This window comes from Trachypithecus francoisi, unplaced genomic scaffold (assembly GCF_009764315.1).
Source record: "Trachypithecus francoisi isolate TF-2019V2 unplaced genomic scaffold, Tfra_2.0 Contig01676, whole genome shotgun sequence".
Taxonomy (NCBI): domain Eukaryota; kingdom Metazoa; phylum Chordata; class Mammalia; order Primates; family Cercopithecidae; genus Trachypithecus; species Trachypithecus francoisi.
Window position 1 is genome coordinate 247,038 of NW_022681448.1, and position 72,089 is coordinate 319,126.

The 72,089-nt window shown below is 39.3% G+C and overlaps 2 long non-coding RNA genes across 2 annotated transcripts in view; both read right to left on the reverse strand.

Annotated features, from left to right (window-relative positions):
- Positions 1-9,070: 9,070 nt before the first annotated feature.
- On the reverse strand, positions 9,071-28,971 carry LOC117074942. Its single transcript, XR_004433785.1, has 3 exons — positions 28,961-28,971; positions 20,828-20,835; positions 9,071-9,228 (listed from the first exon to the last, which is right to left on the reverse strand). It is a non-coding gene; the product is annotated as an uncharacterized LOC117074942 (long non-coding RNA).
- Positions 28,972-71,967: 42,996 nt separating this feature from the next.
- The window catches only part of LOC117074956, a 65,525-nt gene continuing 65,403 nt past the window's right edge, over positions 71,968-72,089 (reverse strand). The window contains exon 2 of the long non-coding RNA XR_004433792.1: positions 71,968-72,089. This exon is cut by the window's right edge and continues 1,845 nt beyond it. This is a non-coding gene — a long non-coding RNA (uncharacterized LOC117074956).

Consider the following 72,089-nt stretch of genomic DNA (forward strand, 5'->3'; position numbering starts at 1 on the left):
TGTGTCTATTGCAATCAATTTGTTTTTAATATCAGCCCCAGAAAACTTTAGATCTGTTTTCTGTCTATATAAATCTGCCTTTCCTAATCTTTCTTATGACTATTACCATATATAATTTGCTTTTTTTTCTGGTTTCTTTCCCTTAGTACAATATTTTGGGTAATAATCTGTATTGTTTTATATATGAATAGTTTATTTCTTTTTATTTCCAAGTAGTTTTCCATTATACAGAAATATCTGTATGTTTCCATGAACAAATTGATGGACATCTGAATTGTTATTGGTCTTCGACTTTTATAAAGAACGTTAGTATAAACTTTTGCTTACGTGTCATTGAGTAGACATATGTTTCCATTTCTCTTGGGTACACCCTTGACATGAAATTCCTAAATCATATGGTAAATAATGTTTAACTGTCAAAGTTTTTCCCAAAATTATAATATTATTATACTTTCCCTTCAGCAATATTATAGGAGGGCACCAGTTCCTCCACATCATTGTCAACATTTGTTGCTGTCAGATTTTTAAATTGTAGATATGATGGTGGGTATGTAATGATATAGAATTTTGGTTTTCATTAATGTTTAATGATGTTGAACATATTTTCATATTTTCTTATCTATTCAAACATAATTATATTAGCTTTTTTTTTGTAAAATGTCCAGCTATTTTTTAATTTATTTGTCTTCTGGATACTGAGTTGCAGGAGCTTTTTTTGTATGTCTGTATAACAAGTCTTTTATGAGATAATTTTTGCAACCATTTTCCTGCAAGCCTCTTCAATTTTCATTTTCTGAATCATGTCTTTTGGAGAAAAAAAGGTTTTAAATATTCAGAAGTCTAATTTATTATTTTTAATTGGCTATGCCTTTAGTGTCTTATGTGAAAAAGTATTTTCCTAACCTAAGGTTACAAATACTTTTCCAATGTTTAATTTTCAAAGTTTTATAGCTTTAGCACTTAAATATACAATAATGATACCTTTTAATAAGTTTTTTGTTATGGTTTGAAGGGTGTAAGTTCATATTTCTACATACAGATATCCATTTTTTTCAGCAGCATTTGTTGAAACTAGCATGTTTTCTTCATTAAACTAGTCTTGACGCCTTTTAGCAGCCTATTGACCACAAAATTAAGAGTTTATTTCTGGACTCCCTAAATTGTTCCATGATATAAATGTGTAAATATTCACAACTAATGCTACAATGTTTCATTACTGTAGCAATATAGTACCTTTAGGAATCAGGTAGTATAAGTCACTCAACTTTATTCATTTTCAAAAATATTTTGACTCTTCTAGGTTTTCTGCATTTATATATAAATTTTACAATCAACTTGTGAATTTTTACAAAATTTATTGAGATTTTGTGTTGAATCTATGTATCAATTTAAGGAGAAGACTTATCTAAGTAATATCATGTCTTTTAATACATGAACTTGCTACATCTCTCCACTTACATATTTTTTCTTTAATTTCTTTTAGTAATATTTTTAGACTTTTAATGTAAAGCTTTTATACTACTTAAATTAAAATGTATTTATAAGTATTAAAGCTATTGTAAATGGAATTGTATCATTACCATTTTCTGACTCTTTGAATGTTAACATATAGAAATAGCATAGATGTTGTGTCTTGCAAACTTGCTAACTTATTTACTAGCTGTAGTAGTTTTTCTGCAGAATCCTCAGGGTTTTCTGTGCACAAAATCATGTAATCTGCAAGCAATGACAGTTGAACTTCTTCCTTTCAAATCTGTACTCTTAGGCATTTAGTCTTTGAGCATTAAATGTGATGTTAGCTGTAGTTTTTTCATTGATGCACTTAGCTAGTTTAAGGATGTTACCTCTGTTCCAAGTTTGTTAGGGATTGTTATCATAAATGTTTAATTTCTTCAGTTTTTTAATGTGTCCATTGAGATAATCATGTTTTTTTTTTTTTTTTTTTTTGCCTTTTATTCTACTATCATGGTGCACTAAATTGATTTTCAGATGTTAAACCAACCTTAGCTTCTAGGGATTACTATCATTTAGTCATAACCTATCATCTTGTTTTAGGTATTGACAGGCACTTTTTTTTTTTTTTGTGGTGGAATCTCACTCTGTTGCCCAGGCTGGAGTACAGTGGCACGATTTTGGCTCACTGCAAGCTCCGCCTCCTGGGTTCAAGCCATTCAGCCTCCCAAGTAGCTGGGACTACAGGCACCTGCCACCATGCTGGGTAACTTTTTGTATTTTTAGCAGAGGCAGGGTTTCACTGTGTTAGTCAGGATGGTCTCAGTCTCCTGACCTCTTGATCCACCCACCTCGGCCTCCCAAAGTGCTGGGATTACAGGCATTGATAGGCATTTTATTAAAAGTTTGTTAAGGATTTTGCAATTAGTTAATGAGGAATATAGAACTGTTATTTTCTTTTCCTATGATGTCTTTGATGTGTTTTTGTTTCAGTATTATACTTGTTTTGTCAGGGTTATAGGGTATAGTTGTTTTATCGGGGTTCAATGTTAAGTTTAAAAAGTTTTTTCCTCCTCTACTGTCTGAAAGAATTTATGTAGTTCTTTATAAATGTGAGAGCACACAACTGAAGCCTCTGAGGACTGGGCTTGTCTTTGGGGGAAGATTTTAATTATTAATTTAGTTTATTTACTGAATACAGATTTACTGAGACTTTCCATTGCTTCTTGAATTATTATAGGTAACTTACGTCTTCGTATACATTTTTTCCAATGTTGTCTAATTTATTGGCATAAGTCATTCACAGTGTTTCTTTATAATCATTTTCATTCCTGTAAAGTTGTTACAGATGTACCCCCTTCTATTTCTGATTTTGGTAATATATGTTTATTCACTTTTTTTGGTAAGTCTATATAAAGCTGTATTTTTTTTGAATTTTTTAAAGGATTAACTATGATTTTATTGTTTTTCTCCATTATTTTTCCTTCTCTATTTTAATTATTTCATTTCTGATGATTTCCTTCTTGCTATTTACTATGCATATAAGTTGCTCTTCTACTGTTGAAGTTATAGCTTAGATAATTAATATTAAATCTTTCTTTTTTCTAAGTGTTTAATGCTCTAAATTTTCTTTTGAACACTTCTCTAAAAGCCATTCATAAATTTTGATATGCTGTTTTCATTTTTACAAAATTCAAAATATTTTCTTATTTACCTTGTAAATTCTTCTAATTAGTTTTTTAGAGGCATATTGGTTAGTTTGCAAATATTTGGGGAGTCTCAAATTTAATTCAGTTGTTTTATTCAGAGAACATACTTTTGGCATGATTTTAATGTATTTTACCTTATTAAAATTTGTCATGGAGTTTAGCATATGCTGTACCCAAGAGAATGTTCCAGTTGTACTTGAAAAGTATGTGTATTCTGCTATTACTTAGTGGAGCATTCTATAAGTGACAATAAGATCGAGGTAACTGAAAGTGTTCAAGTCTTCTATACCCTTAATTTGTTCTGCCTAATTCTCCTGTCAACTATGAGAAAGCTGGATTCATATCTCCATATTGAAGGTTGAGTTGTCAATTTATCTTTTAATTCTAAAAATTTCTACTTCATGTAATTTGAGGCTCTGTTGTTAAGTGCCTATGCATAGGTACTTGTTATTAGATTACTGATATATTAACTCTTTCATCATTGTGAATGTCTCTCTTTTTCTCTACTAACACTGAAGTTGGCCCAATTTTAAACTTGCATCTTTTCTCAGAAAACTGACCATCAGACCTCCCAGATGATTTCAGGGAGGTAAGGATTTCCAGATCACTGCACCTGGACAATAAGAAGAATCATTGCCTGTTGATCAATTCCTTTCTCTCCCCTCCCTAATTCTGTCTTTCCGCACGTGGTTACAGTGCTATGCTGGATCACTGCTGACTGTTGATCAACTCTTCTTCCTTGTCCCTCCTGTTTTCCTTCTTAGATATATAAAAACCTAACTTTGGTCAGAGAAGGAAGGCGGATTTGAGGTTTTGCTCCCTTCTCTCTGGCTGACATCACCCATAAAATAGTAAAGCCTTCTTCCCTGGCAACACTTGCCATCTCAGTGATTGGCTTTCTGTGCCGCAAGCAACGGGACCTGGACCAAACCTCTGGTAACACTTCTCCTATTAAAGTCTATTTTGTCTGATAATAATATAGCTGGTCCAGCTCCCATATAGTTATGGTCAGCCTGTTATAACTTTCCATCCTTTTACATTCAAAGTTCTGTTACTTTGAACCTAAAGTTTTCTCTTATTGAAAGCATATAATTAAACCTTGATTTATCATCAAGTCTGACACTGTCTCTTAAAATACATACATATTATGTAAGATTATATATGTATACGCAGTCCAGCCCTTGTGGACACTAGGCCTGCTATAAAAATGTACCTTAGACTGGGTAATTTACAAAAACTAGAAATTTACTGCTAACAGTTCCAAAATCTGAAAATTTCAAGATCAAGGTGAAGGTGCAAGCAAATTCAGTGTCTGGTGTGGGCTCACCCCCTGCATCAAGAGGGCACCTTTTTAGCTATGTCCTCACATGACAGAAGGGTGAAAGTGTCTCACTCAGCCTCTTCTATAAGGACATTGATTCCACTTGCAATGTTGAAGATCTCTTGACTCAATCATTTCTCAAAGGCTTCACTTCTTAATACTATCACATTGTGTGCTAGGTCATAACATATTAATTTGGAAGAGACATCAACATTCAGACCACAGAAATACAGTTTTTGATATTTAGCAAGAAGTGATATAGAATGAACTATACATATATAACATGTACAACTTGATAAGTTTGACACACACACACGAAACTTTGAATTCACCATCACAATCAAGTTAACAAATACAATCCCCACAACATTCCTTATGGCTACTCTATAATCTCTATTTCCTCCCCCTCCCACAACCACGTCCCTGGGCAACTACTAATCTGTAGTTTACTATGCATTGCTTTCTAGACTTTTATAAAAACAGAGTCATACAAAATATCTTCTTTTCAGTGTATTTTCTGAAGATAACTTTTGAGACTCATATCGTTGTGTGCACAAATAGTTCATTCCTTTTTGTTTGGCTAAGTAATACTCAATTGTACTTTCATAGCAGAGTTTATATACCTGTTGATGGGTATGAGGTTTGTTTTAAAATTTTAGCTATTACAAATAAAGCTGCTTGAATGCTCATGTCTTTGCTATTGTGAATAGGGCTGCAATGAACATACACATGTATGCGTCTTTGTGACAGAACTTTGGGTATATACCCGGTAATAGGATTGCTGGGTGAAATGATCATTCTTTTTTTAGGTGTCTGAGACATTGCCACACTGTTTTCCACAATGGTTGAACTAATTTGCACTCCCACCAACAGTGTATAAGCATTCCTTTTTCTCCTGCAAAAAAAATATAAAAATTGTCTGGGCATGGTGGTACATGCCTGTAGTCACACCTATTTGGGAGGTTGGGGTGGGAGGATAGCTTGAGCCTGGGAGGCAGAGGTCTCAATGAGCCAAGATGGAGCCACTGCACTCCAGCCTGGGCAATAAAATGAGACCCTGTGTTAAAAATGAAAAATGAAAAATAAACCACAACCTGGCCAGCGTTTCTTAGTTTTTGACTTTTTAATAATAGCTATTCTGACTGGTGTGAGATGTTGTCTCATTGTGGTTTTGATTTGCATTTCCCTAATTATCAGTGATGTTGAGCTTTTTTTCATATGCTTGTTGACCACGTGTGTGTCTTTTGAAAAGTGTCTGTTCATGTCCTTTGCCCGCTTTTTAATGTGGTTGGTTGTTTTTTCTTATAGATTTGTTGAAGTTCTTTATAGATGCTGGATATAAGCCCTTCTCAGATGCGTAGTTTGCAAAAAGTCTTTCCTGTTCAATAGGATGTCCGTTTACCCTGTTAATTTTGCTGTTCCGAAGCTCTTTAGTTTAATTACATCCCATTTGTCAATTTTTGCTTTTGTTGCCATTGTTGTTGGCATCTTTGCAATGAAATATTCACGAATGCCTATTCCCTGAATGGTATTACCTAGGTTGTCTTCCAGGGTTTTCATAGTTTTGGGTTTTACCATTAAGTCTTTAATCCATTTTGAGTTAATTTTTGCATATGACGTAGGGAAAGGGTCAAGTTTCAGTTTCACACATATGGCTAGCCAGTTATTCCAGCACCATTTATAAACAGGGAATCCTTTCCCTGTTGCTTGTTTTTGTCAGGTTTGTCAAAGACCAGAAGGTTATAGGTGTGTGGTCTTATTTCTGATTTCTCGATTCTGTTCCACTGGTCTATGTGGCTGTTCTTGTATCAGTACTATGCTGTCTTGGTTACTGTAACCCTGTTGTATAGTTCAAAGTTGGCTAGCATGATTCCTCCAGCTTTTTTTTTTTTCCTTAAGATTGCCTTGGCTATTCAGGCTCCTTTTTGGTTCCACATGAATTTTTAAATACTTTTCTCTACTTATGTGAAGAATGTGAATGATAGTTTAATGGGAATACTATTGAATCTATAAATTGCTTTAGGCAGTATGACCATTTTAACAAAATTTATTCTTTCTATCCTTGAGCATGGAATGCTTTTCCATTTGTTTGTGTCATCCTTGATTTGTTTGAGCAGTGGATTGTAGTTCTCCTTGTAGAGATATTTCACTTCCCGTGTCAGCCTTATTCCTAGGTATTTTATTCCTTTTGTCGAAATTGTAAATGGGAGTTTGTTTGTGATTTGGCTTTCAGTTTGCCTGTTGTTGGTGTACAGGAATGCTATTGATTTTTGCACATTTATTTTGTATGCTGATACTTTGATGAAATTGCTTATTAGCTTAAGAAGATTTGGGGCTGAGAGTACGGGGTTTTTTAGATATAAAATCACGTCATCTGCAAACAGGGATAGTTTGACTTCCTCTCTTCCTATTTGAATGCGTTTGATTTATTTATCTTGCTTGATTCACATGAGCAGAAGTTCCAATACTACGTTAAATGGGAGTGGTGAGAGAGGACATCCTCATCTTGTGCTGGTTTTCAAGGGGAATGCTTCCAGCTTTTGCCCATTCAGTATGTTGTTGGCTGTGGGTTTGTCAAAGATGACTCTTATTATTTTAAGGTATGTTCCTTCAATAACTAGTTTATCGAGAGTTTTTAACATGAAGGGATGTTGAATTTTATCAAAAGCCTTTTCTGCATCTACTGAGATAATCATGTGGTTTTTGTATTTAGTTCCATTTATCTGATGAATCACATTTGTTGGTTTGTGTACGTTGAACCAAACTTGCATCCTGGGGATGAAACTGACTTCATCTTGATGTTAAGCTTCTTTACGTGCTGCTGGATTCTGTTTGCCAGTATTTTGTTGAGGATTTTTGCATCAATGATCATCATGGATATTGGCCTGAAGTTTTCTTTTTTGTTGTATCTCTGCCAGTTTTTGGTATCAGGATGATGCTGGCCTTGCAGACTGAGTTAGCAAGGAGTCTCTCCTTTTCCATGTTTTAGAATAGTTTCAGTAGGAATGGTACCAGCTCTTCTTTGTACATCCGGTAGAATTCAGCTGTGAATTCATCTATGGACCTGGAGTTTTCTCTATGGAAAAGTTTTTAAGTGAAGTTCAACTCTTTTACACACACACACACCTCCCCCCCTCCCCACAGTTGACTTCATTAAGTTACTTTAAGGGTGAAAGACTTGATGCTTTCTACCCAAAATCAGGAACAAATAAGGATTCCTGTTCTTACCACATTTATTAATAGTTGGAGAGGAAGCTCTGAACAGGACAACTAGGCAAGAAATATTTTTTTAAAAGGCATTCAAATTGTAAAGAAAGAAGTAAAATAAATTATCACGATTTGTCTATATCATGATGATGTATATAGAAAATCAAAAGGAATCCACCAAAAGTTTACTGATACTAATAAACAATTTCACCAAAGTTGCAGGATACAACACGAATATATAAATATCAATTGTAGTTCTATACTCCAGTAATGAACAATTCAAAAATGAAATTAAGAATACAGTTATATTGATAATAGCATTAAAAAGAATAAAATACTTAGGGAAAATTTAACAGAATTACTACAAAATTTTCACACTGAAAGCTACAAAATATTCTTGAAAGAACTTAAAGAAAACCTAAATAAATGAAAATACATGTCACGGTCATTAATCAGAAGACTTAATATTGTTAAGATGGTAATACTCCTGTATTAGTCTGTTCTCACATTCCTATAATGTGAGAACATTACCTGAGACTTGGTAATTTATAAAAAAATAAGACATTTAATTTGCTCACAGTTCTGTGGGCTATACAGGAAGCATGGCTGGGGAGTCTTCAAGAAACTTATAATCAAGTGAGAAGGCAAAGGGGAAGCTGGCACATCCTACATGGCTGGATCAGGAGGAAGAGAGAGTGAGCGGGGGTTACTACACAGTTTTAAACAACCAGATCTTGTGAGAACTCTATCTTTAGACAGCACTAGGGGGACAGTACTAAACCATTAGAAACCATCCCCATGATCCAATCAACTCCCACCAGACCCCACCTCAAAGACTTGGGATCACAGTTCAACATGAGATTTGAGTGGAGACACAGAGCCAAACCATATTATTATTCCACCCCTGACCCTTCCCAAATCTCACATCCTTCTCACATTTAAAAACACAATCATGCCTTCTCAGCAGTTCTCCAAGTCTTAACTCATCTGCATTAACTCAAAAGTCCAAGTCCAAAATCTCATCTGAGACAAGGCAAGTCCCTTTCACCTATGAGCCTGTAAAATCAGAAGGAAGTCAGTTACTTCCAACATACAATGGGGGTACAAGAATTGAGTAAATGCTCCAGTTCCAAAAGAAAAAAAAAATGCCCAAAACAAAGGGGCTACAGGCACCATGCACGTCCAAAACCCAGCAGGGCAGTCAATAAATCTTAAAGCTCTAAAATAATTTCCTTTGATTCCATGTCTTATATCAAGGCCACACTGATGCAAGGGGTGGGATCCCAAGTCTTTGGGCAGCTCTGTTTTCACAGACTGGCGTTGAGTGTCTATGGCTTTTCCAGACACGCAGTGCAAGCTATTTGTGGATCTACCATTCTGGGGTCTGGAGGACTGTGACCGTCTTCTCACAACTTCACTAGGCAGTGATCCAGTGAGGACTCCATGTGGGGGCTCCAACCATATATTTCCCCTCTACACTGTCCTACTAGAGGTTCTCCATGAGGGCTCTGCCCCTGCAGCAGACTTCTGCCTGAATGTCTAGGCATTTACACACATCTTTGGAATCTAGGCGGGGGCTCCCAAACCTCAACTCTTGCTCTCTGTGTACCTGCAAGCTTAACACTAGGTGGAGGCGGCCAAGGCTCCCATCCTCTGGAGCAGTGACCTGAGACATACCTGAGGACCGTTTAGCAATGGATTCAGTTGGAGTGACTAGAACACATGGTGCCATGTCCCAAGGATGCACAGAGCAGTTGGGCTCTGGGCCTGGCACACAAATCGACTCGTCCATTCTAGGCCCACAGGCCTGTGATGGGAGGGGCTGCTCTGAAGGTCTCTCAAACATCTTGGAAGCATTTTCCCATTGTCTTGGCTGTTAACATCTGGCTCCTCTTTAGTTATGCAAAATTTCTGCAGCTGGCTTGAATTTCTCCAGAGAAAATTAGTTTTTTTTTTTCTTCCACATGGCCAGGCTACAAATTTTCCAAACTTTTATGTTCTGATTCTCTTTTAAATATAAGTTTCAGTTTCAGGTCATTTCTTTAGTTATGCAAATGAATGTAGGCTTTTAGAAGCAGCCAGGCCACCTCTTGACTGCTTTGCTGCTTAGAAATTTCTTCGGCCAGATACCTTAAATCCTTCTCTCAAGTTCAAAGTTCCTCAGATCTCTACAGCAGGGGCAGAATGCCTCCAGTCTCTTTGCTAAGCCATAGTAAGAGTGGCCTTTAGTCCAGTTCCCAATAAATTCTTCATCTCCATCTGAGACCTCATCAGCCTGAACTTCACTGTCCATATCACTACCATGATTTTGGTCAAAACCATTCAACAAGTCTCTAGGGAGTTCTAAACTTTCCCTCATCTTCCTGTCTTCTTCTAGAATCCTCCCTCCTATTCCTGTCTTCTTCTGAACCCCCCAAACTGTTCCAACCTCTTCCCGTTACCCAGTTCCAAAGTCACTTTCACATTTTCAGGTATCTTTATAGCAATGCCCCACTCCTGGTACCAAATTTCCATATTAGTCCATTCTTACATTGCTATTAATAACTACCTGAGACTGGGTAATTTATAAAGAAAAGAAGTTTAATTGGCTCACAGTTCCACAGGCCACACAGGAAGCATGGCTAGCGAGGCCTCAGAAAATTTACAATCATGACAGAAGCCTAAGAGGAAGCCAGTACATCCTACATGCCCAGAGCAGGAGAAAGAGTGTGGTGGGTGGTTGTGAGAGGTGCTCTATACTTTTAAACAAGTAGATATCATGAGAAGTCTGTCATGAGAGAGCACTAGGGGGATAACGCTAAACCATTAGAAACCACCCCCATGATCCAATCACCTCCCACCAGGCCCCACCACCAACACCTGGGATGACAATTGAACATGAGGTTTGGGTGGGGTCACAGAGTCAGAACTCCCTAAATTGATCTTCAGATTCAATGCATTCCCTATCAAAATCTCTCTGGATTTTTTTTTTTTAATTTGACAAGCTGAATCTAGAATTTGTATGGAAAAGCAAGTGTCATACTGTTTTTTCTTTCTAATTTGCTTTTAAAGTCTCTTTCAGATCAGCACTACATGCCAGCCCTGCCCTGATGGGGCTCCAGGGGATCTTGTCATGGATACTTACAGTGTGCCTTTTATGTGATGCGTCTTCATCCTGGCAGAGGGCCTGTGCCTAAGTGGCTGACCCATGACCAGGTGTCCCTCTCACAGGAAACTTGCTCACATTGGCAGACACACTGTGTCTCTTGTCTGACCTGTGTTCAGTTTATTCCTACTCTTTAGGAGAGCCCTTACCAGAGAAAAATCTATGTTTCAGTATGTCTGTCAGGTGAAACAAAGAGGAGCCAAAGCAACAAAACACAAGAAATAACAGAAGCAGATTATTACCTACAGATCCCAGAGAGAAGAGAGCAGCACGCCTCACAGGGCCAATGGGAAGGGGAGAGCTATCCGGGATACACACTCAACCAGAGGAGGAGGGGCAAGAAAGAGAGAGGCAGGTACCTCTGGGCCAATGCCTTAATTGCAGTGCAAGGTGTTACATATGCAGATGTCCCATAAGGGTTGCTAACTGGTAGGTTTAGATCAAGCAGGCACGAGTTATGTGGAGTCATACTGCGACTGAGAGGTGATCACTGCAGCATATCTATGCAGTTCATACGGGGGTGGGGGCCATGCAGTGAGTAAGTAGGTAGTACCTAGCTGTTTCCTCCTGTGTAAGACAGATACTTAGATTGGCCACATTGAGGAAGTGAGAGGAGGTGGAGAAGGAAAACTGTCAAAGATGACTATGGCCTGCTTCTGGTATGGGAGTCTAATTTATATTCAAAATGAATGCCGAGGCAAGATAAAATTATAGAAATTCAGCAAAGGACCAAGAACTGTCAAAAGAATCTTGAAGAAAAAAAAGCAAATTTGGAGGACTCACATTTTCCAATTTTAAAACTTATAAAGCTACAATAATCAGTATAGCATACAGTGTGGTACAGGGATAGAGGTGAATACGAAGATCAGTGGAATATGATAAAGAGTCCGCTAAAAAAACTCTCATATTTATGGTCAATTAATATTTTTTTGCAGGGGAGGCCGAATCTAGCTCTATCTCCCAGGCTGGAGTGCAGTGGTGCAATCTCAGCTGACTGCAATCTCCACCCCCTCCCAGGTTCAAGCAATTCTCCTGCCTCAGCCTCCCGAGTAGCTGGGATGACAGACGTCTGCCACCACACCCAGCAAAGTTTTGTATTTTTAGTAGAGACGGGGTTTTTCCATGTTGGCTAGGCTGGTCTCGAACTCCTGACCTCAGGTGATCCGCCTGCCTCAGCCTCCCAAAGTGCTGGGATTACAGGCGTGAAGGTGTGAGCCATCACACCCAGCCTGGTCAATTAATTGTTGACAAGTGTGCCAAAAATGATTTAATGATCAGGAATGGTCTCAACAAATGATGTTGGCACAACTGGGTATTCATGTGCAAAATAAAAACAAAGTTGGACCCCTACCTCACAACATATGTAAAACAACTCAAAATTCATAATAGACCTAAATGTAACAGCTAAAACTATAAAATTCTTAGGAAAAAATAGAGAAGTAAATCTTTGTGGCCTGGGACTAGGCAATGGCTTCTTTGATGGGAGTACGAAAGAAAAATTGTCAACATGATAAAAATAGATAAATTGGACTCCATTTAAAATTTTTAAAAATTGTGATTCAAAGAATACCATCAAGAAAGTGAAGAGACAATCATAAAATGGGATAAAATATTTTCAAATCACGTATCTGATAATAGACTTTTATTCAAGATATATAAAGAACTCCCAGGACTCAATAATTGAAAGATAATTAATTTTAAAATGAGGAAAGAATCTGAATAAACCTTTTTTCAAATAAGATATAAAAATGGCCAAAAAGCATAAGTAAAATTGTTTGATGTTTTATCCACTAGGGAATTGCAATCAAAATTGCAATATGATACTACTTCACACCCAGTAGGATGGCCAAAATAAAAAAAGGCAGAGAAGAACAAGTTTTGACAAGGATGTGGAGAAACCAGAACCATCATGAATTGCTAGTGGGGATTTAAAATAGTAGCTACTTTGGAAAACAGTATGAAATGTCCTCAAACTGTTAAACATAGAGTTACCATATGACCTAGCAATTCTATTCCTAAGAATATACTCTGGAGAAATAAAAAATATGTAAAACTAAGTGTCCGTATCAAAACTTGTACATGAATATTCATAGCTGCATTATTCATAATAGCCAAAAAGTAGAAACAAACCAAATTTCCATCAACAAGAGCCACCTAAGACCATATTTCATAATTCCTTACAGAAAAAGTCCAGAATAAGAAAATCTATAGAAAAAAGAAAAGTGGATTTCTTTTTTCAGATTTGCAGTTGCTTCAGTCTAGGAGTTGGGAGGGAAATGGAAAATGACTGCTAATGAGGTTGGGGTTTATTTCTAAAGTGACAAAAATGTTTTAAAATTAATTATGATTATGCAACTCTATGAATATTCTGGAAAATCTTGATTTTTATGCTTAAATATGCAAATTGTATAGAATATAAATTATATCTCAAGCTATGTAAAGATGACTTTTAAAATACAGGGCAATTCAGTTTATCTATTTTCACTTTAGTCACCTTTGGTAGTTTGTCTCTTGCAAAATAAAAAAATTGTCCATCCATTTAATCTAAACATTTAAATTAATTGGCAGAATATTGTTTCTTATATTCTTTTATTTTCCTGTATCTAAAGAATCTGTAGTGAGATAAGCACTCTTTTTTCTGATATTGACAATTTGTACCTCCTCTCTTTTTTCTCTTTTTATCTTGATAAATTTGACTGTTAGTTTTTTTGTTGTATTGGTCTTCACAAAAATGAGTTTTTAGTTTCATTGATTTATTGTTGCTTTGTTTACTATTTAGTTAATTTCACTCATTTTTTTAAATTTCCTTTAGTTCTTCATTGTTTGGGATTCATATGATCTACTTTTTCTAGTTTCTTAAGGTGGTAACTTTAGCCATTTAGCAGACCTATCATAAGGTCTTTTCCAACATAATATTTCAGTACTGTGAAAAGTACTGTATGCTCTTTTAGTACCATTTCACAAAATTGTATACTCTTAGGTTTTCACTTTCATTTGGTTCAAAACAGATTTTTTAGGTATCTCTTTTAATTTCTTTTCTGATTCATTGATTATTTATGTTAATGATTTACTTTCAAAATATTTAGGGATTTTCTAGAGGTCTTTGTTGTTGATTTCCAATTCTATTACATGGTCAGAGAATATACTCTGTATAAAAAGAATTATTTAAAAGTTGTCCAAACTTATTTTGTGACCCAGAATACAGTTCATCTGGTAAATACTTCCTGTTCCTTTGTATATACTATATATATTCTGCTGTTATTAGATAACATAGTCTATAAATGCTAATAGGTCAAATTTGTTTATAGTGTTTTTATGATTTTGCTAATTTCTCTCTAATTCTCATATCCATTTTTAGAGAGGGCTATTAAAATATTCAATTATGTTGGCAGCAAGCTCCCCAAAATCTGACCATAAACTGGCCCCAAAACTGGCCATAAACAAAATCTCTGTGGCATTGTGACATGTCCATAATGGCCCTAACGCCCACACTGGAAGGTTGTGGGTTTACGGGAATGAGGGCAAGGAACACCTGGCCCGCCCAGGGCGGAAAACCGCTTAAAGGCATTCTTAAGCCACAAACAAAAGCATGAGCAATCTGTGTCTTAAGGGCGTGTTCCTGCTGCAATTAATTCGGCCCATCCCTTCGTTTCCCATAAGGGATACTTTTCGTTAATTTAATATCTACAGAAACAATGCTATTGACTGGTTTGCTGTTAATAAATATGTGGGTAAATCTCTGTTCCGGGCTCTCAGCTCTGAAGGCTGTGAGACCCCTGATTCCCCACTTCACACCTCTGTATTTCTGTGTCTTTAATTCCTCTCGTGCCTCTGGGTGAGGGTCTCCACAACCGAGCTGGTCTCGCAAGTGGCGTCCATTTGTGGGGGCTTGAATCCAGGTTGAAGGGTGGCTGGAGCAATGGTTGGAACGGAAAAGAAGCTGGAGGACACCCGAGTACTCTTAAAGCAATCCCCATGGTGGGTAAGAAGGGGAGCTCAGAAGCGTCAGGGTAACAATGGGACAGGGGTGGGGTCTGGTTCCTTTCACCTTGGAACTTTCTCACACTGATGACGAGGAGGAACAAGAGTATAGCGAAGTAACAGAAGAGGTTACAGAGCAGGTTTATTTGCCAACTGAAGCTAAAGCGTCAAAGGAAGGAGAGGTTCATCCCTACCCTTCTGCACCCCCTCATTATTATTTTGAAGAAAATGACTCCCCAGATCTTTCTTTTCCAGAGGACACTGGGCGAAAAGTAGTTGCCCCAGTGACTGTTCGAGCGGTGCCTCAAGTGACCACTCTTAGTTCTATGCAGGCAGGAATTCAGCAAGCTAGACGAGAGGGTGATTTAGAGGCTTGGCAGTTCCCTGTTAGAATACACTCCCCAGATCAACAGGGAAATATTACAGCTACATTTGAGCCTTTTCCTTTTAAATTACTCAAAGAATGAAAACAAGCAATAAATGAGTAGGGACCAGGTTCTCCTTTTGTCGTGGGACTGTTCAAGAATGTTGCTGTTTCCAGTCGGGTGATTCCTACTGACTGGGACGCTCTTACTCGAGCTTGTCTAACTCCTGCTCAGTTCCTATAGTTTAAAACTTGGTGGGCAGATCTGAAGCTTCCATTCAGGCTGCTCACAATGCCCAGGCCCAACCTCCCATTAATATAACTGCAGACCAACTTTTGGGGGTTGGCAGTTGGGCTGGTTTAGATGCACAACTGGTCACGCAGGATAAGGCCACAGAACAGCTTAGAGGAGTGTGCATTAGAGCTTGGGAAAAAATCACTTCAGGTGGGGAAAAATACCCTTCCTTTAGTGTTATAAAACAGGGACAAAGAGAACCATATGTTGATTTTATAGATCGGTTACAGGAGTCTCTTAAAAAGATGATGCAGATTTGGCTGCTCAGGATATAGTATTGCAGTCACTAGCTTTCGACAATGCTAATCCCGATGGCCAGGCTGCTCTGCGACCTATCAGAGGGAAAGCACATTTAGTTGATTATATCAAGGCCTGTGATGGTATCGGAGGTAATCTGCATAAAGCTACCTTGTTGGCACAGGCAATGGCAGGACTGAGAGTGGATAAAGGAAATACTCCATTTCCTGGAGCTCGTTTTAGCTGTGGGAAGCATGGTCATACTAAAAAAGAACGCAGAAAAAATCAGCGAGTCAGGCCGCCAGATAGGGGAGAAAAGAAAACTGCTGATCCTGAAATATGTCCAAAATGTAAAAAAGGAAAACATTGGGGTGATCACTGTCACCCTAGGTTTGATGGGAACCTGATTTTGGGAAACGTCATGAGGGGCCCACCCCGGGGCATTTCCGGCTCGGGCCATTCCCTCACCCCTGTACAATATCTGTCCCCCGCCACAGCCGGTAGATTTATGCTGCACAAAAGCTATGAGCCTTCTGCCTGGGGAACCCCTGCAAAAGGTCCCAACAGGAGTCTGTGGACCCTTGCCAGCAGGGACAACAGGATTACTTTTAGGTAGGTCTAGTGTAAGTTTAAAAGGCGTACAAATACATACAGGAGTCATTGATTCAGATTATAACGGGGAAATTCAAATTGTTATATCCACTTCTATTCCCTGGAAAGCAGAGCCAGGAGAGCGCATAGCACAGCTCCTGATGGTGCCGTATGTGGGAATGGGAAAAAGTGAAATTAAACGAACAGGAGGATTTCGAAGCACAAATTGAAAGAACACATTCCTCCATACATCACAGCCTTGAGCCCGACACATCACATCCCCCCTTATGCCTCCACTTCCTGGGCCCGACACAAACACATTCCTCCATATATCTCAACTTTAGAAGAAAAACAACACCTGGAGAAGCTCCGATAAGGTTACAACTGTTTGTAAAAGCGCAGGAACCGATAAGAAGGCTGCTAAAAGTATAACTTAAAGTGTAAACCAATTGTAATGCTGTAACCTAGAGAAATGCCTTGTTCCTCTGTAACCTGACAAGTCCTGTTTACCTCGAGCTATAAAAAGCAAGCGCACGCATTGTTCGGGGCCCTCTTGTATGTTGTAGAACGGAGGGACCAAGTTCGAACTTGCATTAAAGATCCTTGCCGCTTGGCTTTGACTCTGGACTCTGGTGGTCTTCTTCGGGGAATAAACGGTCTGGGCATAACAAAATAAACAAGGCAAAGCAGCTTATTGGGTAAATCAAATTACTGATAAACGTCCTACCTGTGAAATAACTATTCAAGGAAAGAAATTTAAAGGTTTGGTAGACACGGGAGTGGACATTTCAATCATTTCTCTACAGCACGGGCCGTCCACATGGCCAGTTCAACCTGCTCAATTTAACATAGTTGGAGTCGGTAAAGCCGCTGAAGTATATCAAAGTCATTATATTTTGCATTGTGAGGGGCCCAAAGGACAACCTGGGACTATTCAACCAATTATAACTTCTGTACCTATAAATTTATGGGGAAGAGATTTATTATAACAATGGGGAGCACACGTTCTAATCCCAGAACAAGCGGAAAAACAAAGTTCCCGCCAAAGATCAGAAAAAAATTTTTTGATGGTGGCCACTGTTAAGCCTCCAGAACCTATACCTTTAAAATGCGTAACAGATAAGCCAACTGGGATAGAACAATGGCCGGTAAATAAAGAGAAACTGGAGGCTGCTGTAGAGAAATTAGTTGCTGAACAATTAGCAAATGGGCACATAGCTCCAACATTTTCTCTTTGGAATTCTCCAGTTTTTGTAAATAAGAAAAACTCAGGAAAATGGAGAATGTTAACTGACTTAAGAGCCATCAATTCAGTTATACAACCTATGGGAGCATTATAGCCAGGATTGCCTTCTCCTGCTATAATTCCAAAAAATTGGCCTTTAATAGTTATAGATTTAAAAGATTATTTATTTGCTATCCCTTTAGCTGAGCAAGACTGTGAATGGTTTGCATTTATGATTCCTGCGGTAAACAACCTGCAGCCTGCTAAGCATTATCATTGGAAACTGTTGCCACAGGGAATATTAAACAGTCCCATTATTTGCCAGCCGTATGTGGAGCAAGCAATTGAACCTACTCGTAAAAAATTTTCAGTGTTACATTATTCACTATAGGGATGATATACTTTGTGCTGCCCCCACTCGAGAAATATGACTCCAATGTTATGATCACCTGCAAAATTCAGTTTCTCACACTGGTTTAATTATAGCTGCTGACAAAATTCAGACCACTACTCCTTACTCCTACTTGGGGACCTTAGTAAATAACACTACCATTATGCCATAGAAAGTAACCATATGTAAGGATAAATTAAAAACATTAAATGACTTTCAAAAATTACTAAGGGATATTAATTGGATATGACCTGCTCTAGGCATTCCTACCTATGCCATGAGTAATCTGTTTTCTATCCTTAGAGGAAATCCTAGTCTCACTAGCCCTCGGCAATTAACAAAGGAGGCGGAGGCAGAGTTACAACTGATTGAGAAGCAATTCCATAAGGCTCAGAAAAATAGAATAGATCCAGAGAAGACTCTAGATTTGCTCATTTTTTCAACTCAGCATTCACCTACTGGTGTTACTGTCCAAGAACAGGACTTTACGTAGAGTGGCCTTTTCTTCCACATACGAATTCACGGACTCTTAACTCCTTATTTAGATCAAATCGCTACTATGATAGGGATTGGGAGAACTCGGTTTGTTAAATTACATGGATATGATCCTGGAAAAATTATTGTCCCCCTCATGAAGGCACAAATACGGCAAGCTTTCATAAATAGTCTTACTTGGCAAACCCATTTAGCTGACTTTGTGGGTATTCTCCATAATCGTTTTCCTAAAACAAAGCTGTTTCAGCTTTTGAAATTAACTAATTGGATTCTCCCTAAAATAACTAAATTTAAACCAGTTGAAGGTGCTGAGAATGTTTTTACAGATGGGTCTAGTAATGGTAAAGCTTCTTATTTTGGCTCAAAAAGTAAAGTTTTTCAGAGGCCCTCTACTTCAGCTCAAAAAGCGGTGCTTGCAGTGGTAATTGAGGTATTGACTGCTTTTGATATGCCTATTAATGTGATTTCTGATTCTTCATACATAGTTCATTCCACACAGTAAATAGAAAATGCTCAGTTACGATTTCATACAGAAAAATAACTGATGACAAAAACAAAAAAGGAGGAGAAATAGGGATGACAGGACAGCCCATACACAATTGAATCTAGCATCATTTGGTGAAAAGATCCAATAACAAAAAGTTGGGAAATAGGTAAAATAATAACTGGGGGCAGAGGTTATGCTTGTATTTCTCCAGGCCAAAATCAATAGCCGATTTGGATACCATCAAGACACCTGAAACCTTATCATGAGCCAGATGCCAAAGAAGAGACTCCAGGAGGTTCCCGAGGACCCCCTGGTTGCAGCCACGTCAAGGCTGACGCTAAGGAGGACCCCAATTGTCACAAGCAACACCCGTCGAATGCAACATCAAGAAGCTGTCACAGATGGTGGAAGAAAATCTGAGGAAAGCGGGACAACCAGTCACAATGAATAATTTAATGGTAGCTATGATAGCGGTGATCACCACTGCTGTGAATATTCCTTCAATAAGGGCTGGTAATAAAGCCTGGATGCAATCACTGTGACGCAGTTACACATGCTTTCTGATCTCAGTATTTACCGTAATAAATCTGCTCCTATAATTGAGGCATACTGCCCTCAAAAACCTATTTCTAAACAGGATTGGACCCAATTAGCAAAAATGAACGTGCTTGTTTAGGAAGATTGCTTTGCAGAACAGGCAGAGGTGCAGAACAACGATGCCTATGGAACCATTATTCATCGGTCCCCAAGAGGATGTTTAGCTTGAACTGCACCTCTCAGTCTGTGTGCCACAGCCACACGATGTTCAGATGAGCTGAACAAAATGGTCAGATGGTAGAAATGCTTAGAAGTACAGCCAAGTTCCTATTATCTAGAACCATGGCGGTGTAGTGGCAGCTCAACCTCAAATGATATGGCCCACTCTAGGAGCTAAACATAAGGATTTGTGGAAACTATAAAATGCTCTTAAAAAGATCAAAATTTGGGAAAGAATATAAAAGCATCTAGAAGGACACTCTACAAACTTGTTTTTGGATATAGCAAAATTAAAACAACAAACATTGAAAGCATCCCAGGCACACCTAACCTTAATGCCAGGAACGGGAGTGCTTAAAAGAGCTGCGGACAAATTAGCAGCTAGTAACCCATTAAAATGGATAAAAACACTAGGAAGCTCTGTGACTTCAATGATGATTGTGCTTTAATCTATGTTGTTTGTCTTTGTATGGTCTACACATGCGGATCCTGGATCCTGACTCCTGCGAGAAGTAGCTCACCGTGACAAAGCTGCCCTTGCTTTCATCTCTTCGCAAATCAAAGGGAGACATATTGAGAGCAAGCCCCCCAAAATCTGGCCATAAACTGGCCCTAAATAAAATCTCTGCAGCACTGTGACATGTCCATAATGGCCCTAACACCCAAGCTGGAAGGTTGTGGGTTTACAGGAATGAGGGCAAGGAAGGACCTGGCCCGCCCAGGGCGGAAAACCGCTTAAAGGCATTCTTAAGTCACAAACAAAAGCATAAGCGATCTGTGTCTTAAGGGCGTGTTCCTGCTGCAATCAATCCAGCCCATCCCTTCGTTTCCCATACGGGATACTTTTACTTAATTTAACATCTATAGAAACAATGCTAATGACTGGTTTGCTGTTAATAAATATGTGGGTAAATCTCTGTTCTGGGCTCTCAGCTCTGAAGGCTGTGAGACCCCTGAGTCCCCACTTCACACCTCTATATTTCTGTGTGTGTGTCTTTAATTCCTCTCGCGCCTCTGGGTGAGGGTCTCCCCAACTGAGCTGGTCTTGGCACAATTACAGTTGTGGATTTTTCTATTTCTGTTGGCAGTTCTATCAATTTCTAGCCTTGTGGGTTTGCACTGTATGCATACAAAGATTCATACTCAGTCAAAGAGTAACAGGGACCCCTACACAGATTTCTCAGATGCCTTTCTTCTTCTCTCAGGTGGTCTTCTCATATGTTCTACATGCCTCAGCCTCTCCCAACTCCTCATTCTGTCTTCTGTACTCCAGACATCACTGGGCACTCAGGGATGCCCTTCCCAGGGCTGCAGTCTGAAAATTGCTTCCAGGCAGAAAGCATGGCAAATTTTAAATTCTTCCCTTATTTGATGTTCTCCTCAGGGGTCATAGTTCTACCCTGCCTATAGGCTGATGCCTGAAAATAGTTTTCTTTTATTTCTATACTTCATACAGTTTTTTCATTTTCTTGCTTGTCATAGCAGGAGTTTAGTTACAAGTGGTTGTTACTATCAATGATCTGAAAAGATTGATCTTTACTGCTTCTATGTAATGCCTGTCTCTCTCTCTCTCTCTCTCTCTCTCTCTCTCTCTCTCCTCTCTCTCTCTCTCCTCCCTCCCTCCCTCCCTCCCTCCCTCTCTCTCTCTCTCCTCTCTCTCTCTCTCTCTCTCTCAGGTGGAGTCTGTCTCTGTCACCCAGGCTGAAGTGCAGTGGCACAGTCTCAGCTCACTACAACCTCCACCTCCCGAGTTGTTTGTCTTTGTATGGTCTACACATGCAGATCCTAGATCCTGACTCCTGCAAGAAGTAGCTCAATCAAATGATTCTCCTGTCTCAGTCTCCTGCACAGCTGGGATTACAGGCATGCGCCACCACGCTTGGCTAATTTTTTATAATTTTAGTAGAGACAGGATTTCACCATGTTGGCCAGGCTGGTCTTGCACTCTTGACCTCAGGTGATGCACCCGCCTCGGCCTCCCAAAGTGTGTCTCTCTCTTTAAACAATGGTGGCTACTCTGAGGTCACCTGGAGGTTGGGGCAACCTTCTTAGTATGATCTATGCTAGTGCATTGCTTCCAATTGTTTGCAAGGAGGTCTCAATATGATGCCCTTGAGAAGAGCTCAGAGCTCGGGGCCAAAATCTTATCTATTGTAAGGAGGCTTTATTACAAAAGGTCAACATCCTGGGCTAATTTCTCGCAGGAAATTTCGCTAAAAATTTTAAGTAGCAACTTATATCTACCAACATGCTCTGATTTTCCAACCAGTTACATGAAACTGAAAGGTATTCTCAACACATTTCATCTCTCCTTCAAGGCGCAATTCTCACCAAATATTTTGCCACAGTAACATGTGTCTTCTCTGCCTGTACCCAACCATTGAGTTAATCGGTTAGCTGTTAAGGCAGTATTCCTCTTCCATTACCAAATGGTGATCAAGTTACTATGACAAAGCCCAAGGTAATAAAAACTGTTAAAAAACAGACACTCCTCCCTCATATAAAGACCAGGACTGATATTGCAGTTCCACACTGTTGGCATTATAGACTCTACCTTGTTGCTCTGGTTTCTGCAATCTAGGATTTCGTCTCATAGTATAAAATTGCTGCTTCACTTGTGACAACTGTGTCCGCATCCTAGCAATTGAGGACAAGATAAGGAAGAAAAGAAGAGCACATTCCCTTACATTTAAAAACACATGCTAAAAGTTCTACGTATTACAGTAACTCACGTCCCATTCACCAGAATCTATTACATAGTACACCTAGTTGAAATAATAACTGGGAATTTTCATTTTTAGTTGACCAACTCTGTAACCAGATAAAATTTCTACAAATGAAAACATCAGAAATAACAGATTCTTGGTGTGGGAGAAAGAGTGGTCAACTAGCTGTCTTGGCCATCATATCTTACTTTCTTATTTTGTTGTCTCTAATCCTTAAAGGTATGATTAAAAAAAACACCTCAAAGATGGTGTCTAGGGCATGGTGTCTTTTGGAGTGGAACCTTTGATAATTGATTCAATATTTTAATGGCTACTGATTTTGTAAGGCTTTGTATTTCTTCTTAAGTTTATGTAAGTAAAAATGATTGGAAAAAAATTCCACTTTCTTTCGTTCTTTAATTATTATTGCTAAAAGAATATTTATATTTTTCTTCAAAGCACAGATTTTCAGTTTTTCTTTATTGCTTTCAACTATGGTTTGTAAAATTTTTCTTATTACCTGTGTCATTTAATCTCTCCTTCACCTTGATCATCATTATTGCTTTGCCTTCTCCAGATTTACTCTATTCTCTTTATATTCTTGAGTTCAAAATCTAACTCATTATGTTCATCCTGACATGTAACATCAATTAACTTCAAGTTATAACTTTTCTTCTAAGGAGCACTTGATACCTTTCCTCCCTTTGGCTTGCAGCCTGCAGATTGATCTGAACAGATGACTTCAAACAACTCTTTGCTTTATGGATTCCAGTTGAGCTGGCCAATGTCAGGCTTTGGAGGAGACCAGAGGCAGGGCAGGAAGGAGAGTAAGTTCAGGGGATTTACACCACTGGTTCATTTCTTGCAAGATCCCGTTAGGCTGGTGTGTCTCCCCGCTGAACACACGGACCTCCCAAAGCAGCCTTTTCAACGATTTCCTCTCAACAGAGTCTAGAAATTGCTCTCTCTTCTGGTCCCTTCTGTTCTAGGCATGGTGACAAGTTTACTGCTCTTAGCTTGGGGTATGTCCAAGGATCCCTGAAGATTTCACCTAAACCCACCCCTTTATAAATAGTGCCTTTGTAAATTGCCATCCTCAGATCATCCAATTATATTCTGACATTTGTTTTCTGTGAGAACTCGAAGCTATATTCTACTATTTTAAAAAATTGTTGTTCAAACTAAACATATAGAAATAGTCATGATGATTTCTCCATTAAGCATTAGATACACATATCTGTTTTCTGATAGACATGCGATGTGTAGATCTGACAGTTTCTCCTGATAATTCTGTGAACTTTGAATACTAGATGCTTTCTACCAGAATATAAGATCCACAAGGGCAGGGAGCTTTCTCTCTTTTGATTATTTCTGTATTCCTAGCCCAGCACATAGCAGCATATAAATATTTGTTAAACAAGTAATTTTTATCACTTATCAGTGATTTGGGCTTTTCTATTATTAGATATTTTACCTTTCCTTTATTTTCAATCTTTATGGGTTTTTTTTTCTTTATTGTAAGACTGTCTCTTATAAACAGCATATACCTGTATTTTATTTTCTCCAATTGCATAGTCTTACTCATTTTACTCATATCGGTGTTTTTGATATAATTTATACTATTATTTTTTCTTGGCCAGTTTATAGTAGTCTTCTTCTATTTTTCTCCTTTACTGGCTTTTTATTCCATTATAATTTCTTATCATTTAGATGATAAATTTTGCCCTTTAAAAATCACAGTAAATAATGTATCTTATAGAAAATAGTTGACTATAATCTCTTGTTTACCATAGGTTTCATTTGGACCTTCTTCCTGCTGAACTAGTCCTTCATATCTTAAAATATAAAAGTGTTTCTCACTATAGAATGAGTTGTTTTATTCATTCTAATTTGCAGTTTAGCCTCTGTACTTTTCAATTTGATTTTTACTGAATCATCTGTTATTTACCTGATTATTTTTTCTTTGTAAATAACATCTATTTTCGGAAAACTATTAAGCTTTTTCCCAGAATGTCGATATTCTGGGAGTTCACTGTGATGAAACTATGTGTTGCGGTATCTTTATCTATTCTACTTGTGAATTAGCATGGGCTTTTGACCTGAGCATTCTTTCCTCATTTCTGCAAAATACTGAGTATTAATCATTCGAATTTTAAATATTTTTCAGTCTTCATTCACACTTTTTCATCACATTGCTTCCAGGGATTTTTTCTGCAACGTTAACAATGTCTTCTTCATAATCACTATTATGAACAACTTGGACTCAGATTTCAGCTGTTTCACCATTCGTTCATGAGTGAACATACAGAATTTCTATTTGGTTACAAAAGAATGTTTTAATCCATTCCCTTTGTCTACTATTGTTTCTTAAAAAAAAAAAAAAAAAAAAATGCTTGTGTTGTTTTCCTGTGCTGAATTTGAGTGAAATACTTCACAATCTCTTTCAGTTCATTAACTCTGTTTTGTAAAGTATAGATAAAGTATAGCTTGGGATCAGAAATGTCTCAGATTTTAGATTTGTTTGGGTTTTGGAATATTTGCATAGACATAATGAGCTATCGTGAGGATAGGACTCAAGTCTAAACATAACATTATTTATGTGTTATATACATCTTATCCATATAGCCTGCAGGAAATTCTGTCTGACATTTTGAATGTGGGTTTTCACCTTTTGTTGAAGTCTGAAGATGAAGCATTATTGGAGAGTGTGTTGAGGACAGTGTGGGTATGATAGACAGGAATTTCAGGGGAAAAATGTCACCTTGGAGTGGCCTTGAGAGCCATTCAAATTTATCAGCAGTTCTGGAGGAAACCTCCAACAACAGTTTACCACTTCATTGATTTTAGTTGTACCACAGGCACAATAAACTCCCCCAAATACAGATAACTTCTAGGAAAAACTTGTCCAATCTGCACCCTGGGAAGGCTTTGAATGCGGCCCAACATAAATTCATAAACTTTCTTAAAATATTGTGAGTTTCTTTCTGATTTTTTTTAGCTCTTTGGCTATCATTACTGTTAGTGTATTTTATATGTGGCCCAAGACAACTTTTTTTCTTCCAATGTGGCCCAGGGAAGCCAAAGGATTGGACACCCCTGTCCTAAAACTCACGTTCAGCCAAGAATTTTAAAAGGGTTTCATGCATTTTTTTTTTTTTTTGATAGAGTTTCACTCTTGTTGCCCAGGTTGGAGTGCAATGGCGCAATCTTGGCTCACTGCAACCTCTGCCTCCCGGGTTCAAGCAATTCTCCTGCCTCAGCCTCCCAAGTAGCTGGGATTACAGGTGCTCGCCACTACGCCCAGCTAATTTTTTGTTTTTAGTAGAGACGGGGTTTCAACATGTTGGCCAGGCTGGTCTTGAACTCCTGACCTCAAGTGATCCACCTGCCTCGGCCTCCCAAAGTGTTGGGCTTACAGGCATGAGCCATCGCACCCAGCCGAGTTTCACACTTCTTAATGAACCAATTATGGAATATATATGGCAGGTCTCTCAAGTCTTATATTAAGGAACCATAGTAACTTGCACTATAAAATGTTCCTGTACAGGAAAGAAACAATTATTTTTGAAAGTTTTAATGACATTATGAGGAACACAGTTTAATTCATATCAAATTACATTTTCCTGTAACACCTTTCTGGAAAAAGACATGGTGGAAAGATATTTTAAGTATTATTAATTTAATCATTCTAAAAACAGTTGAAGGTAGAGAATTTGTCACCAACTGGCTTCTAACTTTGGTTATAAAACAACACCTCAGTGAATACCCTGAATCTCAGGAGCTCATCTACTAAACACTGGATAACATAGAGGAAAAGTAAAGTCGGTCTGATCTTCAATGAAGGCATCAAAAAAAGCCATCTTTGCTCTGCATCAAGGAGTCTGAGTGAGCAGACATGCAGATGTTACTGATTTAGAGTCCAGTGGTCTAGACTTCTGCTCCTCCATTCCCACATGCTGGAGGAGGCCTGCCCTCCGGAGAGTCAAGGCCAATCTTGCGTTTCTGACAAGGGCCACTCATATGTGAGACTGAGGAAGCAGAAGCCCTGCCTTACACAGCCTGGTGTGAAGCCATCTGGAACACTTCTGGCAGTTCTAATCCCCACTGGATAAAAAGGATATGGGAACATCTAAAAAACAGTCAAGTAGAATTTTAAAAAGTGACATAGAGCTTAGAATATTAGAGCTATAAGATGGTTAATATGGAAATTAATAGCATATTGGTAGGGGAACAAATTCTAAAAAGTGTTTTCAGGCTCCTGTGCCTTCAAATGGAAAGCAAATGGTGCAAGAAAAGGTAAAGTACCTCCAAAACAGCTGGCCTTGAAAATGTCCCGCTTTTAGCCCTGAAGCAGTAGCAGATGGTAGTATCTGCTTGTTGTTGCTGGGATTGTTTTTATCGTTATCATGCGTTAATAATCAAATGCTAACAGCACACTTGGAGCTGCTCGAACTTCAAAAGCAAAGCAGCTTCAAATCCCTTGGGCTTACCACCTAAATGAAACAAAACTGTAAAATAATCAAGGAAAGGGAAAGAAATCATGTAAATCAAAGATGACTGCCTATTCTGATTGCATATTTCCTTCAAGTTTTCTTCTCATCCTCCCGACCAGGTGCCCTCAGATTGGAAAGCAAGCTGTCATAGCTAGTCTACTTGCTGCTAAAGAAAGCTGCTAGAATAAAGCAATCAGAAAGACAGAAGAAGGCTAGTTTGGAGGCTTACCAGGAGAAAAATAACTTCAAGCAAAATGGAAAAATAGTCACAAAGGAAGAGTAGAGGATTGGGGCAGATAAAGACCCTGAGGCTAGACCTCTCACAACAGAGCATGGTTGTAGCTGCCTAGTAAGGTGAGGTAAACGAAGAGCCAACCAGGTGAGGAGGAGGCCTCTGTGAGTGTGAGTCAAATATAAGCAGAAGAATGTTTGTATTACTGCGACTAAAACAGCCATTGGATTGAGGCATAGTATTTGCAATTCTCTGGAAAGGCAGCATGACACACGGGTCATCAGGATAAGGCAGGGATTATGCTAGAAGGGTTCTAGATGTGGAACTTACGCAAAAATTGGATCTTTGACTAGGGACAGGTGAACCATGATATAATTGTTCCCTGATCTGGCTATCAAAGTATCGCTGGGGTATGAATCATCCTTATTCCATAATTCTACATGGAGTAGCAGAAACAATTAAGTGTGGTTACTTCAGTCCCACCTGAGTCTGGCTCACTCAAAAGCTGACTGACTCAGACTGAGCAATTAGACTTGCTGAACTACATAGCTCTTAAGAACTTCATTTTCCTCCTCAACAAATTCGGTGATACTACTTTGTAAGAGTAAACATTTAATGAAGACGTGTTAGGCAACTGTGCTAAGACTATATTCTCTCATTTATTCTTTCCAAATATACAGTAAGGTAGGGAACTACTAAGGCAGACTGAGGCCAAGAAAACAGAAAGTTTTGTAGGCTAGTAGACTTTAGACTTTTTTTCAAGGAACAATAAAGAGCCATTAAAAGTTACTGGTCAATCAATTTTTTTAGGTAAGGAAATAACGCGTTATTGTGCTAGATATATTAAGAAAGAAATAATAAGCAGAAATAAGTAGTTAGGAGATTATTATAATAGCCCAGGCATCAGATATAAAAGAGATACCACTTGGTATAAAAGAGATACCACTTGACACTAGGAAGGCTATAATTGAGAAAATAGGAGAATAATAAGTGTTGGCAAGGATGTGAAGTTGGAACCCTGTACATTGCTGGTGGGAATGGAAAATGTTGCAGCTGCTATGTTGCTTTTTGGCCTGTCAAAAATACTAAGTGAAGAATGTTATATTACCCAGCAATTCCACTCCCAGGTATATATCCAAAGGAACTGAAAGTAGGGACTTGAACAGACACTGGACACCATGTTCATTGGAGCATTATTCACAATCACCAAGAGATGGAAACAATCCAAGCTATCCTTCAACAGATAAAGGAATAGACAAAATGTGGTATATGCATACAATGGAATACTCAGCCATAAAAAGGAGTAACATTCTGATACATTCTACAATATGACTGAACCTTGAAAACATGCGACATGAAATAAAGTAGACAACAAGGACAAACATTACATGATTCCACTTACGTGGGCATACCTAGAATAGGGAAGATCATAGAAAGTAGATTATAGGTCACCAGTGTCTGGTGAGAGTGGGAAAGGGGGGAGTTATTGCTTAATAGCCACAGAGTGTCTGTTTGGGATGGTAAAAATCCTGAAAATACATGGCTATGACGGTTGCATGACATAATCAAGGTAGCTAATGTCACTGAATCGCATACTTAAAGTGATCAAAATGGCACATTTTATGTTAAATGCATTTTGCCACAATTGTGAAAATTAATGATGTGATACACTAAAAACCATTAAACTGTAACACTTTAAATGGGTGAACTATATGGTATGTGAAGTATATCTCAATAAAGCTGTTTAAAAAATGAGATGGAAAGATGCAGGGTATGGGCAGTGGGAAAATAAAAGAAATACTAAATACTTTCCCAGACTATGAGTTGATGACTAATAAAATTTTGGAATAAAATGAATTTATAGATGCTCCCACTCCATACTTCCAGAAGCAGAAGAGTTAGGAGAAGACACTGGCATGTCTGGGGAAATAAAGGTGACAGTTTAGGACCCACTGCATGAAGCAGGATGCAGACTCTAGGGAGAGAGGAATGCATGTTTATGAGAGAAGAGGGGGAAGACAGGTGATAGAGAGCTGAGGTCGTTTAGAGAGGTCCTTGCTAAAAGAGAGGAGGATGCAGTGTGGACACCAAGGGCCCAAATGCAAACCTGCAGTGAACTCATCTTAATTGGAAAGTGGGAGAGGAAAGAGGACTCAGAGATGAAGACAAATAATTGATGTCAGAGTCCAAGAGAGGAAAAGTGAGACAGAACTAGGAGTACATCAAGAAGATAAGGCTTAATCATGTGGATGCTGTGGTGAGAACCCAGAAGAACTGAAAGGACCTGCTCAGCAGTACAAGAAGGAGGCTTTTTATGACTTTGGTGGGGATGATTTCAATTGTGCCATAAAGCAGAATCTAAATTCAAAGAAAGAAAAAAAAAAAAAACAGAACAGTAAACTAACTGGAATCAATAAGAGCCAATTGCTTTGAAAATGTTGGCTGTGCATTGAAAAGGTAAAATGTGACAACACTAAGGAGAAATGTCGCACAAAAAAATGACCTTTTCTAAGAGCCATATTTTGTTTGATTTTGGAATTCATTTGCAAGTTTTGTTTTAGAATTTGGAAAACTTTGACAAGTTTATAGTAAAAATCATTTGAAAGGGAGAATGAAAGATTTTACAGTGGTGATGGGCAAAAGATACTTTTTTCTGAAAAAAATCGGAAAAACCAAAATGGGTTTTCCAAATGGAAGTTAGGTATGGCAAAGACAATTAGCACCTCTCCAGAGCCCAGCAAAGGAGAGAGAGGAGGTGCTGCTTTCGGGAAGTGGGCTAACGAAGGAGTTCCTTCCCGGGTGCGTGCTGAAATTCGAGAAGGAACTTGAGAGCAAAATATGTTTCCAGCCATGGAAGAGCCCACAAGAACTCATGAGAAACAGACAAAAGAATTACTGAGCAATCCAGCTGGGACTAGATATTGGAATAGGAGTCCAATCACGACACAGTGCGTATCTTACAATACAGAGAGCTACGGTGATCACAAGCAATCCCAGAGCTCTAGCCACATTTGCTCAAAGAATAGGACTCTTAGTCCACCCAAGATAGAGCCAGGGACAAAAAAGTGACCAAACTTCACCATCTTTTAAAAACTGATTTTTCCAAACTATTTCCTGCCATTGCCCACCATGAAGACTGTGCCGTGATCGAGCCAGAGTCCTCATTTTACTCCAAATACGATATCCCTTGCAGGCTCTATTCCCTAAGGCCGGTGTGTTCTTCATTCTCCTTTAGAACTAACCGTATTATACTCATACGCAAGATTCAGTTTCAGGAGCTCTTTGTGACACAAACAGACCTTTACTCAAGCTGTCTGCTCCTCTCCCCTAAATTCTTTTCACATGCATTGTTTCATCATTTTTCCTCTGACCAATCTCCTTGTCTCCCCAACAGTACTGTAAGTATTCTGAACGCCGCCTTCTCTTTATTGCAGACCATGTGTCAGGAGGAGTAATTCTGCATGCTCAGAAGAGGACACAGACGTTCACACCTGGAGCGCCTGGCATGGTGCTGTTCACCCTATAGATCCACAGGACACATCCTCATATTTGAACTGAACTGCCTTGTTCCACACATGACAGTTTCCACTGCCTGCGGGAGAGGTAGAATCTCTTTTAATATTTTTTAAAAGAATATTAATCAGACGGCCAAATAGGAACAGCTCCAGTCTACAGCTCCCAGTGAGAACAACGCAGGATGCAAGTGATTTCTGCATTTCCAACTGAGGCACATGGCTCATCTCATTGGGACTGGGAAGACACTGGGTGCAGCCCATGGAGGGTGAACTGAAGCAGGGTGGGGCATCACCTTACCTAGGAAGTGCAAGGGGTTGGGAAACTTCCTCCTCTAGCCACAGGAAGCTGTGAGGGACTGTGCCATGAGCAACAGTGCATTCTGGCCAAGACACTATGCTTTTCCCACAGTCTTCACAACCCACAGACTCGGAGATTACCTTGGATACTACACCGCCAGGGCCCTGGGTTTCAAGCACAAAATTGGGTGGCTGTTTGGGCAGACACCAAGCTAGCTGCAGGAGTTTTTTTTCATACCCCAGTGGCACCTGGAATGCCAGCGAGACAGAACTGTTGACTTCCCTAGAAAGCGGGCTGAAGCCAGGGAGCCAAGTGGCCTAGCTCAGCAGATCCCACCCCCACGGAGCCCAGCAAACGAAGATCCACTGGCTTACAATTCTCACTGCCAGCACAGCAGGCTGAAGTCAACCTGGGACACTAGAGCTGAGTGGAAGGAGGGGCATCTGCCATGACTGAGGCTTGAGGAGGTGGTTTTCCCCTTACGGTGCAAACAAAGCCGTTGGGAAGTTCGAACTGGATGGAGCCCACTGCAACCCGCAAAGCCACTGTAGCCAGACTGCGTCTCTAGATTCCTGGTCTCCTGGCATCCCTGAAAGAAAAGACGCAGCCCCAGTGAGGGCTTTATAGACAGAATTCCCACCTCCCTGGGACAGAGCACCTGGGGGAAAGGGCGGCTGTGGGTGCAGCTACAGCAGACTTCAACATTCCTGACTGCCAGCTCTGAAGAGAGCAGATCTCTCAGCACAACACTCAAGCTCTGCTAAGAAACAGACTGCCTCGTCACTTGGGTTCCTGACACCTGTGCCTCCTGACAGGGGGACACCTCCCAGCAGGGGTCAAGAGACACATCATATACGAGAGCTCTGGCTGGCATCTGGCGGGTGCCCCTCTGGGAGGAAGCTTCCAGAGGAAGGAACAGGCAGTAATCTTTGCTGTTCTGCAGTCTCTGCTGGTGATACCCAGGCAAACAGGGTCTGGGGTGGACCTCCAGGAAACTCCAGCAGATCTGCAGCAGAGGGGCCTGACTGTTAGAAGGAAAACTAACAAACAGAAAGGAATAGCATCGATATTAACAAAAAGGACATCCACACAAAAACCCCATCTGAAGGTCACCAACATCAAAGGCCAAAGGTAGATAAATCCATGAAGATGAGGAAAAATCAGAGCAAAAAGGTTGAAAATTCCAAAAACCAGAATGCTTCTTCTCCTCCAAAGGACAACTCCTCACCAGCAAGGAAACAAAACTGGACAGAGAATGAGTTTGACAAATTGGCAGACGTAGGCTTCAGAAGGTGGGTAAAAACAAACACCTCCGAGCTAAAGGAGCCTGTTCTCACCCAACGCAAGGAAGCTAAGAACCTTGAAAACAGGTGACACGGATTGCTAACTAGAATAACCAGTTTGGAGGAGAACACAAATGACCTGATGGAGCTGAAAACCGCAGCACGAGAACTTTGTGAAGCATACACAAGTATCAATGGGGGAATCGATCAAGTGAAAAAGGAGGCTTTCAGAGATTTCAGATCAACCTAATGAAATAAGGCATGAAGACAAGATTAGAGAAAAAAGAGGGAAAAGGAATGAACAAAACCTCCAAAACATATAGGACTGTGTGAAAAGACCAAACCTACATTTGATTGGTGTCCCTGAAAGTGACGGGGACAATGGAACCAAGTTGGAAAACACTCTTCAGGAAATTATCCAGGAGAAGTTCCCCAACCTAACAAGACAGGTCATTATTCCAATTCAGGAAATACAGAGACCACCACAAAGATACTCCTCGAGAAGAGCAACCCCAAGTCACATAATCACCAGATTCACCAAGGTTGAAATGAAGAAAAAAAATAATGTGAAGGGCAGCCAGAGAGAAAAGTCGCGTTACCCACAAAGGAAAGCCCATCAGACTACCAGTGGATCTCTGCAGAAACCCTGTAAGCCAGAAGAGAGCAGGGGCCAATATTAACATTCTTAAAGAATTTTCAACCCAGAATTTCATATCCAGCCGAACTAAGCTTCATAAGCGAAGGAGATATAAAATCCTCTATGGACAAGCAAATGCTGAGAGATTTTGTCACCACCAGGCCTGCCTTACAACAGCTCCTGAAGGAAGCACTAAACATGGAAAGAAAAATCCATTACCAGCCACTGCAAAAACATAACAAATTGTAAAGACCATCGACACTATGAAGAAACTGCATCAACTAACAGGCCAAATACCAGCTGGGATCATAATGACAGGATCAAATTCACACATAACATATTAACCTTAAATGCAGATGGGCTAAATGCCCCAATGAAAAGACACAGACTGGCAAATCTGATAAAGACTCAAGACCCATCGGTGTGCTGTATTCAGGAGACCCATCTCATGTACAAAGACACATACAGGCCCAAAATAAACAGATGGAGGAATTTTTACCAAACAAATGGAAAGCAAAAAAAAAAGAAGTGGTTGCCTCCTAGTCTCTGATAAAACAGACTTTAAACCAACAAAGATCAAAAAAGACAAAGAAGGGCATTACAAAATGGTAAAGGGATGAACGCAACAAGAGCTAACAATCCTAAATATATATGCCCCCAATACAGGAGCATCCAGATTCATAAAGCAAATTATTAGACACCTACAAAGAGTTTTAGACTCCCACACAATAATAGTGGGAGACTTTAACATCCCACTGTCAATATTAGACAGATCAATGACACCGAAAATTAACAAGGATATTCAGGACTTGAACTCAGCTCTGGACCAAGCGGACCTAATAGACATTTACAGAACTCTCCACCACAAATCAACAGAATCTACATTCTTCTGAGCATCACATCACACTTGTTCTAAAATGACCACATAATTAGAAGTAAAACACTCTTCTGGGAGAAAATTTTTGCAATCTATCCACCTGACAAATGTCTAATGTCCAGAATCTATGAGGAACTTAAACAAATTTATAAGAAAAAAAACCCATCAAAAAGTGGGGGAAAGATATGAACAGACACCTCTTAAAATAAGACATTTATGCAGCCAAGAAACATATGAAAAAAAGCTCATCATCACTGGTCATTAGAGAAATGCAAATCAAAACCACAATGAGATACCATCTCATGCCAGTTAGAATGGCAATCATTAAAAAGTCAGGAAACAACAGATGCTGGAGAGGATGTGGAGAAACAGGAACGTTTTTACACTGTTGGTGGGAGTGTAAATTAGTTCAACCACTGTGGAAGACAGTGTGGCAATTCCTCAAGGATCTAGAACCAGAAATACCATTTGATCCAGCAATCCCATTATTGGGTATATACCCAAAGGGTTATAAATCATTCTACTATAAAGACACATGCACATGTATGTTTATTGCAGCACTATTTACAGTACCCAAGACCTAGAAACAACCCAAATGCCCATCAATGATAGACTGGATAAAGAAAATGTGGCACATATACACCAGGGAATACTATGCAGCCATAAAAAAGGATGAGTTCCTGTCCTTTGCAGGGACATGGATGAAGCTACAAACCATCATTCTCAGCAAACTAACACAGGAACAGAAAATCAAACGCCACATGTTCTCACTCATAAATGTGAGCTGAACAATGAGAACACATGGACACAGGGAGGGGACCATCATATACCAGGGCCTGTCTGCGGGTGGGAGCCTAGGGGAGGGATAGCATTAGGAGAAATACCTAATGTATGTGTCTTAACTCTATGTCCTCCTAATCCCTCTCCCCAACCCCACTTCAGAGCCATCACTAACTGACTCATGGAAAAAGGAGGAGAAACAGAATATGGAGAAAACAGAAATAATGAGGGAGAAAGGAAAGAAGGGAGGGAAGGAGAGAGAGACGAAAGCAAGGAAGCAGGGGGGAAAGAAAAAGGGAAGGAACAGAACAGAGGAAGAGGAGGAGAGAGCAAGGAAGACGAATAAAAACGGAGAGAGAGAGAAAAGAGTCAGGGAGCAAGAGAAAAAGAAAGGGAGAGAGAAAAAGCAAGAGAAAGAAAAAAGAGAAAGAAGAATCATGAAAGAAAAAAGAAAGGAAAGGAAAGAGAGAAAGAGAGAAGAGAAGAGAAAACAAAACGAGAGAAAAAGAAGTGAAAATATTGACTCACTTGGATAAAACACCAGAGGTTTGATGAGCAGCATGAGGCATCCCCAGAAACATCAATTACTCATGGAACCAAGACCAAAGAGCAAGGGTGGATTGGTTACACCCACCAACCTGTAACACACATGCAAGCCTCACAAACAGATGGAAAAACGATTTGTTCACACCGCAGTGAGCTGCACTATGCCAGTGCATGGTTTGTTCCAAAGCTGATGTTTTTCTCTGGTCTTCCTGCCAAGAAAGTGGAGCGGCATAAGACAGGCCTCTCCCAGTGCCAGCGGAGGCTCAGCCCCAGCCAGAAGCAGCTGGGGACACACATGGTTCCGGTCCTGCAGTGCTCAGCATGCTGCGAGGTGTGGAGGGGGGATGTGCTGAGTGTCAGGCTGCCAACTCCAGCACTGTCTCCACCAGGTGAGGGCTCAACAAAGCCAAGACACCTACAGATTTTCCTGCCTTATCTCCAGCTGTTTCTCATGTTTCTCATACTGGCTGGAGCTGAAGCACTGGCCTCATAGTAAGTTTAGTGTTCAGTCTGATAATGGGTCCGTAACAAACCTCCTGGGTCCCATATTTCATCTCCTCCACCCATAACAGAATTCACTTGAGTGTGGGATTCCCCTGGCAATTTCAGTCCAACAAATGATAGAGGAAAATAACCGAGAAGTCTGGACATTTTCTGAAATTTTTAAATGAAAAAGAACACTCTTTTTCTCACCATCTTCCAGGAGACTGTCTCTCCATATTGCTGTTGGGGAAGGCGCTGTTTCCTGTAGCTGTACCTGACCTGCAATGTGGCAGACCGGCAAGGCCTGAGTCTTTGCTCCTCTGGCTTCCTGGGATCTCCCTAGAATTTAACACAGGATGGACTAGTGTCTTGAAATAAGCTGGGGTCTTAGATTTCCAAGTGTTTGCTTCCTAGGGTTTCTGTAACAAACTAGAACTAATTTGGCAGCTTAAAACAACAGAATTTTATTATCTCACAGTTCTAGAGGCCAAGTCCTAAGTCCAGGTGCCAGCAGGGCCACGCTCCTTCTGCAGGCTAGGGAAGAATCCTGCCTTGTCTCTTCCAGCTTCCGGTTGTTCCCAGGCCTTGCTGAGCTTGTAGACACGTCACGCTCTGCCTCCATCGCCACATGGCTTTCTCCTCTGTCTTCTCCTTTTCTGTCTCTTAGAAAGACACTCACCATTGATTTTAGGGACCATCCTAATCCAGAATGATCTCATCTTAGGATCTTTACCTTAATTATATTTGCAAAGCACCTATTCCAAATAAGCCTATATTCTGAAGTTCCTAGCAGACTCTTCTTTTTTTTTTTTGCAGGGGAGGGGAACACGACTCAAACTATTACACTCTTTTACAGCAATGTGACCATGGATAAATTATACAAGTATAAGTGCTGAGGATTCTTAACAAAAAATATAAGGATTTGAAATTAAATATTTCAAACATCAAGAACATAGACACACATGTAACTATAATCCAGACTAAAAAAGTCAGCACGTCATATTTATTACTTTTTTTACTCTTTAAAAAATGAGATATTACAGATATCACAACTCTCCATCTCATTCTCCTCCTACCCTCTCCAAATATTGTCACTATTCCTGAAGTATGTCTGCATTCATAGCAATTTGCTTTTATTATTTTGTATTGTATACATGATGATGCAAGTAAAACTAACTTAATTTTAATTGCTACATCAGAGACTTTAGAATTGAAATCGACTTCTCTGAGTCTTAGAATCTTTCTTTTTTTTTTTTTTTTTTTTTTTTTTTTTTTTGAGACGGAGTCTCGCTCTGTCGCCCAGGCTGGAGTGCAGTGGCCGGATCTCAGCTCACTGCAAGCTCCGCCTCCCGGGTTTACGTCATTCTCCTGCCTCAGCCTCCCGAGTAGCTGGGACTACAGGCGCCCGCCACCTCGCCCGGCTAGTTTTTTGTATTTTTTAGTAGAGACGGGGTTTCACCGTGTTAGCCAGGATGGTCTCGATCTCCTGACCTCGTGATCCACCCGTCTCGGCCTCCCAAAGTGCTGGGATTACAGGCTGGAGCCACCGCGCCCGGCCAGAATCTTTCATAATATTCTTGCCCAAGACACCCCATAACATTATGATAACCAAAAGGAATGATTGTGTGACTGACCCACATACACTACATAGTTTACATTATTATAAGGTAGGATATTTCTTCTTTCTCCTAAAATGTCCATCCCCTTTGTTGATGTGCTGCAATTCAGTCTGCCTATTGCTATTGTTTCCAAATCATGAAGATTTTATTTTAATAAATTGTCATCGTACTTGCTTTACTAGCAGAGTAGATATAAATAGCCTTTATTAAAAGCTCTTACATTAATATTGGCATGGTCTTATTTTAATGTAACATGCTACAGAAACTTAGGTAACCCATTCTATCATCATATCCAACTGGCAAAACCAAAGATATTTCTAATCTTTGACTTTCTTTTACTGGACCATAGATGGTGGCACAAGCAATTGGCCTTTGTCATGCTATTTCCAAACACAGGTGGCATTTCAGCAAAGCCTCTTCATCTGATCCCATGATACAACAAAACCAATGAAAGGCAGCTAACCCCTTTCAAAATAGCATCATTGTTCAGGATTTCAAGGTTGCATATTCCATGGATTCTAGTTTACATACAACATTAATTTCATTTAAACCTTGGTGTCTTTTACCATAATCATTAAGACTTCTAATACTATCTTGGACTCCTGTTGATAAAGAATAAATGTACTATGCTGCAGCACCACCGTTTATTACATATAACCTCGCCTACATTTAGGTCACTAAATATAAATGTGTAAAAGTAAATAAGATTATATTAATTAGGATAAAATATACCTAAGGAAGAGAGTGGAGACTGAGGTGGGGTATGAAAAGAGTGGAGTAGAGAGAATTTCACCAGAAACCTTAAGTTTAAAAACATCACTTCAACTGAGCCCAAAAAATAATTCTAAGCTTCCTGGCAGCAGAAGCAAAGAGGGAATACCCTATATAATTAGAGCCATCTATTAAATGATAGCCTAATAGTTCTTGACAAGATAAACTTTTCCTTTCTTGGCACATAAATGCCCAATAAATATGTCTTGAATAAATAAGAAGCAACTTGTTAGGCAGACTTAGAATCACCTGTGCTTTCAATAACACCAACAAAAAATTGATCATCTTTATTTTTTATATTGACCTTTAAGAAAAGGCAAGAATTGTTGAATAGTTGTTCTGTAAAGGTTTCCCCATGGAAGTCTAAGGGAATAAACTCCAAGTAAGTGACTTTCTAATACTCTAATTGATACAGTGATAGAGATTTTGCAAATTTAAAAGAATGACGAGTTAACATGTCACATGATTTTCTCTTTGCATGTTCATTTTCTTAGTTGGATTTTTAGCAAGGAATAAGAAGCAGAAAGGTGCCTGGAGTCTAAGTATTTTGTGCTATTGATCAAACCACAAGCCAAAGCTTGAAATGTCAGGGGGTACAGATGTTTGTCCTGCAGGATTTGGTTCACACTAAAGGAAGAGCACTCACCAAGTGGTACTGTGATTCTTCGATTTACAATAGCTGCTCTTCCAAGCATATTACAGTTGGATATGCTTTAGGACAGGACTGTTACTTCTTTATCTTTGTATCTCCACCACCTAGCGAAGTGCCTGGAATTTAGAGTATTCCGTAAATATGTATTGACTCACAGGATGAACGATTTTTTGTTTAAAAAAGAAGTGGAAAATGCTAAAAGCTGATAACACAACGTCTAGACTTCTCACTAGGTTTTTTCTGATAATTTTATGTTAAACAAATCCCAATCCATGTACGAAACTGTCGTGTCGATAAGCACTTGGAGCACCTATACATGGCGTTTTAGAGAAGGAGGAGGTCTAGACTTCAGTCTAGACAAGATTAAGTCTAGACAAGACACTAGTCTTGAGTCTAAAGTACTCTGAGTTGCCTTTCAGGACACTGTCGAACTCACAAGCAGAGTCATCTTTTAGTCAACATTTTAGGTCCATTCCTCAATGTTTAACTCTGGCCAAGTGTTTCAGCCTCTCTAAATCTCATTATTTCATAAAAAAAAAAAAAAAAAAAAATGAATGTGTTGAAATCAGATGTTGTCTATAATTCCTTCTAACTCTAAACTTGTGTAATTCTAACTTTTCTTCTTCAGCGACTCCTTTCTTTTTACAACTCTTTCAAACTGAAGTTATTTATTCATATCTCCTACAAATTGCTTGAGTAATTTATTGTTTAATCCCATTAGAACAACACTACCTTTAAAATTTAGTCTACTAATAAAATGGCAAAATTATGTCTTCATTTATTATTTTCACACTTTTAAATTTAATTTTCATTATCTTTTATCACCATGCCATTTTGGAGAAAAACAATCTCTGCTTCTGGTGTTTCTTACTTTTATTTCACCATGAAGATCACTGTCATATTTCTGAATTATTCACTTATTCCATTTATATTATTCTCCAAAAACAGTTTTTATCACAATTGATATATAATTGAATTCCATGAGATTACATTACTAAGTGTAATTATATTGATCACAAGGGATAAGACCATTGATTACATGTCTTTCAATATAAGAGAATATACTCAGTGTATGTTAGAAAAATGTAAACCTAAATTGAAATATTAAACTAATAAATATGACATTTAAGATAAATCTATGAAAGGCCATTCAAAAATCAAATTATAAAATGATATTGACAGAAACGGCAGAGAAATAATTTTGAAATTTTCTCTTTCATGAAATCAAGAGACCACTAGCAAAAATTATCAGAATCTACTTTTTAAAAACTCCAGAAATAAGAGGCTTACAGCAATCCATGATGTGTATTCAAGAAACATGGGTGCATCTTAGTAGGAATAGTGGACTACAAAGAACTTAAACAAATTTACAAGAAAAAAACAAACAACCCCATCAAAGAGTGGGCAAAGGATGTGAACCCCATCAAAAAGTGGGCAAAGGACAATGAACGTCTTAAAAGACATTTATGCAGCCAACAAACATATGAAAAAAAGCTCATCATAACTGGTCATTACAGAAATGCAAATCAAAACCACAATGAGATACCATTTCACGCCAATTAGAATGGCATTCATTAAAAAGTCAGGAAACAACAGATGCTGGAGAGGATGTGGAGAAATAGGAATGCTTTTACACTGTTTGTGGGAGTGCAAATTAGTTCAACCATTGTAGATATACAAAAAGAAGCTTAAACAGTTGGGTGGTCCCTCAAAGATCCAGAGCTAGAAATACCATTTGACCCAGCAATCCCATTATTGGGTATATACCCAAAGGATTATAAATCATTGTACTATAAAGACACATGCACACGTATGTTTATTGTGGCACTGTTCACAACGGTAAAGACTTGGTACCAATCCAAATGCCCATCAATGATAAACTGGGTAAAGAAAATGTGGCACATATACACTATCGAATACTATGCAGCCATAAAGAAGGATGAGTTCATGTCCTTTGCAGGGACGTGGATGAAGCTGGAAACCATTATTTTCAGCAAACTAACACAAGAAGAGAAAACCAAACACTGCATGTTCTCACTCATAAGTGGGAGTTGAACAATGAGAACACATGGACACAGGGGTGGGGGCATCACACACTGGGGCCTGTCAGGGGGTGGGGTCCTGGGAGAGGGATAGCATTAGGAGAAATACCTAGTGTAGATGACAGGTCGATGTGTGCAGCAAACCACCATGGGACGTGTATACCTATGTAACAAACCTGCACATTCTGCACATATACCCCAGAACTTAAAATATAATAAAAAAAAAAGAAATACCATTAATAATTGTATGTCAACAAGTTAGATAAAATAGATAAAATGAAAATATTCTTAGACACAAACTACTGAAATTGATTCAAGATAAAACACATAATTTGAATAAACCTATAGTAACTAAGATATTTAATTAGTAATGTAGAAAAGCTCAGTATGAGATTTCTTCACTGGTGAATTTTTACCAAATACTTAAAGAAAAATATACTAGGTGCATTCATTCCTCCCCTCAATAATTTTTCTTTTTAGAACCTCAGAATGTGATCTTATTTGGGAAAAGAGGTGGTTTAGTTGTAATTAGTTAAGATGAGGTCATACTGGAGAGGGTAGCCCTTAATCCAATATGACCGGTATCCTCATAAGAGGAGGAGGAGAGACAACAGATATAGAGGGAAGATGGCCACAGGCAGAGATTGCAGTTGCTACCACAAGTAAAGGAATTCCTGGGACTATCAGAAGCTTAAACAGGCAAGGAAAGAACCTCTTCTAGAGGCTTTGGTGGAAGAATGAACCTGCCATCATGTTTATTTCAGATATCTAAACTCCAGAACTGCGAGAGTATAAATGTATGTTATTAAAGCCACCAATTTTGTGGGCTCAGCTCTTGTGGGCTCACCTTACTACGGCAGCACTAAGAAACTAATACAAACAACTAACACTAACTCCTTATAAATTCTTATCAAAAAACAGAAGAGGAACACTTCCCAATTTGTTCTAGAAAAATAGTATTTCTCCGATACCCAAACCAGACCAAGACATCCCCTCTACCTCACACATACATAAAACCATGGATCAATATCCCTTATGAAAACAGGCACTAAAAAATCTTTTAAGAAAGACTAGCAAAGTGATTACAGCAACATACAAAAGTGAGTGTACATCTTAACAAAGTGCTATTTATTCCAAGAATGCAAGGATGGCTCAACATTTAAAATCAATCAATAGAACAGATGGAATTAATGAAGCAGGAAAACTGCATGATCATCTCAATAGATGCACAAAAAGAATTTGACAAAATTCAGTAACTTTTCATCCCAACAAACTATGCATAGAAAGGACATTTCTCAACCAGATAATAGACATCAACAAAAATCTCATGAATAACATCAAGCTTAATGAGGAAAGACTGACTGCTTTACCCCAGTAATAGGAACAAGATTAGCATTTCAATCTCACAGCTTCTTTTCAGAAGTATACTGGAAATTCCAGTCAAAGCAATCAGGAAAGAAACAGAAACAAATGGTATCCAGATTTGAAAGGAAGAAGTAAAATTATTTTCTGATTACAAGATCTTATATGTAGAAATTCCTAAGGAATACACACACACACACACACACACACCCCCCCATAAAAGTTAACACAGGATTTCAGTAAGTTTGCAGAGTACAAGGTTAATACACAAAATTAAGTTGTATCCTACTGTAACAACAAAATTTGTTTCCTATTAGATCAGATTTTTATTCCAGTTTTAATTTCTTATTTTAAAATTTGGGTTCAAACTAAGTAACACAAAGCCAAATTAGAGTCTCCTTTAAATGTATAAAAATTACAGTTGCTTTTGTGTAATCTCTTAATGTTGGAGCGATGTAGAGCTCCATCCTAGGCATTCTTCTCTTTTATATGTGTAATTCAAGCCACAGTGATATCATTCAGTGTCATAGTTTATTACTCTAGCTACATCTTAGTAACTCTTAAATTTACATCATCATCTCCAATTTGTCTCCCAAGAATCATACTTGTATGAACAAATACATATTTTCATCTCCAGCTGTATTTTTAACAGGAATCTCAAATTTAACATGCCTAATATACTCCCCTCACTCAAAATCTAACCTTTTTCTTTTTATCTCTGATTATGTCCAGATCACATAGTAGCTTAAACCAAATACTGAGGAGTGTTCCCAGATCTTGGTTTTTAATACTTCTCACCTCTAATGGGAACACAGCAGCTACTCTGCCTACAAAGAACCTGTATCAGGCAATCTAACTTAAATGTAATTTCAGTCTTAGATGGAGAAAAGAAAGCTATTAGGATGAAAAACAAAAAAGTTTTTTTTGTGACAGGGTCACACTCTGTCACCCAGGCTGGAGAGCAGTGGTACAATTATGGGTCAATGCAGCCTCTGTCTCCCGAGGTTAAGCAATCCTCCCACCTAGACTCCCAAGGAGCAGAGACTACAGGTGCAAACCACCAAAACCACCTAGATTTTTCTAAAAACATTTTGTAGAGATGAGGATTCACCATGTTGCCCGGGCTGGTCTCAAAGTCCTGGACTCAAGTGATTCACCTGCCTTGGCCTCCCAAAATGCAGGGATTACAGGCATGAGCCACTGCACCCAGCTGAAGAAAAAGTTTGAAGAAACAATTGCCAAAACACTTCGAAATGTGATTAAAAAACATATAAACTAACTAATATGGTATGGCTGTGTTCCCACCAAAATCTCATCTTTTTTTTTTTTTTTTTTTTTTTTTTTTGAGACGGAGTCTCGCTCTGTCGCCCAGGCTGGAGTGCAGTGGCCGGATCTCAGCTCACTGCAAGCTCCGCCTCCCGGGTTTATGCCATTCTCTCGCCTCAGCCTCCCGAGTAGCTGGGACTACAGGCACCCGCCATCTCGCCCGGCTAATTTTTTGTATTTTTTTAGTAGAGACGGGGTTTCACCGTGTTAGCCAGGATGGTCTCGATCTCCTGACCTCGTGATCCGCCCGTCTCGGCCTCCCAAAGTGCTGGGATTACAGGCTTGAGCCACCGCGCCCGGCCCAAAATCTCATCTTGAACTGTAGTTCCCATAATCCCACATGTCATGGGAGGGACCCGGTGGGAGGTAATGGAATCATGGGGCAGTTACCTCCAGGCCGTCCTTGTGAGAGTGAGTGAGTTCTCATGAGATCTCATGGTTTTATAAAGGGCTTTCCCCACCACCGTTTGCTCTGCACTTCTCACTACTGCAGCCATGTGAAAAAAGAAAGCTTCCCCTTCTGCTGTGATTGTAAGTTTCCTGAGGCCTCCACAACCTATGGAACTGTGAGTCAATTAGACCTCTTTCCTTTACAAATGACCCAGTCTTGGGTATGTCCTTATAGCAGCATGAGAATGGACGGATACAGTAAGCTGGTATCAGTAGAGTGTTCTGCTGCTGTAAAGATACCCAAAAATGTGGAAGCGACTTTGGAGCTGGGTAACAGGCAGAGGTTGGAATAGTTCAGAGGACTCAGAAGAAGACAGAAAAATGTGGGAAAGTCTGGAACTTCCTAGACACTTGTTAAAAGGCTTTGACCAAAATGCTGATAGCGATATGGACAATCAAGTCTAGGGTAAGGTGGTCTCAGATGGACATGAGGAACTTGTTGGGAACTGGAGTAAAGGTCACTCTTGCTATGCAGAGAGACTGGTGGGATTTTACCCCTGACCTAGATATATGTGGAACTTTGAACTTGAGAGAGATAAATTAGGGTATCTGGCAGAAGAAATTTCTAAGTGGCAGAATGTTCAAAGGAAGTAGAGCATAAAAGTTCGAAAAATTGGCAGCTTGATGATGCAGTAGAAAAGAAAAACCTATTTTCTGGGAAGAAATTAAAGCCAGCAGCAGAAATTTGCACAAGCAACAAGGAGCCAAAAGCTAATAACCAAGACAAAGGGGGAAAATGTCTCCAGGACATGTCAGAGACCTTCACAGCGGCCCTTCCCATCACAGGCCCAGAGGCCAAGGAGGGAAAAATGGTTTCCTGGGCTGGGTCCCGGGACCCCCTACTGTGTGAAGACTCAGGATTTGGTGCCCTGCATCCCAGCTGCTCCAGCCATGGCTAAAATGGGCCAAGGTACAGCTCAGGCCACGGCTTCAGAGGATGCAAGCCCCCAGCCTTGGCACCTTCCATATGGTGCACAGAAGTCAAAAATTGAGGTTTGGGAACCTCCACCTAGATGTCAGAGGATGTATAGAAATACCTGGTTATCCAGGCAGAACTCTGCTGCAGGGACAGAGCCCTCATGAGAACCTGTGCTAGGGCAGTGCAGAAGGAAAATGCCAGGTTGGAGCCCCCACACAGAGTCCCCACTGGGGCACTGCCTTGTGGACCTGCGAGAAGAGGGCCACCATCCTCCAGATCCCAGAATGGTAGGTCCATCAACAGCTTCCACTCTGAACCTGAAAAGGCTGTGGACACTTGACAGCAGCCTGTGAAAGCAACTCAGAAGGGGGCTGTACCCTGCAAAGCCACAGGCGCAGAGTTGCCCAGGGCTGTGGGAGCCTATCTCTTGCATCAGCATAATCTGGATGTAACACATGGAATCAAAAGAAATCATTTTGGAATTTTAAGGTTTAATGACTGCCCTATCAGATTTAGACTTGCAAGGAGCCTATAACCCCTTTGTTTTGGCCAATGTCTCCCATTTGGATTAGGTGTATTTACCCAATGTCTGTACCTCCATTGTATCTAGGAAGTAACTAACTTGTTTTGGATTTTACAGGCTCATAGGCGGAAGGGAGTTGCCTTGTCTCAGATGAGACTTTGGACTTGAACTTTTGAGTTAATGCTGGAATGAGTTAAGCCTTTGGGGGAGTGTTGGGAGGTCATGACTGGCTTTGAAATGTGAGGATATGAGATTTGGGAGCAGCCAAGAGTGGAATGATATGGTTTGGCTGTGTCTCCACCCAAACCTCACCTTGAACTGTAGTTCCCATAATCCCCACGTCATGGGGGGCGCCCAATGGCAGGTAAATGAATCATGAGGGCATTTACCTCCATGCTCTTCTTGTGACAGTGAGTGAGTTGTCATAAGATCTGATGGTTTTATAAAGATTTTTCCCCCTTCACTCTGCATTTCTCCTTGCTGCTGCCGTGTGAAAAACGACGTGTTTGCCTTCCCTTCCACCAGGATTGCAAGTTTCCTGAGGCCTTCCCAGCTCTGCAGTACTGAGTCAATTAAACCTCTTTCTTTTATAAATTATCCAGTCCTGACTGTGTCCTTTTAGAAACATTAGAATTGCCTAACACACTAACAGATCCAAAAATCTCAACAAGCCCCCATAATGTATAAAAACAACCAACCACATCAAGAAGCACCATAATAAAATCACTTAAGAGAAAAGTTTAAAAGTTTTTTGCTAAAATATAAAGACACAATACATACAGGGGAATCAAGAATAACTACTGACTTCTAATCAGAAACAATGCAAACAAGAAGACAACAGTCCATATTCAATACATTAAAATTTTAAAAAACTTGTCCTAGAAGCCTATATCCAGTAAAAATATTTTCAAAATCATAAGTGATATAAAGACATTTTAGACAAACAAATCTCAGACAATTTAGGTGCAACAAATTAGCATTATATTAAACATTATAGAAAACGCAGATCTAAATAAAGGAATGCAAGAAATGATAAATGTGTATTAATAAAAAGTTGTTTTCCTCACTTTAAAACTATTTATTAAAATATAATTAACTGCTCAAAGCAAATATAATACTATTGTAGCAAGGGATACATACCATATGTAAGAGTAAAAAGTAGGACAACAGTAGGAACACAAAGAAAGGAAGGAAAAACAGAAGGCTACTGGGCCGGGTGCAGTGGCTCACGCCTGTAATCCCAGCACTTTGGGAGGCTGAGGCAGGTGGATCAGTTGAGGGCAGGAGTTCAAGACCAGCCTGGACAACATGTTGAAACCCCATCTCTACTAAAACTACAAAAATTAGCCAGGCGTGGTGGTGGGTACCCGTAATCCCAGCTACTCAGGAGGCTGAGGCAGGAGAATCACTTGAACCAAGAGGCAGAGGTTGTAGTGAGCCGAGATTGTGCCACTGCACTCCAACCTAGGTGACAGAGTGAGACTCCATCTCAAAAAAGAAAAAAGAAATGTATTGTTATAAAATTCTCATATATAAAGTGGTTAACAGTATTTGAAGGTAGACTGTTATAACTCAAAGATGAACATTCATAGGGAAATGACCAAAATAATTGAGGACACTACTATAGCTAATAAGCCAGTAAACATAATAAAAATCGAACACTAAAAATACTCAATTCAAAAAAGAAAAAGAAGAGGGAAATAGACAAAACGCACATGGGACAAACAGAGAACAAATAGTAGGGTGATATCCTTAAAATATATAAATAATTACATTAAATGTCAAGTAAACGATCCAATCAAAAAGCAAAGATTATGAGTCTGGATTACAAAATAAGTAAGACCTCACTGTACGCTGTCTGTAAAAAATCACACTTTAAATATAAATACATAGGTTAAAAGTTAAGAAAGGAAAATGATATACATTAATTTTATAAAACATGGAATTGATATATTAACTTAAAACAAAAGGCCGGGCGCGGTGGCTCAAGCCTGTAATCCCAGCACTTTGGGAGGCCGAGACGGGCGGATCACGAGGTCAGGAGATCGAGACCATCCTGGCTAACACGGTGAAACCCCGTCTCTACTAAAAATACAAAAACTAGCCGGGCGAGGTGGTGGGCGCCTGTAGTCCCAGCTACTCGGGAGGCTGAGGCAGGAGAATGGCATAAACCCGGGAGGCGGAGCTTGCAGTGAGCTGAGATCCGGCCACTGCACTCCAGCCTGGGCGACAGAGCGAGACTCCGCCTCAAAAAAAAAAAAAAAAGTAGATTTCAACACTCTGTGTAATACCTGAGATAGTACATTTCTTAATGAAAAAAGGGTCAGTTCATCAATTAAAAACACAAAATGGCACACACCCATCCTTCTTATTATTCTTCACTCTCTTATGTTACTTTATTCTTCTTCATATGGGTTTATCACCACCAGAGCTATAGAAACTGTGTGTTGATAGTCTCTATTAGAATGTAAGCTATCCAAAAGTAGAAACTTGTACTACTTTGCCTATCACTGTGTCCTCACCACCTAAACAGTGCCTGGATTATAGAATAACTCAGTAAGTATTTGTTGAATAATTGAAAAAATATCCCATTTAACCTGAAATAGGTTAAGGTTATTAGGTGTTTGGAATCGAACCACAGTTACATAACAGATTTTTCTAATACCAAAAGAACAAATTTCAATACTTAAAAAGTCTTTAAATATAGATTGTTAGGCATGAGACAATAGTTGTTTTTACTCCCTTTTGAATCAAGTTGCTTTTAATTGTTTTAAATAGTGTAGATATTTACTGGAAACACTTATAGGATTCAACAAAAGTTCTAAGCACTTGGCTATTGACTTCATAAAACTTGGGATGGATGGGTAAAAAGATGATATAAAATAATAGAACTCAGCTACTGGATTTGACTCCTATATAATCTAGAGCTGTTTAACTGAACTTTCTAGGATTATGGAAAATTCTATGTTTGTGGTTTTCAATATGATAGCCATTATCCATATGTATCTATTAAACACATGAAAATGACTAGGGAAAATGAGGAAGTGAATGTTTAATTTCATTCCATTTGAATTAATTTAGATATAAACTTAAATAGCCACATGTGGCTAGCAGCTCCCATTTTCGCATGGCCAGTCCAGATATTCCCATGTGCTGGATTCTCCTCACTGCACCCTTGCTCTCTTTCATGCAGGCTTGGTCATCCTTTTTTTGTCACATCTGTCATGACAGAAATAAATTAACATCTCTATTTCCTACCACTGAATGGGGCCAGCCCACAGCTTTTACCCACAGCATGATTCTATGATCTGTGCCTGGTTTACAGAAATTGCCCAAAAGCCCAAAAAATCTTTGTCATATGAATGAATCAACAAAAATATATTTCACTGCCATTTCTGTGGAAGGAAAGATGACCCCGTTAGTTATGTATGTTTATCTCCATGTCACAGGTGGCTGAGTAAAAACTAAACATGGCCCAAATTTTCCCCATCTGTGTAATAAAAATGCTGAGTTCAGATAAGAGTTTCCAAATGTTGAGGAGCCTTTGGAGAACCTAATAAGAGAGGGCCTCCAAAAACAACCTTCTTCTTTGTTCAGACTTCGTTTGAAAATAAGGAGAGTCAAATGGAAGAAAAGTTAGGCCTTGTATTTCTAGGTATGAGACTAAGGGGTGCCATGTTAACTGAATTCCAGATTAGACAGAATTACTCACTCATTCACTGGCAATTCTGCACTGAACCAGTTCTTTCACACAGGTGGGCGGCTACCTAAGTAAGACTTAGGAGGTAGACACAGAGTGGTTTGTATTCCCTGAAGATAAGTTCCTTTTCACGTAGAACAAGATGAAAGCTAAGCAGAAAATGCCCAGCTTTTATCTCCAATTAAAGTAGCCAGTTTGTATATAATATAATTGAGCTAAATAAGTGTTCTCTTACTTATGTGCGTTTATCTGACCACAAACAATTGTTAAAATAAATTGCAAACGAGATTATGAAATAACTAGATCTCTCTCAGTGAGTGAGCCATCTTTCCCAGAGGTTTAACATTTCTCCATCAGTATCTCTGTAATAGACAAAATAAAATGATTTCATAATTTCATGATAGGGTTGGCCATTTTATTGAATACAATATTTTATATTTAAGGTGCTTTTGAAAACAGCAAAAAATTTAGAATCAAATAAAAATTATGGCAAAGGGAAGGGGTACGTGTCACTAGGGGCTTGAAGTGAAAGTTGAATAAGATGAGTGAGATGAAGTTGGTATTTGATAACAGAAAGTCAGAGGTTACTCAGAGAGGGAAAAATGGAAAGAAAAGATTTGTTCAAGAGAGTCTCCGCAGAACTCAGCAGTTCTTTGGAAAATGGAATGACATCTACAGCCCCCATCTACCCTCTGATGCCGGCAAGAGAACCCCTCTTTGCTTCTGCCAGCTCTCTAAATGAAGACAGGGGGTGCTAGAGGATTCTTTTTAATTGCTTCTTGATTGGAGTAAACCTGTCCAGATAACACAGGTATACACACCGTGAATGACGAGGGAGGAAATATATCAAGGTTACCCAGAACTCAAAGACACAAGCGAATTATTCTTTAGACTAGGGAACAACAGAAGTACTTCCTCTAGGCAAGGAGTAGCTCCAGAATACAAGTGGGATCTGGCCAAGAGACAGGGTGAAAAAGAGAGAAAAGAAGAATCAAATGAAAAGAGTAAGGAGTAGCACGCCTGTCGCCATAGAGTCAGCCAACTGGGAAAATGATAAGCATGACAGCCAAGGTCTACAGCCAAAAGACAGTGCCTCAAACTTGTGCGAGAAATCTATTTGAGTTTTTTTTTAATAATAATTTTAAAAAACGAAATCCGAATTTCAGGTTTCCTTGCCAAAATTCATTTACCATTAAAAAACAATTGCACATTTCAGGCCGGGCACGGTGGCTCACGCCTGTCATCCCAGCACTTTAGGAGGCCAAGGCGGGTAGATCACGAGGTCAGGAGATCAAGACCATCCTGGCTAACATGGTGAAACCCCGTTTCTACTAAAAATACGAAAAAAAAAAAATAGCCCAACGTGGTGGCGGGCACCTATAGTCCCAGCTACTTGGGAAGCTAAGGCTGGAGAATGGCGTGAACCCGGGAGGCGGAGCTTGCAGTGAGGCAAGATCACACCACTGCACTCCAGCCTGGGCAACAGAACGAGACTCTGTCTCGAAAAAAAAAGAAAAAAAAAAAAATTGCACAATTCAGAATGCATCTAAAAATAATTTTCTGTTCCTGAATTTATGTGTTTCAAATTAAAAACTGTCTAACATACAACAGTAAAAGTCCCTTCAACCTGACTTAAAGAAACTTAGTTTTTAGATCCATTTTTTTCTCCCTCATTCTTGCCCATCTTATTTTTCTTTTCATTCCTTGTTTCAAAACATTCTGTATACAACCTCTGCCAATAAATGTGTGTTCAATAAATGGTAGTCGTGCATGTAAATGTAACTAATGTCATGCACGGAAGTGTAACTAATGTAGAGGTGTATGGTACTTATCAACTTTTTAGGACAAGCAGTTTTACAAGTAAATTACATATCCTCCTCTCTACCATGGCAGTGAAAGTAATAAAAAATTTGGAGTCAAAGGGATATATTTAAAGAGGACTTTTATTTTACTAAGTTTTGCTTTCTGGTGGACAATGTATCATTGATTACACGGCCCAAAGAAAAAGAAAGATGATAAAAATAAAAATAAACGTGAGAATCAGAGACCTCAGGGTCTGAAAGAAATATTGATGTTGCTACTCCTTTGCCTTTGCTTAGTACTTTGAATGGAATGAGTTCAGATGCATGAAAATGCCTCTCCCATGCTAGCACGGTCCTGGGAGAGGGAAGAACTCATGCACTTCTCACGAGCTGACCATGCCTTGTGAAAGCTCTCTCAGGACACAGCATGCTTCCCTTTGTCAGATGTACTCAAGCACATGCTGCACGACCTTCTTCCAGAAAGAGAAGACGGGAAAGAGAGAATTCATAGGTAAATTTTCAGGGCTTTGGAATCAAAGCACTATCACCATTGAATGTATTACAAGTTTGAAAGCACATTCACATAACGTGAAAGTTAGTCTAGAAATTTCTCAGGAGCAGAGGATGTTACTTTTCCATTTCAGTATCTTTTATGTCTGGCAGGAACAATAGTTTCTCAATAAATGTTTTTTGAACTAAACAACTGAGCTGCCCTAATTTATGGGTGCCCTAATCTTCTCAAAACCTGTTGATTTTAATTAATATGAATCGATGAGGTCAATAAAAAGATGAAAAACACTTGTCTTTTAAGGCACAATAAGAACAAGGCTACACAAAATTTCCTTGCAGTTAATTTGGACATTCAGAGTGGCAGACAATTACAAATGATAGGGGAGGATGGCACGTAATGTTCCTGTTACCATGGATGAGGAGAATTACTTTCCTAAAACTCTGCTTCCCTCATCTGATTCAGTGTGTCTGAGCCAACTATGAGAGCTGTGTTACTCTAGGCTGGCTCACTATGATCTATTACTTCTTGAGTTCACAGTGTTATTTGGTCATCTAACAAGAGGGATTTCCATCATGCAGTGACTACCAGAAGCTCACAGCCCTTTGAGGCACCTTCAGTCTTTGAACAGTCTAGGTCACACCGATCCTCATTATATCTATCCCTTTGCTATAATCATCATATCCACTGAATCACTGTCCTTTCATTTAATCTATGTGCAAAACCCAAATCAGAAAAACGAGGTCTGACTTAGCTCTTCCCATACAAGGACTACTAAATCCTGCTGTTTAAGCAACTACGAAGCTTGGGGGATTTGTGCTACTGATAATTCAGTCTTCGGTACTGCCCAACAATCTCTAAAGATCAATACTCAGTTATCTCTACTAATCATTTTCAAATTACACTTTTAACTCACTGTGTTGCCATCAGTTTTCCTTCTTATTCTTGGTAGATGATTTTTTTCTAGCTCGTTAATAGAACAAGATTCCTCTAGGCAAGGCTTCACTAAGTTTCCTCCTTCAGTACCTGCACACCTACATGGTTATCCTCCCATCCACCTACACACACCAGTTGGATCCCATCTCCGCTGTTTCCTTTTAAACTTTGTTCCAAAAACCACCCCTTTCTTACCACGGAAGTACGTTTCCATCACTGTTTCAGAAACCAAATTTCCGTCACTATTTCAGAAATGAAGAACGCTGGAGTCAGATAGATCTGGGTTTGAATTAAGACTTTCCACATCCTAGTTATGTGTCTTCCAACAAACTACATTTATACACCCATTCAACAAATATTTTCTGCTCTTCTACTTTGTCAGCTACCAAGTCAGGCATTGTGACACGGTCCTTGCCCAGTAGGAGATAGAGAAAATAATCACATCATTATGTGTGACAAGAAAAATATATCAATTTATAAACACTTATTATCCTTCTCCTCATTGTCTCCAGACACCCACCCTTTTATAGTGCTGGCCTAGAATGGGAAAATTCATGGGTATTTTAATGCAAGCTGTGATATCAATGCTTGTCCAGAAAACCATAAGGGAAATGTAGAGCAGGAAGTACAGAACCAATGCAGTGTGGCCAAGAGGGCTGGAGAAGGGGAAGAAAGGAAAGACCGCACACCACTGTGACTGTGAGAAGAAAGAGACTTTCATAAAAGGGGGACGAAGAGAGACAAATGAAGGAGTGAACTTAAAGCCGAGGGAATTTGGGATAAAAGGAATATGTGTAAAGGTGATATTTAGTGAGTTTGCAGAGCAACGAGCAGGTTATCCGCCTTCTCGATCTCATGGATAACAATCTGTTAGGTCTCACTTCTTTCACAGTCAGAAATCTGCTTTGAATATTATAACCTTTAACTCTAAGAGAGGCCAGCATCAGCCCATATGGGTTGTGAAAGTATTTAATTATAATTGTGATAAATGGTTTATAGAAAAAGTCAGAGGCACTTAAAATACCAATAATAGGAAACCAAAGTCAAAGATGTGATCCCTGAGGTTTGGGCATTTAACCTGGAAAAGAAAAGAGCTGGACTTCAGGAGCAAACTCTCTAAGCCTAACCTGTAAAATGTGTGTCCTAGTCTGTTTTCTGCTGCTTTAACAGAATACCACCAACTGGGTAATTAATGAAGAAAGGAGCCTTATTTGGCTCATGGTTCTGGAGGCTTGGAGGTCCAAGATTGAGGGGCTGAATCTGGTGAGGGCTTCTTGATGCAAAACATGGCAGAAGGCATCACATGGTGAGGAAGTGCACACTGGGAGCAAAAAAAGAAATGGGGGCCGAAGTCCTAAGATAACCGACTCCAGAGATGATTATGGTAATCCACTCATGATGCTACTATACACCTATTAGAATGGCCAAAATCCAGAACACTGACCATATCACAGGCTGGCGAGGATGAGGAGCAACAGAAACGGTCATTCATCACTGGTGGGAATTTGAAATGATACCACCTCTTTTGAAGACAATTTGGCAGTTTCTCACAAAAGTAAATATACCCTTACCATGTAATTCAGCATTTCTGCTCCTTGGTACCTACCCGTAACTGAAAATGTATGTCCACATAAAACCCTGCATATGGATGTTTATGGCAGCTTTATTCATAATTGCCACATTGGTTTGGAAGCAATCAAAATAGCAGATGAATGAATAAACTTAGTACAAATGAGCTTATCAAGCCACGAAGAGAAATAGAAGAAACTTAAGTACATATTACTAAGTAAAAGAAGCCAGTGTGAAGAGGCGACACTATGATTCCACCTTGATGATATTCTGGAAAAGGTACATCTATGGAGAGAATACAATTATTAGTGGCTGCCAGAGGTCGAGGAGAGGGAGAGATGAGTAGGCAGGGCACAGTGGATCTTCAGCGTGGTGAAACTACTCTGTATGATGCTGCAGTGGTATAGACGTGCCATTAGATATTTGTCAAAACGCATAGACTCCAACACCAAGAGGGAACACTAACGTACACTACCCACTTTGGGTGTCACTCTAGGTTCATCGGTAATGACAAATTTGCCACTCTATGGTGGCTATTAAAAGAACGTGATAGCGAGGAGAGCTGTTGAGGGAGGAAGAGAATATATGGGAACTCTGTAATTTTCACTCCTTTTTTCTGTAAACCTAAAGCTGATCTAAAACCTGAAAAGTTTATTAACAAAAAAATTCTGTGATCAAAAAATGGAGTAAGAAATGCACTTAAGTTGACAGAGAATCAGATTTTAGAGTACTGTGCTATCAACATTCTAATATTCATACTATAGCTGAGCATTTGAAATCAGAATACCATTGCATTAAATAAAATGTAATGAATGTTTGGTACAAAACATATACCATTAATTATTTGTAAGAAAGATGACTAATTAAAATAATTCCATTAAAGTATGTTTTACTTAAAATCATAGATTTTAAATGATGTTGAAGATATTGAAGAAAATAGAGCATAGAAAAATCCAGAGAGAGGAATGACACACACTGGAGCCGGTCAGAAGCTGGAGGATGGCAGGAGGGAGAAGTTCAGGAAGAATAACTAATGGGCACAAGGCTTTATACCTGGGTGACAAAATCATCTGTACTAGCAATCCCTGTGACATGAGTTTACACATGTAAGAAACCTGCACTTATACCTCCAAACTTAGTAAGTTTAAGAAAAGGAGGTAATACGTAAAAAGTAAAAGAAAGAAAAAAAAAGCAAATATTCATTTGATGCAAAAAATATAAAGGAAGAATGGAAGAACAAAGAAGGAAAGACATGGTATCTACAGAAAAAGCAAAAGGCAAGCATGAATACAATGATGTTAACACTAAAATAAATGTGAATGGATTAAACAATCCAATCAAAAAAAAAGAGAAAGGGTGTTCATTTAGTTTTCTTTTACAGAAGGAACTGAAAGTCTAAAAATGTTCTAATTTATTGACTTTGACAATACAAAAGTTATCAATTAACAGTATTTTGAAATGTGGAAAGATAACTACTACTATAAATAGCACATTATGTACTTTGCACATAACTACAGAAGATATTAGCAAACAAAATGTATTTTATGTATACAGAAAGACAGAAATTAAAGGTAAGAGTAAGAAAGTTAATAAAACAGGAACTAATGGCATGCTAAAACAGTCACAATATATTTTAAATTAAAAGTGAGATACCAACTATACATTCAGCATGAATGTAATTTTGTAACATACATGTATATGAAATGCATAATTATATATGTAGAAAAAGGCTGGAATGGAAATTTTAAAGAGTTAATGCTGTTATCTCTGAGTAATGGTTGATTCTAATTTTCAATCATAATTTATTTATATGTTTTCTACACCTCCTTTAATGTTTTTATGTAATATACATAAACACAAAAATGTAAACATAAAAACTCCAATTCAAATATGAATTGAATATGGGTCACAATAATTTAATATTATTTGGCCATCACTCTTAAGCCATGAGAGCAAATAAGGGGATTAATAACAACCTAAAATCACTACCTCAGCCAAACCTGTACAAAGCAGGAGACATTGAACTAATGGGAGCCAGGAATTGATAATGCCAAGATACAACATTAAAAAGTTATTAAAAGCATTTCTGCCAAGTTGAAAGCCATAAATATAATACAATAACTGGAGCATGAGTCATAGAAAATATCAATTCTCCCCTATACAGAATGAGCCCAGGAAATTGCTTTCAAATCATCACGGCTTCACCGAATGCAGTCTCTTGTGTACAGATCCAGGAGTTTGGTGTTGCACACAGCACTGTGGGATACTACAACTAGTTTGGTAATTAAATCTTTCTCCTTGGTTCCTCTAGTAGGTTTCAGCAAAGGAGATCAAATTCCTTTACTTTCACAGCAAACATGCATCGTACAGTCACCTTTTGATGAATAAGTGAAGTTGGCAGCTTCCTCTTGAATACAGTGACTTTGTTAAGCATCCCTTTTTCCGGGTGGGCTTGAAGAGGACATATGGCCACCCCCTCTTTTGTCTGCTAGTCACAACATAGACTAAGTTGGATAGGCAAGCCTGCTTATAACTGAATTCGCTTCAACACCCTACTCCTAACTAAATTCTCTAATGTTAAAACAGGTGAGATGCAAGTAAATGTGCTTGAATGAAGTGTAGTACTGGTTAGGAGAACCCTAATGATTGATTAAATAACATTTAAATGACATACTCAGAAAAACCATTCTTTTTTTTTTACCTCCTGTCTATCTTTTAGCTTCAGAAAACATCATTTGCCCGAAATTAGGCCCAAAGACTATGGCAGCCCAGCCTTCTGGTTTTCCACAGTCAAAGATGGACTCAAAGGCTCCCTTCTAAGACCACACTTTCCCCTGCAACATACTCAGCCTCAACCATTAATTGGAGAAAAAGAGTGTCTCCAAATACCATACAGGGGGAAAAAAATTCTTCTAAAATGTGACTAAGTACTTTGCCATAAGAACTAATCTAGAATATATTTTTTCTTTTTCTTTAGTCTGGACTCCATATGGCATTCCTGGCTAGTTAAACCATCCAACACACACGTTTATTTTGTTCTTAAAATAACAGGAACCAAAATAGATGCAAAAATTATGTGTAAAAAATAATAGCTAACTCAAATTTTCCCAGAACTTCAGCGACATTCAGGACGATAGTTTCCAAAGACAGTAACCCATATAAAAATGCATAATATATGAGACATGAGTGACAATTCTGTGGCTTTTAGTACATGAATAATGTTGTTTATTCTTATCTTTATCTAGTTTCAAAATGTTTTCCTTGCTCCAAAATAAAACGCTGTATCTAATACGCAATTACTTCCCATTACCCAAGCTCCAAGCTCCTGGCAATGACCAATTTGTTTTCTGTGTTTATATATTTACCTATTTTTTGAGATTTAATTAAAAATTGTACAATATGTAATTTTTTCGTCTGGCTTCTTTTACTTAATCTTTTTCAGCTTCATGCTATAGCGTGCGTCAGTACTTTTTGTGTGTATTTTGGTTTTTGACTTTTTTTGAGACAGAGTTTCACTCTGTCACCCAGGCTGGAGTGCAGTGGCATGACCTAGGCTCACTGTAAGCTCCGCCTCCCGGGGTCACGCCTTTCTCCCGCCTTAGCCTCCCAAGCAGGCGGGACTATAGGCGCCCGCCACCAGTCCCAGATAATTTTGTTTTTGTATTTGTAGTAGAGACGGGGTTTCACCATATTATCCAGGATGGTCGCCATCTCCTGACCTCGTGATCTGCCCACCTCGACCCCCCAAAGTGCTGGGATGACAAGCGTGAGTCACCACGCCCAGGCAGTATTTCATTTTTTTATAACTGAAGAATATTCCATTGTATGGATATCCAACAGTTTGCTTATTCATTCATCTGTCAATGGGTATTTGAGCTGTTTCCATCTTTCTGCTATTGTCAGTAGTGCTGCTATGAATATTCATGCACAATTATTTGTCTGAATGTCTGTTTTCAATTCTCCGAGGATTATACCTGGGAGTGGAATTAGTGCATCATATGGTCAATTTCTTTACCTTTTGAAGGAACCACCACAGTCTTCCCCACAGTGGCTTACCCATGTCACCTTTCCACCAGCAACGCGCAAGGGTCCAGTTTCTCCTCATGCTAACCAACATTTGCTGTTTTCTATTTTCTTCTTCACTTCTTCTTTTTAAACCTGTAGCCATATTCCTGGATGTAAAATGTTCTCATTGTGGTTTTTAATATGTATCTCTCTAATAAGACATAACGTTGAGCATCTTTTCATGTGCTTATTTTTAAGCCATTTGTGCATCTTCTGTGGAGAAATATCTGTTGCAGTCCTTTTCCCATTTCTTAATTCTTTTTTTTTTTGGTTTTTGTTGTTGGTGTTGAGTTGTAAGATATCTTTATTTACTCTGGACATGATACTTTTCATACGAATGATTTTCAAGTTTTCTCCCATTCTGAAAATTGCCTTTTCACTTTCCCGATAATGTTCTTTGATGTACAAAAGTTTGGAATGCAGGGGTGTTTCAACATAAGAAAATCAATCAATGTAATAAATTATATTAACAGTATGAAGGGGAGAAACTGCATCATTATCCCATTGAGAGAAACTCACACAAAAAAGTATTTCACAAAATCAAGCATTCTTTCTTTTTTTTTTTTTTTTTTTGAGACGGAGTCTCGCTCTGTCGCCCAGGCTGGAGTGCAGTGGCCGGATCTCAGCTCACTGCAAGCTCCGCCTCCCGGGTTCACGCCATTCTCCTGCCTCAGCCTCCCGAGTAGCTGGGACTACAGGCGCCGCCACCTCGCCCGGCTAGTTTTTGTATTTTTTAGTAGAGACGGGGTTTCACCGTGTTAGCCAGGATGGTCTCGATCTCCTGACCTCGTGATCCACCCGTCTCGGCCTCCCAAAGTGCTGGGATTACAGGCTTGAGCCACCGCGCCCGGCCGCATTCTTTCATGATAAAGACACACAGTAATAGAAGGGAACTTCCCCACCATGGTAAGAAGCACTTGTGACAAATGCACAGCTCATATCATACTCAATGCTGAAGACTGGCAGCTTCCCCTCTAAAATCAGGAATAAGAAAAACATCCCTGCTTTCAGCATTGCTATTCCATTTTACTGGAAGTTCTAGCCAGAGCAATTTGGCAAGAAAAAAGGTATTCAAATTGAAAGGAAAGATGTAAAATTATCTTTATTCATGGATGGCATGATCCTATATATAGAAAATCTCAAAAATTCCACACAAAAACTAAAGCTAATAAACAATTTAGCAACTTCAGGGTATCAGATCACCACATAAAACATTAGTGTCTTTATAAACTGGTAATTAACAACCCAGAAAGGAAATTATGAAGACAATTCTACTTGTATTTTCATTCAAAAAACAGAATGCCTAGGAATACATTTAACCAAGTAGGTGAAAGATCTGCGCATTGAAAACTATGAAACATTACTGAAAAAAATTAAAGAAGCTCTAAATAAATGGTAAAAAAAAAAAAAAAAAAATCCCATGTTTATGGATTAGAAGAGTTCACATCATTAGAACAGCAATACTGCCCAAAACAAACCCTAGTAAAAATTTAATGCAATCTCTATCAAAATCCCAGGTTTGTTTTTTGGTTTTTTTTGTTTTTTTTCCAGAAATGATAAATCAGTTTTTCAAATTCACATGGAATTATAAGGAGTCTCAAATAATCAAAACAATCTTGAGAAAAAACAAAGTTGGAAGACTCACGCTTTCCAATTTGAAAACTTGCTACAAAGCTACAGTGTTACAAGAGTATAGTAGTATTGGCTTAAGGATAGACCAACAGACCAAAGGAATAAATTTCAAAGTCCAGAAATCAACCCACACCTCGATGACTAACTGATTTTTGATGAGGGCGCCAAGACCAATCAATGGGGAAAAAACAGTCTCTTCAATCTCTTCAACTAGTGGTGCTGGGACAACTAAATGGCCATTTTGTTTTACTTAAATGACTGTGATAAAAATGTCATTGTACACCTAAAGCAATATGCAGAGGAATCAGAATAATTAGCAACGACTTTCACTTCAAAATTACCTTGAGGAGACACAGTCAGTGCTCTGCTCACACTCCTGGCATAGACTTTGACTGCCATTGTGGCTGGCTGCTGGGCGTCTTTCTGCCCGGCTCTGCGTTGCTGTGCCTGAGGGCACTCAGTTCCTGAGCCAAGAAAGGCCACTCTGGTCACAGAAAGGCAGGCTGGAAATGATAGAATGAACACCGCGGGAGCAGCCTTTAATTCATTTTTTCAGAGGTCGGTGTTTAAACAGAGCAGCGCCATTGTTTCTTGGGTGGGAAAATTCTGAGACATGTGTTCTGCAATATGCCCCAGAGTTTCTCTGTGTGATTACACTCCCACATTAGGCTACTGTGGAAGTAGACTGAATACCGCACGTTCTATTGGCTTCCTTCTCTTCTTTTATATCACTTCCTCACTCCTCTTATCATGACCCTGAACCCTCCAAAAATGCATTTAAATCTCTGTCTTAGGATCAAATTCTGTTGGAACCTAAGTCACAGTCTAAACCATAGCAACAACAACTTTTCATTGAGTCTCATCTAATACAAGGTTTCATACTAAATATGAGGAAGTCAGTAATGAATGAGATACTGATATCATTTGGCTGTGTCCCCATCCAAATCTCACCTTGAATCTCACCCCACGTACGAAGGGCAGGGCCAGGTGGAGATAACTGAATCACAGAGGCAGTTACTCCCATACTGTTCTCATGGTAGTGAGTAAGTCTCACGAGATCTGATGGTTTTATACACGGGAGTTCCCCTGCACAAGCTCTCTAGCCTGCCACTATGTAAGACGTGCCTTTGCTCTTCCTTCGCTTTTCACCATGATTGTGAGGCCATGTGGAACGGTGAGTCCATTAAACCTCTTTCCTTTATAAATCACCCAGTCTCAGGTATGTCTTTATTAGCCACATGAGAACAGACTAATACAGATACTCACTGATCTTGAGCTCACAGTGTCATTTAGTATTATTGCAGTCGTTGATGTTATTAAAACACTAAAATTTTAGACATGAATGGATCATGTAACATTCCTGTAAGAGTGTTAACATGCTGACCTCAAGCATCTGAACTTACAGATGTTTGGTAACCAATAGTGTCACATAGAAACCTAGTGTTCAGAAAACGATGTGAATCTAGCATCTTATTCCTTGTGCTAGATTCGCTGGAGAAAACACCAGCCTGAAACAAACCAACTTAAGATATATGAATGAGAAACAAGGTTTTATGTAATGAAAGAGTGAGCACAACAGCCGTGTGGCTTAGAGAAAAGTGAGTGCGCGGTTTATGTTTTCTTTGTCATGACACATTGAATTATATCACATGCCCAGAAACACAGCAGCAAGATGACAACACAGGCCAATAACTGGAGTTGTAGGCATGTAAGGAGAAGTAGTCATTTGACAGAGTTAAGTTCTCAAAACTGCCTGAGTTTGTAGATCCAGCACTCTAGCTGCATTTTCAAGGGTCCAAGGTCAAACACAGGTGCATGGTTCCACACCACCGCCTGTCATGCCTGCTCAAAAACAATTCTCAAAACCTCCAACTGCTTCCTTTTTTACAACAGTCCGAAGATGCAGAAGAAGGGGACTGGGGGAATAATAAAACACTATGGAAAATTCCAGGAGCCTCCATTCCTGACCAGTCTGGAAAACCAGGTTCCTGCCCCGCCCCTTGCCTTCACCATTTGACAATCCCTTTCTCCTCTGAAGAACTCAGGAAGCAAAGACACTTGTGCTTGTTTAAGGCAAGAACTGAGCAACAAAGAAAACAATACAATTATGAACAGAAGTCTAACCAAAACCTCAATTACTCTGATTTAATCAGTATACATTGTACGCATGGGTCGAAGTATCGCCTGCACTCCAACAATATGTACAGTTTTAGGTATCAACTTGAAAAAAGAAGAAGAAAAGTTAAATTTTAGCAAAAAAAAAAAAAAAAAAAAAGGTGCAAAACTCTCCAAGGCTGGGGAGGAATTCAGACAATTCCTTCAAAACTGTCGTCCTTATTTCCTTTATTCACAGAACCAGTTTCACAAGAAACAAGTTCTTTCTTTATCATCTCCCTTTACTCAACAAAACCTGTATTTTTCTTTCCCTTATAAAAGTTTGATCAGTTACACAGACAGAATCACCATAAAAAGACAATAAAGTGTTTAAATTTTTTTTGGTTTCAAACTCTGACAAAAAGTAGTAGTCCCAGAAAGTGTACATAATCGTCTTCATATGAATTCTCAGGGTATAAGAAAGCTCTGGACTGGAGCCAAAATAAGAAGTGGTGAGCTACCCAAAAATGACTTGGCTAGTCAGGAGGGTAAGAAAGTCTGGGATTAAAGCGGTTTTCATAAAGTGTTCATTGGCTCAGTTAGAATAGTTGCCTTCCTGTTGGCAAAGAAATCATAAGGGAAACAACATGCAAAGACCCTGCTGTTTCTCCCACCCATGACTGTTTTTCTTTTGATTCGTTTATTATGTAAGAACAGCAGAACTCTCCAGATGGGAATAAGGGACAGAGTCTAGACATCATTTATTGGCCACTGAATAGTGGAAACAAGTCTGCAACATCGACTATTTTCCCCCTTTTGGTCTCCTCCCCCCACCCCAATTTACCACTTGTTTTACATTGCACACTCTGAAAAGTTAAATGATCCTGACACTTAGAATTACTCAAAAGCTAGAAAGATATTCCCAATGGTGTCAGGAACGGCTGCTCCCTTTTCCTGAGACAGCTACGCGGGCCAGTTGCTCCATCAGAAAGGCCTGCGATTGCTATCATGTCGGTGGTGTGTTTTCCTGCTACTCCTAGAAGGTTGCTTGCAAATGAGTAGTCAAGGAAGCAGCAGTTGATCACAGTACACCCAAGAGCAGCTTTTCCCCCCACCGGCAATGTTACTGAAAGACTCCTCCAGTCTTCAACTTCTTTCACTTCCTCTATTGCATAAAACTCGACCGAATGTTCACTCAGCACCAGGTGACAAGGTAAGCCAGAGAAATGGAGTCAACAATACAAAGCTACTTCAATGAATCTACATTCAGGTTAGTAGGACTGATAAAGAAGTGATCTGTTTCAGCTCACTTCTGTGTGACCTGGCCACTGCTTACTGCTCTGTCCTCGTATCTCAGCACGCTTCTCACAGTCTGCCTTACCACACCAGGCTCCCCCAGTCCCCCCGATGCCCACGCCGCTTCACGCTGCCAGCTAGGGACACAGGCTGCTCTCCATGTCTGTGCTGGTCTTCCTTGGCTCTTCATTTGTCAAATGTCTATGAACCTTTCAGGTCTTGGCTTAGAGGACACCTTACCAGGAAGCCTTCCCAGAGCACAAGACCGGGCTCAGCGCTGCTCCAACATGCTCTCCCATAGAGGACGGTGTTTCTCGCACCATGTCATAGATGCTGAGGCTCAGAGATATAGGGACTCTGAGATATAGCTGAGGCTCAACCTAAGTAGTTTTATGGAATTGTGTAGCGCTCCTCTGGTGTTAGAAATTATTTTATGGATTTGTGTGACTATTTCCAAAATGGTAGTTGGTAATAGGGTAATAAAACAAGAAGCTTCTGTGGTTAAAAACATTTGTGAAACTCTGGAGTAAACAAAATGAAATAGATTTCTTTATTGCAGAAAAGTCTCAGAAGTTTCAAAATACTCAGATGAAATGTAAGTCTACAAAAGGGTGCTGTGTGAAGCACTGTCTAAGCTTTCTTGGGCCAAAGAACCCTTTCAGAACATACATACCCTGCCAACACTTCTCATGGGATCCCTGTCATCAAACAAACTGGCTGTCCAGTCAGGACAGACAGACAATATACAGTCAAACAAACACATAATCAAGTGATCAAATACAAAGAGGAGTTTAAAAATCCTCTCATCAGTGCTGCTAAGAGGACAAAATAATTAGTGAAATCATGACTGGAAGAGTTGGAAGACTGATTAGGGAAGAGTGATCAGGGAAGGTCCATGCAACAGATACATAAAGGTGAGAAGAAGCTGGTCCCAGTACCTCACGCCTGTAATCCCAACACTCTGAGAGGCTGAGGGGGAAAGATCACTTGAAGCCAGGAGTGCCAGAGCGGCCTGTGCGGCATATAGCTTAACTCCATCTCTATACAATTTTTTTTTAAATCATCTGGGCACGGTGGCATACACCTGTAGTCCCAGTTACTTGGGAGGCTGGGACAGGAAGACTGCTTAAGTCCAGGAGTTCAATGTTGTGGGGAACTATGATCACATCACTGCACTTTAGCCTCATTGGCAGGCTGATACATTATGTGGAGTGAGATCCTGTCTCTAAGAAAAGAAAAAGAAATTATGAGACAGAGTCCTTAATGCAAAGATCTGAACAAAAAGTGTCCCAGGAACAGGGAGGAGCAGGTGTAAGGGCCTTGAGGTAGAGCAAGCTCAGTGTATTCCAGAACAGAAAGGAAGTTCAGAGGGGGTGAAGCCTGAGGAACAAAAGGAAATTATGGTGGGAGAGTCAAGGCAGGCCAGGTAATACAGGGCCATGTGGTTCCAATTCAATATTGATTAAAACAGGAAGCCATTAAAGGATCTGGGAGCGGGGGAATGGGGGTGATCTTTTTAAAAGATCATTCTGTTACCTCCTTTGGTCATCTTAAAATTTATAGTTAAAGGATGAAGAGAAATTTCAATTAATGAAATACAAGCAAAAGTGGCAATGAAACCAACAGATACTATTCTGACATCAAGAAGCAAATTGTAGCAGTGGTGATAATAAAAATTCAGATCATACAAAAGCTGTAACCCATTTAGAGGAAGAAACAAATTGCAAAGAGAAATAATAACTAACTTTTGGGACTGTACCAATGACTAAAGAGAGTAAATTGCATGAACACATTGAGAAAAGATGTAAGTTTCTCCCTGACTTTCACAAATATAGTGAAAACTCAAAATACACCACTTCCATGAGTGAATGGATATTGTGAGTTCAAAAAGTATGTAAGATTAGTCATGGACCAAGAATGCTTGAAATGACTCGAACTCTTACAACTCATATATGAAAGAGACTCAGTAGAGGATTATCCACATGGGACAACAATCCTAAAAATCTGCATGTTACCAGAGATGCGCTGTGAAGCTAACAGTAACTTTTCCAGACTATTTTAACCAACAATGCCGGAAAAAAGGCTGAATTATTTTTTTCTATTTTCCTTACAGAAACTAGTTTTACAAAATTTTTGTTGTATGGCAAGGCAAAATACAAGTAGCTCCCCGAACCCCTACAAAAATAGGAGGAAAAAATGTTACGAAGTTGTGTGAGGACATAAAAGAATCTTATTTTTCTGGATTTTATGTTTATACCTTTTGTAAGCTTTTAAAAATGTATAATTTGTTATGTTGTTTCTGTCCCTCTAAACAAATATTTCCTTTGGTACTAAGTATGTATTTCCAAGTTTATACTATGTTTCTTAAAGAGGACATTGCCAACCTGGGTCTGTGCTTGCATGGAGGTGTGAGACAGTCAAGGAACATGAAGAATTGGATGTACGTGGAAGATGAGAGACTAGAGATGAATATTGGACACAGGGAAACAGAAAGGATGAAACAGAAAGTCCAAACTATTAAAATTGCTGGGCAGGGTGGTGCAAGCCTGTAATCCTGGCTACTTAGGAGGCTGAAGCGGGAGGATCCCAGACCAGCCTGGGCAATGTAGTGAGGCTCCGTCTCAAAAAATAATAATAATAAAATAAAAATAAATTGAAATATCCTTTTCAAGATTTAAAAGTTACGTCCAAATTAAGAAACAGGTCAGAGAAGGCAACACAGCTTTGGAGAGCTGAGCAGGCTCTTTGAAAATAGCCACATTTCCCCATGAGGCAGAAACTTTAACTTTTCTAGACATTGTGATATTAACTTTCCTTTATAGACTCCACATAATGTATCATGAGAATAGTACCATCGTATCAATTAAAAGAACATATTATACTCTAAAAGCATTTACTAAAACTTAACAAACAGCATTTAGTAAATTTAATTTAGCGTAATAAAACCTGGTAATGCAGAAAGTTATTGCCTGGGTTTTTAAAATTTTTATGTCATTTTCCCTGAAAAAAACATTAAAGAGCAAAGTAATGCCTACATATGCAGAGTAGAATTACAAGTTTCTAACAGAAGAACTGACAAGACATCTCTGAGGATTCAAATGTAGAGACTATGATCATATTTTAAAATTTGTATTTACTTATTTTTGAGTAAACAATAATATATTTATGTGTTTCATAAATCAAGGAGAACAAAACTTTTTACAATGACACTCTCTGTCCTGTCCTTATCTCCCAGTTGCCAGTTCTCCTCTCCAGAGGAAATAAGTGTTAGGATTTTTTTTTACAAACCATCCCAAAGATAGTCTCTTCATTCTAAAAATGTATATACATTTTACACCTGCTTTTGCACAACTGCTCAAATGTTCTGCATCTTGCTTTTTTCATTGAACAACACAGAATAATTTTAGATCAGTATCTGAAAATCCAATATTTGTAATGTAATGGATGCAGACTTGTACACGACATTCATAAAACAAGCTTCCTACTCAGAGACATTTAGGCAGAAGTAGATTTACTAAATATTAAAACATATTATAAAGCTATCATGATTAAAAGCGGTACAAGAGTTGTTAAAGAGATCAAGGGAACAGAATAAGAAAGTCCAGAAATATAACCTTACTGTTTTTAGCACATTTCTCATTAAATTTATTCCAAGGTACTTTGTCATTTGGATGGGATTATAAACGGGGTCTTCTCTTGCTGTATAGATTCTGTATATACTCTGCAGATCATTTTGCGTGCCCCTAATTTATGGAAGAGTTTTTCAGTTAATTGTCTAGACTATTTGAAGATATGCTACTATACAATTTGCCAATAAATAAAATTGTACCCTTCCTTTTTTCAATTTTCAGTTTTTTGACTTTATTCTCTTGTCAACTTGCATTGGCGTATAGCTCCAGAAAAGTGCTAATACCAGAGACAGCAAACACCCTGGTCCTCTTATTTTAATGGAATGTTGCTAATATTTTTTCTTGCTAGTCATAATACTACCTTTAGCATTATTGTAAATATATTTTATCGGGTCGATGAATTCATCTACACTTGTTTTATAACATATTTTCTTTTTATTATGATTGGCTATTACTTATTCCTTTGTAATATCTGGGAAGATTAGCACATAAATTTTTATGCTTAAATTCATTAATGTAAATGAAAATAGATTTATAAATATTAGATAGGCTTGCATTCCTGATATAAGCACATTGATCATGGTGTATTTTTTTAATGTTATGGAATCCTATATGTTAACATTGTATTTGTTTTCAAATTATTATTTATAAATCACATTGGACTCACCCATTTTTAATCGATACTGGTTTTGTGGTCAGTGTGAAGAGGACTCCCTGCCAGGGCGCTTGGCCTCCTCACTGCACCCAAGTGTCCCCAGATGGAAGAAGAGAGTCCCTTCACACCTGCAGAAACAGGATCACTGCCCTGGCCCTGGCCCTAGGTGTCAGCCCTTGGCATAACTCTTGTTCAATCCTTGACAGCCGGTGCTCCAGCCCACCTGGTGTTTTCAGTAGGATTTCCATTGGATCCACGGAGCAATGGGCCTATCTGGGCTACCTTCTTTCAGGCCTGGGGTTCCCTTTCTTGTTAGATTAGATGCCTGGTTAAGACACATGACACCGGTTCTGTGTAGTCCCTAACCCACAGGATTCCTCATCAGTCCACCTTCCTCTTCCTTTTTCTGGTATCCTCCTTCGGTTGTCTCTTGGGTTATTTCCAGAGTTGAAAGTTGTGTTTAGCAGGGAGAAGCAGGAAGAGAGGACTTGTTCAGACCTCAAGCTCGCAGTTAACTGAATAGATGTTAGATGAAATCACAGCATTCATAACAGTGATGTCATTAATATCAATCTCAGTGACTGCAGATTGCAGAAAAAAAACAGAACATCTTCTTCGCCTAACCCTTCAGTCCATGTGTTTTTGAAGTGGGCCTCCATTTTGTAAAGTTGGCATCAACAGAATGGTCAGAGATGTGTGCAGTTTCCACATGTTTCCGAACATTAGTGAATCTGGCTGCTTCTTCTTTTTTTTCCTAACATCTGTGTCATCACAGTGAACATAGTTGGCTTTTTTCTTTTCTGATAAACAACTAAAGATTTTCCACCCCCTATTTCTTTTTCCCGTATCTCTTTTCTGCTAACATGATATCCCATAATAATTTTGATAATATGATGTCGCAATGGCCTCCTCATCTCATCGAGGCTCTAAAAACTCCATTAACCTTATATTCCTACAAACACCAGATCCTTTGTAACAAGCTCTAAGATGTAGGCTTCAGCATCACACAAATGCTTTGATACCTCATAGGACTTAGAATAATTGGGCCACCAATTATTCTGGAAATCTGGACATATTTTGGTACAATTTTTGAGCCATGTAGAAGGTTCACAAGTGTATACATTACGGTGAGATGTGTGAAGACAAGTGGAGTTTCCTTGTTTCTTGGGGCTGATCCAATGTCTCAGTTTGTCAAACTTAGTCTGATCCAATAATTCGAATATTTCCTTAGGGAAATTCTCAGTGTTCCATAACTTTTGCTCTTCTCCAAGGTAACTTCTAGGCCTTTAAGGTGAGCCTGTTGCAGTCTGGCTGTGGCATGAGTGCCAGAGAACAGGGCCCTACAAATGCATAGCATTCCGCAATCTCCCCTCTGCTCTAGGTGAGCTGCCCCTCTCCCTGAGCCCACAGCACTGTGGTGTGCCTAACTCCATGGCCATCCAGGCATCGTGATGGCACCTCTTTCCAAAATCCTTGGTTTCAGCCACCTGCCTCATCCCTGAAGATTTTACAAACTGCAGCCTTGGTCTCAAGCCTAGGATTTTTGACTCCTTCATCATTTTCTGCAAGGACTTTAAAAACCTCCTGCACGCCACCCACAGGCTGTGGGACCAGGAGCCTGCCTCAGTCCTGTCTGTTTTGCCTCCTCCTTCGGCAAACCGCACATCATGCTTGATGCCACCTGAGCCCAGCTTCTCCTGGGAGAAACAGCTTTCCAGCTACAGCACTTCTCCTGGAATGTCCTTGGGGTTTGCCCTACTCTATCTACAAACTCCCCCACTCCCAACCCCACACTGGGGTTCTATCCATGAAAGGAGAGATCAGGATGCACACTGACTTTTCTACCTTAACACTTTCTTTTTTATTTCTTCCATCAGCTTCTCAGCCAGGAAAGTGGGGGGGGGGGGGGACTCTTACTTCTCCTTGTGTCTCCTCAATCTCATACTCCCTCCCTTCTTCATACGGAATTCTTTCTCTGGGACCCTTATTCTCTGGGACCCCTTCTTGTGTCAGGAGAAGTCCCCCTATCAATAAAGGAGTACAAATCAGTGATTTTCAAAGTATGACACCTGTAATACACAAAGACACTTACTGACACTTGTCCTCTCTGTTTGAAGCACATTCTTCATCACATCTTGCTCACTAGAGAATATTACATGAGCAAAAATCTTCCACTCATGTAATATTGATTGGGGTGGATGAAGGTGTGTGTGCATTTCAACTTTAAGACCAGTGAAAATTAATAACCAGATAAAATTAGCAACATCGAGTCTAGTAATAATACATAGCACACTGTCATTTCCTGCCAGAGGAACACTGGAGGCATGTTCAGACATTTATCACTATTTAGTATCCAGTTTTCATGAAGTATTTTACTGTCATCCCTAATTAATTCTACCTTTCAACAAGAAGCTCGGGATTGGCTGCTATTGTTATTCTACTCTTGTATGTCAGGGAACTGAAGCAGAGGTTAATTAAATGACTTACTCTTATACCCGTAGGCTACGTTGGCAAGGCTGTGTCTTAACAGGGTTGCTGGCACAGATGGCCCAAAAGATGGAAATTTAAGTAACCCTGTTCCAGCAGGGGGCACCAGCTACATTATAAATTTGGGTACACCCTAGTATTCTGCTGGTTCAAAATCGTACAAGATGGTATACCCAAGAAAAAAATAGACTCCAAGTGTTGCGAAGAGGACACCGTTCCCTAGTATCCCTCACACCGAATACAGTTCTTGGGATACAGACAGACTTTAACCAATCAGCAGTCACCTTCCTAGCATGTTTTAAAGAGTTCAAGACAGGAGCTCTTACTCCCAAAGTTCAACCCGTGATGATTTCTAGACTCTTATAATCACAGTTATACTTTCATTCCTTTTGGTCTTAAGAATTTGAAGGCCTCATTTTTAAAACCCTGTAATAAAAGTCTCTGAGAAAGGCAACTCCATTAATGGAAATGCTCCAGTCAATGCTTAGGGAATTGGAGAAAGCATAAGAAGAGTGTGTGGTTACAGGATGGGCAATACGGTCTCCAAGAAGGTGATGCAGGGACACCACCAACCAACTAACTTCCTGCATCACAGTCTTATTTACAGTTCTGTCTTCTAGATTCAGTGAGTTCTACACGCTTGCCTCTTTATATCCCTTAGGTGATAGTTTAAAGAAACACGTGTAGGCAGAATTTAGTTCTAATTTTGGGTCCATTGTGAGCCACAGGAAGCACTTTAAAATTTTCATTGAAAATAAGGTGTATTCAAACAGTCAGAAAAGTTCCCTTTAATTTTTCATATCTGTTTGCCTAAACAGATACAATGAACTCATCCAGCATCAAAAGCCCATGCCTGGTCAGTAATACGAGTGAAAATTATTTGAAGATCTTAAGAAAATGCAGATTCTGGTTTTGTAGGCCTAGGGAGGGTCTGAGACTCCTCATTTCTCACCAGCTCCCAGGTGTGACCACTGCTGTTGGTCCCTATGGAACACGTACCGAGTAGCCAGAAGCTAGATGACAAAACAGGATCCATCTTCCTCAGCTTTCAGAAACAGATTGTGCAGAAAGCAGTCTAGAATTCATCAAGATACCCTCTCCCTCTCCCCATCAAAAAGGCCATTTCAAAAAAGGGTGTCATATAAGCAAAATGCTTTAAACTCCAAGTGAAAGATGATGTCCAGTGAAGGAGTCACTCCTGGTTCTTCTAGGAGATGAGGGAAGCACAAAAGTGCCTAGAGACATAAGATACCCTGCCTTTTAAACTTTGTATATTCTTTGCAGTAAGATCAAGATGTAAAAGTTGAGACCTCTACTTCTTTGGGGGGATTCTTTTTTTTTTTTTTTTTTTTTGAGACGGAGTCTCGCTCTGTCGCCGGGGCTGGAGTGCAGTGGCCGGATCTCAGCTCACTGCAAGCTCCGCCTCCCGGGTTCACGCCATTCTCCTGCCTCAGCCTCCCGAGTAGCTGGACTACAGACGCCCGCCACCTCGCCCGGCTAGTTTTTTGTATTTTTTTTTAGTAGAGACGGGGTTTCACAGTGTTCGCCAGGATGGTCTCGATCTCCTGACCTCGTGATCCGCCCGTCTCGGCCTCCAAAGTGCTGGGATTACAGGCTTGAGCCACCGCGCCCGGCCAGGGGGATTCTTTTTAACCTAGAAAACAACACAGCAGTTGCTCAGCATTTTGTTTTAAAGAGGTACTTACTAGAAACCGCCCTCAAGTATTGCATTGCACCAAACTGATGCAAGATCTACATGGAAATTTTTATGTTGACTAATTCCTTATAAGAACAGAATTGATATATTGTTGGTCTACAGGCAGGTGAGGGGGAAGAGGGTAGGAAAATGCTCTGGATAAGGAAGAGGAAGAAAACACTTATTAAGTGATACATACAGTGTGTTAGACAATGTATTAAACTTGTGTTCCTAATAGTCCGATGAGTAAATAATACTAGCTTCACTTTACAAGTAAAGAAACTGAAATTTAAGGAACTTAATCATCTAGTTCAAGTTTCCGCAACTATTAGAAGCAGTAAAGCCTGCTCCAGCATCAGCCTCACCCTGTTAAAACATAGATGCCTAGCCCCCCTTCCCCCCACCGGAGTTTCTGATTGAGTAGGTCTTGGGTAAAGCCCAAGAACCTGACTTTTAAAGGAGCTCCCAGTGATGCAGAGGCTTCCAGTCTGGGGACCACAATGAGAACCACAGTTGGTTGTAGGCCAGGTGGTTCCACGAATGAGATCAAGCTTTGTGGATCTCAGGAAACACGAATGCACTTAGAAGAACAATATAAAAACCTGGATCTAAAAAGAGTGGTCCAAGAAGAACCCAACTTAAGCCACCATGCATGGTCTTGTGTTTAAAGACACTAATATTTGTAATACATTGTAATAGAAAACTAGGAAAGAAAAATCAGAAATTCTCTTTGGCATCATTTTCTATATTTTTACTGTTAATTAATGAAGAAAGAAAAAATAAATGTTGTATGACACACACATACACACACACGTCTATCTTCAGAAAAGAAACATACATTTGGAAGGACT